This window comes from Rhinopithecus roxellana, chromosome 9 (assembly GCF_007565055.1).
Source record: "Rhinopithecus roxellana isolate Shanxi Qingling chromosome 9, ASM756505v1, whole genome shotgun sequence".
Taxonomy (NCBI): domain Eukaryota; kingdom Metazoa; phylum Chordata; class Mammalia; order Primates; family Cercopithecidae; genus Rhinopithecus; species Rhinopithecus roxellana.
The window spans coordinates 38123013-38176070 of record NC_044557.1 but is presented as its reverse complement, the minus strand read 5'-3'; the positions used below and the strand labels follow the sequence as shown (position 1 = coordinate 38176070).

Below are 53058 nucleotides of genomic sequence, written 5' to 3'. Positions count from 1 at the left end.
TCCAGACCTCATTTGGGTTTTAGTAAGGTTGTTTTTCTGTTTCAGGATCTAATCTAAGATGCCACATTGCATTTAGCCATCAAGCCTCCTTAGTCTTCTCTGATCTGTGACCGTTTTTCTGTCTTTTCTTGTTTTTCATGACCTTGATATGACCATGAGAGTTTTGAAGTCTAGTCAGGTATTTTGCAAAATGTCCCTCGATTTCTGTTTGTCTGATGTTTTTCTCATGATTAGACTGTGGTTATAGGGTTTGGGGAAAACATCACATGATGAGATGACCTTCTCATCACATTATGTCAGAGGATACATGATATCACTCTACCTTATTACTGGTGAGGCTCACACATGGTAATATTGCTAGTTACTCCACTATAAAGTTGTATTTTCCCACTTTCCATATTCCTTTCTTTGAAAACAAGTCACTAAATACTGCTCACACTCAAATGGAATGGGGATTAAGCTTCAACTTCTGGAGTGGACAATTGATAAACCTTATTTGAAATTCTGAAAGGAAGATTTGTCTTTCCTCATTTATTAATTTATATTTATATTCAATCATTTATTTATATAGACATATAGACTCTTGCATATTTATTTTATACTGTTACTCAATTGTTTCAGCTTTGGCCATTGGGAGTTCTTTTAACTAGGTTCATGTGTTCCTTTTGTTTTTTGAGTATCTCCTTTTTTCTGGAACTATAAAATGCTCTGCGCTTATCTTGTATTTTTCCTTACCCAGCCCTAAAATCAGCCATTTCTCCAAGGAGTCCTGGAATGGTATTTAGAAACCAAGATTTAGGTACTGGATGATCTCATTGCTACTGGGATATCACTTAATTTATTGTTTTATTTTGTATGGAGCTGGGGCCTTGCTGTGTTGCTTAGGCTGGCCTCAAACTCCTGGGCTCAACTGATCCTTTTGCTTGGCGTCCCAAAATGTTGGGATTACAGGTGTGAGCCACCATGCCAGGACCAGGATATTGTTGAATTTATCCTCTCTTACAAGATAGAGCTAGGAAATATATTACCACCTTGTTTTTTAATTCTTTGCTTACATCTCTATGATAGTCTCTAAGGTGACCCCCAATGATCCTTGCCTCCTGGTATTCATGCCCCTTGTATAATCCCCTCTCCTTGAGCATCATCTTGCTTCTAATGAATAGAATACAGTAAGAATGAAAGGATGTCATTTCTAGGTTAGGTTACAAAAAGATTGTGGCTTTCATCCTGTTTGCTCCTTCTAGCTCTCCTTCACTTGCTCTGAGGGAAGACAGTGTCATATGTGAGCTGCCCTAAGTAGAAGCCCATGTGGCAAGAAACTGAGGGAAGCCTCTGACCAGCACTCAGCAAGGAACTGAGGCTCTCCTTCCATCAGCTATGAGAAACTGAGTCCTACTAATGGCCATGTGAGGTGAGCTTGGAAAAATAGCCTGTCTCACTCAACCCTTGAGATGACTGAAGCCCCAGCTGATCTCTTGATAGCAGCCTTTTGAGAGATCTGAGCCAGAGGCACCCAGCTAAGCTGCACATGGATGCCTGATGCACAGAAACTATAAACTAGTAAATTATTACTGTGTTAAGTTGAAAACTTTTGTAGAAATGTATTAGGAAGTGATATACAGGACGGGCGTGGTGGCTCACATCTGTAATCCCAGAACTTCGGGAGGCCAAGGCGGGAGGATTGCTTGAGCCCAGGAGTACAAGACCGTCCTGGGCAACACAGTGAAACCTCATCTCTAGAAAAAAACATGCATAAGGGACGGGTGCGGTGGCTCATACCTGTAATCCCAGCACTTCGGGAGGCTGAGGCAGGTGGATCACTTGACGTCAAGAGTTCGAGACCAGCCTGGTTAACATAGTGAAACCCTGTCTCTGCTAAAAATACAAAAAATTAGCCAGGCGTGGTGGCAGGCGCCTATAATCCCAGCTACTTGGGAGGCTGAGGCGGGAGAATCACTTGAACCCAGGAGGCCGAGGTTGCAGTGAGCTGAGATCGCGCCATTGCACTCCAGCCCGGGTGACAGTGCAAGACACTGTCTCAAAAAAAAAAAAAAAAAAAAAAAAAAAAGAAAGAAAGAAAAGAAAAGAAAAAAGAAAAAAAAACATACATAAGGTAGCCAGGTGTGGTGGTGTGCGTCTGTAGTCACAGCTACTCAAGAGGCTGAGGTGGGAGGATCACCTGAGCCTGGGGAGGTTGAGGCTGCTGTGAGCCCTGATCTCAACACTGCACTCCATCCTGGGTGACAGAATGAGACTGTCTCAAAAATTAAATTAAGTTAAATAAATAAAATGAAATACAAAGGACACATTAGATAATTAATACAATTTATGTTTCCTCCACAAGATCAGTGACTCTTAAATTTCACATTGGAGCTGTTTAAAAGTATGTATGCCCAAGCCTCTACCTCTGCAGCTCTATTCAGCAGAATTATGATTGTTCTGCATAGCTAGCTTTGGAAACAAATGTGGAAGATTATAGGGCAATCCATTTGGGCATGTGAGAATAAAATAGAATACTTTTCTTTTTAGTGTATTTGATCCTAGAGTTCTTGACCCAAATTAAGGGCTCAGTTTTCTTGGCAGAATCTCGAACAACTGAAACTTCGTCTGCCATTTGCAGTTTTTATTGAATGGAAGAGAAAGAAACAGAGCTCTCTTACTCACTGTATGGCCTTGAAAAAGTCCCTTATCTTTTTTGGGCCTCCAAATTCTGAGTAGGAAATTAAAGGATTATAAATGCCATTATTTACGCAAATAGATTTGTTCATTGTTAGATGTATTAGGCAAAAGAGAGGTGACCAAGGCTGATCGTGAGCTTCCTTCACCATAGAGATTTAACAAAATATCAGACTCCCATTAATGTTGGTAGACAATGAAGCTGTATACTGTAGTAGAAAGAATATGGGCTTCAGAGGCAGACAGACCCTTGTTGGAAATATGCCTCTGCCAATGACCAGCAGTGTGGTCTTGAGCAAGACAGTCAGCCTTCCAGGGTCTCAATTTCTTCCCTTTCACAGTGGCAATAGTAGACAGCTCAAAGAGTAGCCTTGAGGATCGATTACATAACATTTATCAAATGCTCAGGGGAGTGCCTGGTTTATCTCAAGGGCCCAATAAATAATAACCATGTAGGATATATAGTCAGCTTGGGTGGTTGTGATCCAGTGGTTAGTAAAGTAGGAACAGACCAATGTCTATGTCAGCCTGTTTCTCATATAAGGCTTAATGACAGCCTCATTTGTTGAGACAGGTTGAATAATCTGCAAAGCTTACAAAGGATCTTTCCTGGAAGTTGAGACCCTTTTCCTCTAGTTCTGTTTTTTTCCCCCCCAGCTCTAATTGCCTCCCTGGAGAAAATGTAACACACTGAAATAAGCTTCAGCAGGTTCTGCATTCGAATATAGGAACGGATGGTAAAAGATCACGGGGTAGGACGGTGAAGTGCTTTGAGACACAGTGAGGCTAGATGCGTCTGGGACAGGTTGGGCTACAGGAAAACTGGTCAAGACCAGTTAGTGGGCCAACTTCATCTCACCTGAGGAAAGAGTCAGTGATGCATGCAGTGCCCATTGGCTTCAAAGCTCCTTTAATTAGTAATAAAAGCACATATTGGGCCGGGCGCAGTGGCTCACGCCTGTAATCCCAGCACTTTGGGAGGCCGAGGTGGCCAGATCACCTGAGGTCAGGAGTTTGAGACCAGCTTGGCCAATATGGTGAAATGCCATCGCTACTAAAAATATAAAAAAGTAGCCAGGTGTGATGGTGCATGCCTGTAATCCCAGCTGCTTGGGAGGCTGAGGCAGGAGAATCACTTGAATCCAGAATGCAGAGGTTGCAGTGAGCCGTGATCACGCCCCTGCACTCCAGTGCACTCCAGCCTGGGCAACAGGGCAGACTCCATCTCAAAGAAGAAAAAAAAAAAGCACATATTGTTGGGAAAAGATAACATTTTAATCTGCATTTATTATCTAAATCTCAATTGAATGAATGTTTTTACCATGGTGCTCAATGACAACTTGTTGAGCTATTTTGATTCAGTCATAGACTCTGGGGTATATTTCGTTGTTCTGAGCCTTGAAACAGTTTAATTCTTGATCAGTGCATAGTGACCAGAAAAAAAACCTCTATATCCAAATAGGTTAAAGGATCACTTCCAGAGATTGTGACATTCTTTTCTATAAACCAGCTCTTGGGATTGACCCTGACCTATAGAGCTGTTTTTCTTTTTTTTTGAGACAGAGTCTTGCTCTGTCGCCCAGGCTAGAGTGCGGTGGTGTGATCTCTGCTCACTGCAGCCTCTGCTTCCCGGGTTAAAGTGATTCTCCTGCCTCAGCCTCCCGGGTAGCTGGGACTACAGGCGTACACCACCACGCCTGGCTAATTTTTATATTTTTAGCAGAGACTGGGTTTGGCCATTGTTGGCCAGGCTTGTCTGGAACTCCTGACCTCAAGTGATCCACTCACCTTGGCCTCCCAAAGTGCTGAGATCACAGGCGTGAGCCACTGTGCCTGGCCAGCTGCTTTTTAAAACAAGTCAAATGTATCCATTTTTTTCTTGTTTAACTTTTGGGTTTCCAGTTTTGTTCAAGGTTTCCCTTTGCTTCTAGGTCATATATGTAGTCTTCAAGGTTTGAGTTTTTAATACACCTGGAATTTTTTTTTTGGTAAATGATGTAATTATGGATCCAATTTTATTTTCATCTGGATGTATAGTGAGAGCTTCAATTTATAATTATTTCTCTTTCTTCAAAAATTTCTACTTTGACATTTTCAAAACTACATATTAGTTTGATAGTACACATATAGAATTTAGGAATAAATACATATAAATATGTCAGAGCTGTGTACTCGAATACATATATATAAAGCTGAAAGTGTTGCTTGATCAAAAAGTTTTGAAATTCAGTGCTTCTTGAGCTCTTTAGACCATGAACTCCTTGAGGGCAGAGCTTGTGATTTTCCTTACCTTTGAATCCATAGTTAAGATTGTCTATGGCACATTGTAGCATTCAAAATAATTAAATGAATGAAACTGCCGGTATCTGAATCATGTCTTAAGCAACACAGCTATTGAGAAATGACATTCCAGTGTCCTGTGGGAAGATACCTGAGGCTAGGAACAAGCAATGACTCACAATGGAAGGTAGTATAACCTCACTGGTGTCAAGTTTAGACATTTTAATACAAGAATACAAATTCTTAAAATTTTTAAATACCTCCCTATGGCTTATAATCCATAGGTGCTTAGGAAACTGGTAATTATTCTTTTGTGAATACAACCCCTGCTTCTTAATAGCAGTCATCTATTCTGTAATGGCAGTGTGTAGGAAGAATTAGCTTTCTCAATGCTTTAATGGCAGAAGCATGATTATATTTAATATTTATTTGTTTATTTATTTTGAGACGGAGTCTCGCTCTGTCTCCCAGATTGGAGTACAGCGGCGCGACCTCGGCTTACACCCTCCGCCTCTCGGGTTCAAGCAATTCTCCTACCTCAGTCTCCGGAGTAGCTGGGATTACAGGCGCCTGCCACAACGCCCGGCTAATTTTTTGTATTTTTAGTAGAGACAGCTGGCCAGGCGCGGTGGCTTACGCCTGTAATCCCAGGACTTTGGGAGGCTGAGGCGGGCGGATCACCTGAGGTCCGGAGTTCAAGGCCAGCCTGACCAAAATGAAGAAACCCCGTCTCTACTAAAAATACAAAAATTAGCCGGGTGTGGTGGCGCATGCCTGTAATCCGGGAGGCGGAGGTTGCGGTGAGCCGAGATCATGCCATTGTACTTCAGCCCGGGCAAGATGATGGAAACTCTCTCTAAAAAAAAAAAAAAAAAAAAAAAAAAATAGAGATGGGGTTTCACCATGTTGGCCAGGCTAGTCTCGAAATCCTGAACTCAAGTTATCCACGCACTTCGGCCTCCCAAAGTGCTGAGATTACAGACGTGAGCCACCACACCTGCCGTCCTAATATGTTAACATTAACAAAAATAGCAAGTTTAATTTCCTTTTTTTAAAGTTGTTTTTAATAACTATACTGAAGAAACTTACTCAACCAAATGGGTTATGTTTAACCTGGCTGTACCCTTTGGACTTTTTTTTTGTTTTTTGTTTTTTTTTTTTGGCGACAGTCTCGCTCTGTTGCCCAGGCTGGAGCGCAGTGGCGCAATCTCGGCTCACTGCAACCTCAGCCTCTCAGGTTCAATTGATTCTCCTGCCTCAGCCTCCCAAGTAGCTGGGATTACAGGCGTCCGCAACGACGCCCGGTTAATTTTTTTTTTTTTTTTTTTTTTTTTGTAGAGACAGAGTTTCACCATGTTGGCCAGGCTGGTGTCGAAATCCTGACCTCAAGTGATCCACCCGCCTCGGCCTCCCAAAGTGCTAGGATTACACGCGTGAGCCACCGCGCCAGGCCTATTTGTTTTCTACTTAGCTTATTTGGCGCCTATTTTGAGTTCATTGGAAGCAAGAAGATAACCGAGAACAAGGGAACGGAAAGAAATCCAAGAAGCTGCTTGGTTTTTAAATTCACTTACGAAGTATAGGAGATACTAGCATTGAATACAATCTGGGATATTTATTGTTATTTACACTCTTTTCCTATTAGAGGCGTCTCATATTCCTTCTGACTTTAACACATGAGCTACGTGGCCGAATCAAACTGTTATAGAGCGAATCCAGAATCCGTTCATTGGGGTTATTGATTGCAAATGGATACATTATTCTCAAAGATCTGCCTGCGGGTTAAAAGTAGGTTTATATTTAGATAAATTAAAAAAAAAAAATCTATGCCCAAAGAAAACAAAAACTTCAAGTGATTGCCATCCATAAAACAAGTATATAAATCCTTACTTTGATAAACTACATAGAAGATATTTTAAAATACGAATTTGAGAAGATTCTGATCATAAATTCCTTACCAAAAAAAAAAAAAAAAAAGAAAACTTCTTCTCCAAAATAAATTACTACTTAAACGAAAACTGTACTTTGCGTCTTTCAAGCTGCTAGGGAGACAGTGGACACCAAGAAGAAATAAACGAAAATCCAAGGAATGCCTAATGTAGTGCTAACGTCCACAGTAAAACACAAAACAAAAAAAAATTATGAATTAAGACTCACAGAACCGAATAAAATATTAGGTATTGCCTTTATTAGAATTGCAAGAGTTGCTAAAGAAGAAATACTCAATTTGAATTACCGAATGCAGTACCGGTTAAGTCCTACCGGCCCCAGAAGGCTGGGAATTGAAGTTGTCAAAGTGCGACAGTTTCCCAGCCGGAATCAAATTTCTTCGGTTAGGGCTTGGTGGACGGCGAGTAGTTAGGGCCAATATAGTGTTCCTGGGTCCTCATTGGATCCGTTCCTCGAACACTTAGTGTATTTCCCTAAACCACCTATGAGCGCTTCACTCTAAAAAGACCTTCACTGATTGGATACTTTATCCTCACGTTGGACTCATTAGCAGCCAATAGAAGGGCAAAAGCGACAGAGGCGTCAGGTCACCTGGGAAGAGTCTGCAGAGCCTTTGCCCGCCGGCGCCTTGGCTCTTTGGGTTCCTGAGTTAGTCCGGTTTGTTTGCGATCGCGGCGGCCGGGGCTGCGAACCCAAGGGCTCGCTCCGCGCCGCCTGGGTCTCTACCTCATCCGTAGGTGTGGCCCTGATGGTGCGGCAGGCTCTGGACTCCTAAAGCTCTGGAGCGGTATGTGGGGTCCACGGGCGGCAGACAAAGCAGTGGAGCCGGGAAGGCCGCGGGAAGCGGCCCCTGCACCGAGGCAGCGAATCTGCCTGGGAGGGGCGCCCCGTCTGCCTCTTGTCAGATCCAGTAGTGCGTCCCAGTGAGGCGCTTTAGCACGCTCTACCTCCACGTGTCCCGTGAATCTGTTAGCTTTGCTCACTTCTCTGTCCCCCTCACATCCGACTTTTACTAACCCCAGCATTATTGATGGGTGTCATCTCATTTTTTCATCTCCCCAGGTTATTCTTTGGTAACTCTGTTAGTTTTGTGCACCTGCATGTCTCCTAAGAGCGGAAAGACATAGTTGTGTTAGGCTTAATTCAAGAGAGACCAGTATTCCCATTTTTATATTTAAGACTGTATTTTGGGAGGGCGGGGGTAGGTACTCGTGAAGTTAGCAACTCCTTTGGTGATACTTAGTGCACTGAAGTGTTAGGGCGATGAAGAAGGTACCTCCAACACCTGGCGGGACAGATGTCCCCACATGAGCAAGTAATATTCTGGTTTGGTAGTTGCTGGTGTTTGATTTTACCATTTCGCGTTCTTACTTTAATCTGATAACCGCTGAGGATTGTTACGTGAGATAACTGAGGCTCTGAGAACTTAACGTCTCAAAGTTACAGTTAACTCTTCGAGTAAGGGGAAAGTCAGATTTAATCTCAACGCTTATGTTATTTTTATCAAAGCCCACCTAACTGAATAAGGATTTAGGTTAAACGTATTCCCTCTGCAGCTCTTAGCATGTGAGAATTAAATCTTTGAATTGAATGGTGAATCTTGACTGTACTGTACGAGACGGAAAAATCTTTCAGGCATCTGCCTAACTACAGGTGTCTCACATGTATCATCTAACTGCTTGCTTCTCAAAGTGTGACAAGTAGTATAGGCCTCACCTGGAAGCTTGTTGGAAATGCAGAATCTCAGACTCTCCCACCTACTGAATCAGTATTTGCTTTTTAACAGGAACCTTTAAGTTACCAGAGTGCTCATTAAAGGATGAGGAGTATTCTTTGTCATAGAATGATTTGTTTGTCCAAGTTGAACTAAACAAAAGAGAAAGTAAAGGTATAAAAAGTTTTTTCACATTTTCATCATTTGTTAGTGAGGCTATGGCCTTTATTTTTATTTTTATTTTTTTGAGACGGAGTATCGCTCTGTGGCTCAGGCTGGATCAGTGGCGCGATCTCGGCTCACTGCAACGTCTGCCTCCCGGGTTCAAGCGATTCTCCTGCCTCAACGTCTGGAGTAGCAGAGGCCTTGGCCTCCCGAAGTGCTGAGATTACAGGCGTGAGCCACGTGCCCGGCCTCTTGTAGAGTTTATTATTATTATTATTATTATTATTTTGAGACGGAATCTCGCTCTGTTGCCCAGGCTGGAGTGCAGTGCCGCAATCTCGGCTCACTGCAAGTTCCGCCTCCCGGTTTCACGCCGTTCTCCTGACCCAACCTCTCGAATAGCTGGGACTGCAGGCACCCGCCATCACGCCCGGCTAATTTTTTGTATTTTTAGTAGAGATGGGGTTTTACCGTGTGAGCCAGGATGGTCGCAATCTCCTGACCTCGTGATCCGCCCGTCTGGGCCTCCCAAATTTTAATATTTTGAGGTGAGCTGTGACTCTGGAGCTCCCAGGCTCAGGTGATCCTGCCACCTCAGCTTTTGTATTTTTAGTAGAGATGGGGTTTTGCCATGTTTCCCAGGCTGGTCTTGAACTCCTAGGCTCAAGAGATCCACCCCCTGGGCCTCCCGAAGTGCTTGGATTACCGGCCTGGGCCATGGCACCGGGCCATCTCACAGAGTTTTAGAGCTTAGCGTTTCATTCATATGTTCATAGCCATGTTTAAAAGAGATGCATTTATACACCAACATAAAGTTTTAGTGGCTCTTTGTTTTGGCAGCAGAAATTACGTGGTATGTTTATTAAAATGAGTATTGGGCTCTCTCTCCAAATACTCCTATTTAGGATGGGGATAGAGCCTAGGTCTTTGCATTTTAACAGTAATCCCAGTTTATTCTGTTCAGGTCCCCACTTCTTGGTGTTAGCATTTTAGATAAAACACAACTAGAGAAAAACTTATTTTCTTTTGAACTTAATGCAGTACTCATTGTAGAAGAAGATAGGAAGGTTTTTTTTTTTTTTTTTAAACTTACCTTATGGTTTATTGGTTACTATAAAATTGCTCAGGTCAGTATATTTCAGATTATTTAATAATTCTTCTCATGCCTGTAATCCCAGCACTTTGGGAGGCTAAGGTGGGTGGATCACCTGAAGTCAGGAATTTGAGACCAGCCTGACCAACGTGGCAAAACCCCCTCTCTACTAAAAAATATAAAAATTAGCTGGACGTGGTGGTGCATGCCTGTAGTCCCAGATACTTGGGAGGGTGAGGCATGAGAATAGCTTGAACCTGGGCAGCAGAGGTTACAGTGAGCTAGGATCATACCACTGTACTGCCTGGGTGACAGAGTGAGACTCTGTCTCGATTAAAAAAAAAAAGCAAAAAACCAATTCTTTTGGCCAGTGCAGTGGCTTATGCCTGTAATCCTAGCACTTTGGGAACCTGAGGTGCACAGATTGCTTGAGCCCAGGAGTTTGAGACCTGCCCAGGCAACACAGCGAAACCCTGTCTCTACAAAAAAATACAGAAATTAACTGGTTATGGTGGCATATGCCTATAGTCTCAGCTACTCGGGTGGCATATGCCTATAGTCTCAGCTACTCAGGAGACTGAGGTGGGAGGATAGCTTGAGCCTGGGAGGTGGAGGCTGCAGCTCACTCTGTCGAATCCCCAGGCTCAGGTGATCCTCCCACCTCAGTTTTTGTATTTTTAGTAGAGATGGGGTTTTGCCATGTTACCCAGACTGGTCTTGAACTTCTGGGCTCAAACGATCCACCCCACTGGCCCTCTCCCAAAGTGCTTGGATTACCAGCCTGAGCCATGGCACCTGGCCATCTTACAGAGTTTTAGAGCTTAGCGTTCTATTCATATGTTCATAGCCATGTTTGAAAGACATGCCTTTATACACCAGCATAAAGTTTTAGTGGCTCTGCCACTGCCATCCAGCCTGGGCAACAGAACGAGACCCTATCTCAAAAATAAAATAATAATTATTTTGCACTTTGCCAAATTGGGCATATAGTGGGTAGGATAGACTGAATCCTGAAATATTCATTTAAAATCATTTTTTCCAACCTATGAAGATAGACTTTTTTTTTTTTTTTAAGAGACAGGGTCTTGCTATGTTGGCCATGCTGTGGTAAAGTGGCTGTTCACAGGCAAGATCATAGCACACTGCAGCCTTGAACTCTGGCCTCAAGTAGTCGTCCTGCTTCAGCCTCCCGAGTGACTGCACCCAGCAAAGGCAGACGTTTTTATCAAACAGCTTGAGTGTTTGTGTGAAGTTGATAAAATTAACACAGAAACATAATATGTATCTAATACATGAATTGGGGTTAGAGTTGTAACTTTTGTTTATCTGTTTTCAATTTCCTAACTGTTCTATTGCTATCTCATAAAATCTGCTTTGTGAACTCTGCAATCCACAGAAATATTGATCATTTAACAGAATTTAAGCAATGGCCAGGCACGGTGGCTCACGCCTGTAATCCCAACACTTTGGGAGGCCAAGGAGGGCAGATCACCTGAGGTCAGGAGTTCAAGACCAGCCTGGCCAATATGGCAAAACCCTGTCTCTACTAAAAATCAAAAATTAGCCAGGCATGGTGACAGGCACTTGTAGTCCCAGCTACTTGGGAGGCTGAGGCAGGAGAATCACTTGTACCTGAGAGGCGGAGGTTGCGATAAGCCAAAATTGTGCCACGCCCGTCCAGCCTGGGTGACAGTGAGACCCTGTCAAAAAAAAAAAAAAAAAAAAAAATTCGAGCAATGTGGTAGTTAGAAATGGATGTCAGAGTGACTTGCTATCATCAAGAATATTAAAGTAAGAAAAATTAGTCTTAACTGTGAGGAGTTCTCTCCTGAAGTTTTACATAAAACCCTTGTAATTTGAGGGACAAATCACAGCTTCTGTCAGGTTTTCTTGCCTTCCTTTAAATGCCATGGGAAATGCAGTGACCACAGCTTCTGCCTCTGTTATACAGTAAACCCATGACATTGTCAGATTCAACCAAGCATGAATCAAAAATATTGTACAGTATTCTCAGGATTTGAAATCTGTGGATATAGAGCACCAGCTGCATTAGCTAAGGTCTTTGATGGATCCTGTGCAGATGCTGATTTGAGCCACTCCTTATCAGTGCTATTTGAAGATTGGAAGGTTTTTTTTGTTGTTGTTTATTTTATTTTATTTTATTTTATTTTATTTTATTTTATTTTATTTTATTTTATTTTTTTGATGGAGTCTCACGCTGTTGCCCAGGTTGGAGTGCAATGGCGCTATCTCAGCTCACTGCAACCTCTGCCTCCCGGGTTCAAGCGATTCTCCTGCCTCAGCTTCCCAAATAGCTGAGATTACAGGCGCCTGTCACCATGCCCAGCTAATTTTTGTATTTTTAGTAGAGACAGAGTTTCACCATGCTGGCCAGGCTGGTTGCAAACTCCTGACCTCAGGTGATCGGCCCACCTTGGCCTCCCAAAGTGTTGGGATTACAGGCATGAGCCACTGCACCCTGCCAAAGATTGGAAGTTTTAGTTGTTTTGATTTTTGTTCATCCCAAAAGAAGAGTAAAACTATTTAACTTTTTTTCAGTATAGTTCCTACTGAATAGTTATCTAATGGCTCCTTGAATGAGAATGGAACTCTCCAGTTTCAAGGCCAGCATTGTATGCAAAAGGCCAACATTCAGAGTGTTTGGTTCTTTTTTCCCTGATTGATTGTAAAAAATTTTATTGTAAATTGGTAATTTATAGTTGTATATATTTATGGGGTACAAAATGATGTTATGATTCATGAATATAAAGTGGAGCAATTAAATCAAGCTAGTTAACATCTGTCACCTCATACTTATTTTTTATGGTGAGACCACTTGAAATTTACAACAATTCTTCTCTGTTTTGGTTTTGAGACGGAGTCTACCTTTATTGCCCAGGCTGGAGTGCAGTGGCACGATCTCGGCTCACTGCAACCTCCACCTCCCAAGTTCAAGCAGTTCTTTGGCCTCAGCCTCCTGAGTAGCTGGGATTCCAGGTTTACGCCACCACGCCCGATTAATTTTTGTATTTTTAGTAGAGATGACATTTCACCATATTGGTCAGGCTGGTCTCAAACTCCTGACTTCAGGTGATCCACCCACCTTGTCCTCCCAAAGTGCTGGCATTACAGGCATAAGTCATCATAGCCTTTTTAAAACCTGGAATACACTATTTTGTTTTGATTTTTTTTTTTTTTTTTTTTGAGACGGAGTCTCACTCTGTTGCCCAGGCTGGAGTACAGTGGTACGATCTTGGCTCACTGTAACTTCTGTCTCCCAGATTTAAGCGATTCTCCTGCTTCAGCCTCCCGAGTAGCAGGGATTACGGGCGCCCGCCACCACATCCAGCTAATTTTTGTACTTTTAGTAGAGACGGAGTTTCACCATGTTGGTCAGGCTGGTCTTGACCTCCTGACCTTATGATCCGCCTGCCTCAGTCTCCCAAAGTGCTGGGATTACAGGCATGAGCCACTGCGCCCATCCAGAATACACTATTATTAACTATATTCACCATGTTGTGCAATAGATGTCAAAAAACCCTCACTTATTCCTACTACAACTTTGTATCCTTTGATCGTCATCTCCTCATTTTGCCTATCCCCCAGCCTCTTACCACCATTCTATTCTCTGCTGCTGAGTTGTGTTGTTTTAGTTTCAACAGTTAAGCAACAACATGCAGCATTTCTCTTTCTGTGCCTACTTTAGTTCATTTAGTACTTCATTTAATGTTCTCCAGTTCTGTCCATGTTGTCATAAGTGACAGAATTTCCTTCTTTTTGAAGGCTAAATAGTATTCCATTGTGTCATTGTGTATGTACATCACATTTTCTTTCTTTTTTTTTTTTTTTGAGTTAGAGTCTCGTCCTGTCACCCAGGCTGTAGTGCAATGGCGCGATCTCAGCTCACTGCAACCTCCGCTTCCCTGGTTCAATCAGTTCTCCCTGCCTCAGCCTCCTGAGTAGCTGGGATTACAGGCGCCCACCACTATGTTCAGCTATTTTTGTATTTTTAGTAGAGACGGGGTTTCACCATGTTGACCAGGGTGGTCTCAAACTCCTGACCTTATGATCTGCTTGCCTTGGCCTCCCAAAGTGCTGGGATTACAGGCGTGAGCCACTGCGCCCAGCCAGTGTACCACATTTTCTTTACCCATTCATCTGTTGATGGATACTCATGTTGATTCCATAACTTGGCTGCTGTGAATGTTGCTGTAATAAACATGGGAGGGCAGACATCTATTAGACAAATTGATTTCCAGTCTTGTGGGTAAATACCCAGAAGTGGGATTGCTGGATTGTGTATCTGGTTCTTTAGCTCTGACTTGCCTCTTGGGTCTTTATGCCAATGATTGGTTCTGCAGGTTCTATTTTGGAAAGAATTTGTGCTAGTAACAGCACTTAAAGCTTATGGGTGGCCGGGCACCATGGCTCACACCTGTGATCCAAGCACTTTGGGAGGCCAAGGTGGGTGAATCACCTGAGGTCAGGAGTTTGAGACCAGCCTGGCCAACGTGGTGAAACCCTGTCTGTACTAAAAATATAAAAATTACCCAGGCATAGTGGCGTGCACCTGTAATCCCAGCTACTCAGGAGGCTGAGGCAGGAGAATCGCTTGAACCTGGGAGGCCGAGGTTGCAGTGAACCGAGATTGTGCCACTGCACTCCTTCCAGCCTGGGTAATGGAGTAAGACTGTCTCAAAAGAAAAAAAAGAAGAAAAAAAAAAAAGCTTATGGGTAAGCTGGTTGGTAAATGGGGATATTCAGGATGCTGATAATATGATAATAGAGACACCTAAGAGGCAAAATGCTGTCAAATCCCTTAGTTGTATTGCTGTGTGTTCAGTGTGTGGCTTTTTCTTGTGTCTTGATTTTTAAAAAATTGCAGTAGTACCTATTTTCCTTTTGAGAAAATTACTTGCCAAATACTGTCCTACTGAAGCCGTCTTTTCTCTGAGTTTTTTATTTTTGCATCTGCTCGGCTCACTGTAACCTCCGCTTCCCTGGTTCAATCAGTTCTCCCTGCCTCAGCCTCCTGAGTTGCTGGGATTACAGGCGCCCGCCACCATGCTCAGCTGCTTTTTGTATTTTTAGTAGAGACAGGGTTTCACCATGTTGACCAGGCTGGTCTCAAACTCCTGACCTGCAAATTAAAATTATTAGTGTATTTTAACACTAAATATATTTTTTGGCCATGTGGTATGAGTTAAGGATCTTAGCAGTGGTTTTAAAATTGCTAAGAAGTTATTCCAATGCCATTTATTGAATAATCTTACTATTTTTTATTGATTTTTGACATGATATAACTTTATTGAGCATTTATTGTGTGCCAGGCACTAGTATGTATGGTGTTTATGTGTATTGTCATTTCATCTGGAGAGTAACGCTATTTGGTAGCTGCTATAATTGACCCCATTTTAGAGATGAAGAAACTGAGACAAGAGTTTAAGGGATTTTCCTAAAATCACAAAGTTACCCAGTGATGGGGCCTGGGTCTGACTCAGTTGATCCTTCTTCCTTATATCAAATGCATAAATAACTTTCTGGGAGGAAGTATCTTTATCTCTCCACTTTCCCCCAGTTAGCACTATTGCTTATAGCTTTGTGTATTTCAATACATGGTAAGGCCAGTTTTGCCTTATTACCTTTTTCCTTCAGATAACTTCAGTAATCTTTGTGGACTTACAGAATAATCTTGTCCCTGTTGCCCTGACAGTTGGCATTGTTACTGATGTTAACATTAAACTCATTAATTTATGGAAAGTATTTACACTTTTACATTCTTACTAATAAGGAATATACTATGTAAGTTAATTGAAGTTACTATTTTTAATTTGCTGCATATATGAAGATCATTTCTTGACTTTTTGATTCTTCATATGTCCAGCATGTTGCATTTTCTACAATACCCTGTTTACTTTTATGGGAAAAAGATATGCTGACTTTATTTATTTTTTTGAGACAAGAGTCTCGCTCTGTTGCCCAGGCTGGAGTGCAGTGGTGCAATCTTGGCTCACTGCCTCCTGGGTTCCAGCTGTTCTCCTATCTCAGGCTCCTGAGTTGCTGGGACTACAGGCGCATGCCACCACTTCTGGCTAATTGTTGTGTTTCTACTGGAGATGAACCTACACCATCTTGGCTAATCTGGTCTATTTATTTGTTTTTTTTTAGAGACGGAGTCTTGCCATGTCGCCCAGGCTGGAGTGCAGTGGTGCGATCTCGGCTCACTGCAACCTCTGCCTCCCGGATTCAAGTGATTCCCCTGCCTCAGCCTCCTGAGTGGCTGGGATTACAGGCGCATGTCACCACGCCTGGCTAATTTTTGTATTTTTAGTAGAGACAGGGTTTCACCGTGTTGACCAGGCTGGTCTGAAACTCCTGACCTCAGGTGATCCACCCACCTCGGCCTCCCAAAGTGCTGGGATTACAGGCGTGAGCCACTGTGCCCAGCCGATATGCTGAATTTTTTTTTTTTTTGAGACAGAGTTTTGCTCCTGCAATGGCGTGATCTCGGCTCATTGCAACCTCTCCCTCCTGTGTTCAATCAATTCTCCTGCCTCAGCCTCCCGAGTAGCTAGGATTACAGGCGCGTGCCACCACGCCCAGCTAATTTTGTATTTTTAATAGAGATGGGGTTTCACCATGTCAGCCAGGCTGATCTCGAACTCCTGACCTCAGGAGATCTGCCTGCCTCAGCCTTCCAAAGTGCTGGGATTACAGGCATGAGCTACTGTGCCCGGCCGAAATGCTCATTTTAAAACGAAAGTATGAGGCATGAGGCCAGACACTGTGGCTCATGCCTGTAATCCCAGCATTTTGGGAGGCTGAGGTGGGCAGATCATTTGAGGTCAGGAGTTTGAGACCAGCCTAACCAACATGGTGAAACCTAGTCTCTACTAAAAATACAAAAAAAAAAAAAGCCAGGCATGGTGGTCTGTGTACGTAATCCTAGCTACTTAGGAGGCTGAGGCAGGAGAATTGCTTGAACCGGGAGGCAGAGATGGTAGTGAGCTGAGGTTGCGCCACTGCACTCCAGCCCGTGTGATAGAATGAGACTCTGTCTCAGAAAAAAACAAACAACGAAAACGAAGTATGCAAAGTGGCAAGACTGCTGACGAGTTTAGGAAATAATAAGTAATATTTTAGGCCAGTTCTATGCTAACTAGATTTTGTTATGTGGGGCAAATTATTGAACTTCTCTATGACTGTCTCCTCATCTGGCAAGTGAATTACGTCAAATTCTGTTTCATTCTTCCCTATTCTTTTCTGTTAGGCAGTAGAATATGGCATAATCAGATGAACAGATGTGTTTAGATTCAGTCTAGATTCACTGTGATCTTTCACACTACTGGCCTGAGCCACAGGCTAAATACCTTTCCTGTCTTCTTGATTTACAGACTTCTGCCTCTGTTTTCCAAGGGCATTTTATTCTTTGTAGACAGAGTATGCTAGGTTTTTGTTCACTGATGAATAAGCAAGCTATAAGCTAGCCACTCTTCCCTCAGGCACTAGTTTTAGGGGTAGAAATAGTCTAGAGGAAAAAAAGCACTGGCAATGTTAACAGTTTTAGAAGGATAGCAAAGGTTACAAGCTTGAACTATAGAGATCTTTATTGTGACTTTATTGTTAAAATATGTATGCTAAAAAGTAATTTGTGGGAATATAGAGGTTAACATATGTTCTTTAAATATTGTGCACCCAAGTTTTTTCAGTCATCTTATGTTCATTTTACTTTTCTCAAACTGTAGAGTTGCTGATTTCTAAGTTTTTGTGTGATTTATTTGTAGTTACCTGATTCTTTCTAAACGTGTTGTAATCCTGGTTATTTCACAAGTGCCATAATATACCTCAGCAACCTGGAACTAATTCTGCAAACCTTTTCTACAGAATTTAAGATTTTATTCGTGTGCATGGCATAGAAGATGAATTCTTCCACCTCCACCATGAGTGAAGAGCCTGATGCTCTATCGGTAGTTAACCAGTTACGGGATCTAGCAGCAGATCCATTAAATAGAAGAGCCATCGTCCAGGATCAGGGATGTCTGCCTGGCCTTATTTTATTTATGGACCATCCCAACCCTCCAGTCGTCCACTCTGCTTTGCTTGTAAGTTACCTTTAGTAATTTCAATCTCTGTTTTATTTTTGCAATTAAGGAGAGAATTTGGAAAAAGTGCTAGATGACATGGTAAAAAAACTGAAAGCAATTAATAGTTTGTATTTATGTATGTACAAACATATGTATGTGTGGTCTGTTTACACCAGTAGTAACATGCTACATTGTTTTTATTCTTTTGTTTGTTTGTTTTTTTGAGACAGAGTCTCCCTGTGTCATCCAGGCCTGGAGTACAATGTGGCAGGATCTTAGTTCACTGCAGTCTCCCCCTCCTGGATTTAAACCATCCTCCCCCACCTCAGCCTCCTGAGTAGCTGGGATGATAGGCACATACCACCATGCCAGGCAAATTTTTGATATTTTTGTAGAGATAGGATTTCGCTATGTTGGCCAGGCTGGTCTCAAACTCCTGGGCTCAAGTGATCCTTTCACTTTTACCTTCCAAAATGTTGGGATTACAGCTGTGAGTCACCATGCATGGCCCTATTTTTGTTCTTTAATACAAACTGTCGCATACTCCATGCATGGAATGTTCTACCACTTCCTTTCCATTTAACAGTCTTGAGGATTGGATCATATCATACACATAGACACCCAAAGAGGCACTTATTTTGTTTTTATTTTATAACAGCTTTTTAAGATGTAAGCACACAGCATCATACAATTCACTCATTTAAAGTATACAATTAAGTAGTGCTAGTATATTCAGAGTTGTGTCACCATCACCACAACTTTTTATTTTTATTTATTTTTTGTAACTACTTTTTTTTTTTTTTTTAAGTAGTGATAGGATGTAGCTGTGTTAACTAGGCTGGTCTCAAACTCCTGGCCTCAAGTGATTCTTCTACCTTGACCTCTCAAACTGCTTAGATTACAGATGTGAGCCACTGTGCCTGGCCCACCACAACTTTTTACCTATTGCTTCCCAGACCCCCCAACTCCCTATCCCTAAGCAAACTATTAATCTACTTTTTGTATGTTTATATTTGTCTATTCTGGCAAAAATGCCTATGTATTTTGCATATAAGTAGGGCCAAGTATGGTGGCTCACGCCTGTAATCCCAGCACTTTGGGAGGCCGAGGTGGGTGGATCACCTGAGGTCAGGAGTTCGACACTAGCTTGGCCAACGTGGTGAAACCCCGTCTCTAAAAATACAAAAAAATTAGCCGGGCGTGGTGGTGGGTGCCTGAAATCCCAGCTACTCAGGAGGCTGAGGCAGGAGAATCCCTTGAATCCAGGAGGCAGAGGTTGCAGTGAGCCAAGATTGTGCCGTTGCACTCCAGCCTGGGCAACAAGAGCGAAACTCCATTAAAAAAAAAAAAGTTGTTAAAATTAATGTTATGGGAAATTAATATTACTTAAATTTTATCTATTGTCCTTTACTTAAGGACTCATGATAAATTCCCCATTTAGTCTAATTTCATAAGTTTGTATGGAAGGCATATAGGCTTTTCCTTTTGGAAAAATTTTTCTATTTTGCCTTTACAGAATGAAGTTTAGCAGTCAAAAAAAGACATTGGTATAAGAGAACAGTAGTAACAAATGGGAAAAATGGCACAGCCCCCAGTCTGGTTTCTATTTCAATAAGAAATGCAATAAGGATGAGAAGAAAGAGAGGGTTGGTCTATAGATAGGGACTTGGGGCTAAAGGAAGTCTTTTTTTTTTTTTTTTTTTTTAATAGACTAGAACATGTCTAAATTCAGAGGGCAAGGGCTACTAGAATGGGAGAGGTTTGAGGGGAAGGCTCTCATAATTGCAGAAAATAGGAAAGATTTGCTAACGATAAAGTTGTTCAGCAGTGTTGAGGGGCTGATTAGTTTGGTAATACTGAATCAGTATGATTCAGGCCTGCTGTAGGCTCGGAGAGCCAAGTAGTTGGATTTGCGCAGAGTTGCTACTTGGCCAGGTTAAGTTGGACAGAATGATTGTGCAAGGGAGTTTAGGGTCTTGGCAGGATTGTTTGAAATGATATACAGTAGGTACTAGGCTGAATAAGGAAGGGAAGTATAAAGTCATGGAGGGACTGAACTAAGGAGAAGGATCAGTGGGTGAACGTTCCCAAGATGCTGAAGAAAAGATTTTTTTGTTGTTGTCTTTTCTGTTTTTGAGACAGAGTTTTGCTCTTGCCGCCCAGGCTGGAAAGCAATGGTGTGATCTTGGCTCACTGCAACCTCTGCCTCCTGGGTTCAAGCGATTCTTCTCCCTCAGCCGTCTGAATAACTAGAATTACAGACCCGCACCATCACACGTGGCTAATTTTTATATTTTTAGTAGAGACGGTTTTTCACCATGTTGGCCAAGCTAGTCTCGAACTCATGACCTCAGGCAATCTGCCCGTCCTGGCCTCTCAAAGTGTTGAGATTATAGGTGTGAGCCACCACGCCTGGCCATCAGGTGTGTTGTTTTGTTTTTATGATTTCATTTTTTTGTCACTGTTAGCTTATTAGTGTACACTTTTGTTTTTATTTTATTTAGTGGTTGCTGTAGGTTTTACAATATGCATCTTTAACTTATGACAGCCTACCTGTAAATGAATCCTACCCTTAACATGTAGTGTAAGAATCACACAAGAGTATATTTCCATTTCTTCCTCCCATCTTTTGTGCTATTTTTGTCATACATTTTACTTCTACATATGTTTAAAAACCTACAGTGTATATATTTTTGCTTTAAACAGTCAATTATCTTTTAAAGAGATTAAAAATTTAAAAATGTCTTTTTTTTTTGAGATGGAGTCTTACTCTGTCGCCCAGGCTGGAGTGCATTGGCACAATCGCAGCTCACTGCAACCTCTGCTTCCCAGGTTCAAGTGATTCTTCTGCCTCAGCCTCCCTAGCAGCTGAGATTACAGGTGCACATAGCATGCCTGGCTAATTTTTGTACTTTTAGTAGAGACGGGGTTTTGCCATGTTGGCCAGGCTGGTCTTGACTCCTGAGCTCATGTGATCTGCCCACCTCAGCTTCCCAAAGTACTGGGATTACAGGTGTGAGCCACCATGCCTAGCAAAAAAAGGTCTTTTATATTTACCTTCATTTCTATGTTTCTGGTGTTCTTTATTCCCCAACATAGATTCATTTTTGTTGTTTGGGTTTTGTGTTTGTTTTTGTTTTGAAACAGGGTCTCAGCTGGGTGTGGTGACTCATGCCTGTAATCCCAGCACTTTGGGAGGTGGAGGCGGGTGGATCACCTAAGGTCAGGAGTTGGAGATCAGCCTGATCAACATGGCGAAAACCCATCTCCACTAAAAATACAAAAATTAGCCAAGCGTGGCGGCCAGCGCCTATAATCACAGCAGGAGGCTAAGGCAAGAAAATCCCTTGGACCTGGGGGGCGGAGGTTGTGGTAGGTCGAGTTTGTGCCACTTCACTCCAGCCTGGGTGAAAGAACAAAAACCCCATCACACACACACACAAAAAAAAAAAAGAAAGAAAGAAAAGATTTTGCTGTATTGTCTTCTGGCATGTATGGTTTCTAATAAGAAAACTGCCGTAATTCTTGTTCTTCTCTTATATAATGCCTTTTTCTGGCTTCTTCTGGAACTTTATTAGTGATTTTCAGCAAATAATTATGATGTCTTTGATATGGATGGTGGTTTTTTTTTGAGATGCAGTCTTGCTCTGTCACCCAGGCTGGAGTGCAGTGGTGCCATCTCGATTCACTGCAACCTCCGCCTCCTGGGTTCAAGCCATTCTTCTGCCTCAGCCTCCCGAGTCGCTGGGATGCGTGCCATCATGCCCAGCTAATTTTTGTATTTTTAGTAGAAACAGGGTTTTGTTTTTGCCAGGCTGGTCTCAAATTCCTGACCTCAAGTGATCCACCTGCCTTAGCCTCCCAAAATGCTGGGATTACAGGCGTGAGCCACCCAGTACCCATCTTTTTTTTTTTTTTTTAATTTTTTTTGAGACTTGTGAATAAGTTAGGAACCTTCATTTCAAAGAGTAGATCAGCTGTTACAGCTCAAAGGATCATTTCTTCCTTAGGGAATAATTCTGAATCATCACATTTAAAGGATTTTATTCTAAAAACAAAAACCTATTTTCTCTTTTTTTTAAATTTTCTTGCAATAAGTTGGTAGCAGTTTCAATTTTGAATAGTCTGGACAGACGAATTAACTTATTACTGTTTCTGCTGTAGGCTCTTCGATACTTGGCAGAATGCCGTGCAAACAGAGAAAAGATGAAAGGAGAACTGGGTATGATGTTGAGCTTACAAAATGTTATACAGAAGTAAGTACAACAGACAGTGTCTCATTTATTTACATATATACTTATGTTACTTACTTACAGGGCCTCACTATGTTGCCCAGGCTGGGCTCAAGCGATCTTCCCACCTTGGCTTTCCAAAGTGCTGGAATTACAGGCATGGTTACTACTATTATTGGATTACTATGTTTTAATGTCCTATAGTTAACTGTTTTTAATCATTTAGCTGGCTGAGGGAGGAGAATCGCCTGAACCTGGGAGGTGGAGGTTGCAGTGAGCTGAGATCGTGTCATTGCATTCTAGCCTGGGCGACAGAACAAGACTCCATCTCAAAAAAAAAAAAAAAGAAATTTCAATTTTAGATAGAGAAAAATTACAAATTATTCAGGAAGTAGTTTGTTACTGTAGGAAAATGGTGAAACTGCGGAACTATAAAATAAGCAAGTTAAGATGGTGCTGGTGGGGCATTTAATATTTCGGACATGCAGGACATGGTGGCTCATGCCTGAAATCCCAGCAATTTGGGAGGCCAAGGCAGGCGGATCACTTGTGGCCAGGAGTTCAAGACCAGCCTGGCCAACGTGGTGAAATCTCGTTTCTACTAAAAATACAAAAATTAGCTTGGTGTGGTGGCATGTGCCTGTAATCCCAGCTACGCGGGAGGCTGAGGCAAGAGGATCACTTGAACCTGGGAGGTGGATATTGCAGTGAGCTGAGATCTTGCCACTGCACTCTAGCCTGGGCAACAGAGCGAGACTGTGTCTCAAAAAAAAAAAAAAAAAGTCTCTCGGCCGGGCGCGGTGGCTCAAGCCTGTAATCCCAGCACTTTGGGAGGCTGAGACGGGTGGATCACGAGGTCAGGAGATCGAGACCATCCTGGCTAACACGGTGAAACCCCGTCTCTACTAAAAATACAAAAACTAGCCGGGCGAAGTGGCGGGCGCCTGTGGTCCCAGCTACTCGGGAGGCTGAGGCAGGAGAATGGCGTAAACCCGGGAGGCGGAGCTTGCAGTGAGCTGAGATCCGGTCACTGCACTCCAGCCCCGGCGACAGAGTGAGACTCTGCCTCAAAAAAAAAAAAAAAAAAAAAAAAAAAAAAAAAAAAAAAAAAAAAAAAAAAAGTCTCTCATCTGTAACTGCTTTGTTTATCTAAGTAGACAGAAGCTTGTGTGACTTTCTAGATACAGTTTTGTAGTAAATTATTAAGTTTATAATTAAAATAGTGGGAGTAGCCCCAGTAGCTATACTGGCAATTATAAGCATGCATACCCCCACTTTGCACATTGTTCATATGAATATCAATACTTGTCTATTTCTCCCCTCATCCTGTTGCTGCTAATGTGGAAGCCACTAGAACTGGTTTGTAAGAGAAGCCCTAAAGCCCTAAGGAATCCATTGGATATAATGGTTTATCTTCTGTGCAATGTACCTGGAATGGTTTCACCTCTATACTATCCTTGGAGTAATTGAAAAAGTAATAACTCAGGGTTTTTTTGTTTGGTTGGTTGGTTTTTTGAGACAGGGTCTCACTGTGTTGCCGAGGCTGGAGTACAGTGGTATGATCATGGCTCACTGCAGCCTCAACCTCCCAAGCTCCAGCTCTTCTCCTACCTCATCCTCCCAAGTAGCTGGGATTACAGACATGTGCCATTATACCTGGCTAATTTTTTAATTATTTTGTAGAGACATGGTCTCACTATGTTGCCTAGGCTGCTCTCCTGGGATCAAGCAATCCTTCTGCCTCAGCCTCCCAAAGTGCTGGAATTACAGGCATGAGCCATCACACCCTGCCCAGATAGTTGTTGTTGTTGTTGTTTTTTAATTGAACTAAATTCTTTTACAGGACCTCAATTCAGAAAGGGTGCTAGAGAAGAGGTCAGAAGGATAGAAGCAGTGATTAACCAGGAAGAGGAGGGCTGGTTTAAGGGTGATGACAGCAGAAGCATCTTCCTTTTTTTTCTGAAGCGGGTCTAGTATGGTAATCAATAGCAACATGTGGCAATTTAAATTAATTAAAATTAATGGCAGGGTGTGGTGGCTCATACCTGTAATCCCAGCACTTTGGGAGGCGGGTAGATCACCTGAGGTAAGGAGTTCAAGGCCAGCCTGGCCAACATAGTGAAACCCCATCTCTACCAAAAATATAAAAATTTAAAAATTAGCCAGGTGTGGTGGCGGGCACCTGTAATCCCAGCTACTCAGGAGGCTGAAGCAAGAGAATCGCCTGAACCCAGGAGGCAGAGGTTGCAGTGAGCTAAGATCGCGCCACTACACTCTAGCCTGGGCGAGAGAATGAGACTCCCTCTCAAAAATAATAATAATAATAATAATAATAATAATGATAATGATAGTAATAATTAAAATTAAAAACTCAGCTCCTCAGTCATATTAGCCATATTCCAAGTATTTAGTCATGTCACTAGTGACACTATTTCCATCATCTCAGAAAGTTCTGATGTAGAGTGCTGCTCTGAAATTTTCCTTTTTTTGTCTTTTTTTTTTGAGACTGGATCTCACTATGTCGCCTTGGCTGGTGCGATGTTAGCTCAGTGCAACCTCTGCCTCACAGGCTCAAGTAATCCTCCTGCCCTAGCCTACTGAGTAGCAGGGAGTTAGGCCATCATGTCCTGCTAATTTTTTTTTGTTTTGTTGTGGGTCTCATTCTGTTGCCCAGGCTGGAGTGCAATATCGCGATCTTGGCTCACTGCAACGTCTGCCTCCTGGGCTCAAGCAGTTCTCCTGTCTCAGCCTCCCAAGTACCTGGGATTACAGGCGCCTGCCACCATGCCTGGCTAATTTTTGTACTTTTAGTAGAGACAGTATTTCACCATGTTGGCCAGGCTGATTTCGAACTCCTGATCTCATGTGATCTGCCTGTCTCAGCCTCCCAAAGTATTGGGATTACAGGCATGAGCCACTGCTCCTGGCCTTTTTTTATGTTTTTTTTTTTTTTTTTTTTTTTTTTTTTTGTAGAGATGGGGTCTCGACATGTTGCCTAGACTGGTTTCAAACTCCTGGACTCAAGTGATCCTCCTATCTCAGCCTTCCAACATGCTGGGATTATAGGTGTGAGCCACCGTGCCCAGCTGCTCTAAAATTTTTTTTTTTCTTTTTGAGACAAAGTCTTACTCTGTCACTTAGGCTTGAGTGCAATGGCTGTGATCTCAGCTCATTGCAACCTCTTCCTCTCGGTTTCAAGCGATTCTCCTGCCTCAGCCTCCCAAGTACCTGGGACTACAGGTGCATGACACCACACCCGGCTAATTTTTAGTAGAGATGGGGTCTCACCATTTTGGCCAGGCTGGTCTCAAACTCCTGGCCTCAGGTGATCCACCCGCGCTCGGCCTCCCTGTAAGTGCTGGGATTACAGGCATGAATCACCACCCCCAGCCTGCTCTAAAATTTCTTTGCTTAACTGCATCTAGGGCTTTTTTTGTGTTTTGGATTATTTTTGTTTCATGGACTATTTACTGGCGAATTACTAAGTCAAAGATGTAAATATCTTTGTCTTTGTATCCCTGTTAATTGTTTTCAAATAATACCAATGATGCTTTTGCCAGCAGTTACTTTTTTTTTTTTTTGAGATGGAGTCTTGCTCTGTACCCCAGGCTGGAGTGCAGTGGCATGATCTCAGCTCACTGCAACGTCTGCCTCCTGGGTTCAAGTGATTCTCCTGCCTCAGTCTCCCAAGAAACTGGGACTATAGGCGCCCGCCACACCTGGCTAATTTTTTGTATTTTAGTAGAAACGGGATTTCACCATGTTAGCCAGGATGGTCTCGATCTCCTGACCTCATGATCCACCCACCTCGGCCTCCCACAGTGCTGGGATTACAGGTGTGAACCACTGTGCCTGGCCTGACAGTTCCCTTTTTATTAGATTTTCCGAACATTGGAATAGTTTCTTCACATCATAGTTCTCCTACCCTGTTTAATTTGAAATCAACTTTAAAAACAATTTAAACATCTCCGTTGAGACTGATAGAAAATGGATGGTTTGGGTGGGGACATAATTCCACTGAAATTGATTTGGAAAACTTTTTACTTGGATTTTTCTGGTGAGACACTTTACATTAGGTTCTTAAAGGGATTAATGGCTGGGCGCTGTGGCTCATGCCTGTAATCTCAGCACTTTGGGAGGCCAAGGTGGGCATATCATGAGGTCAGGAGTTCGAGATCAGCCTGACCAACATGGTGAAACCCCGTCTCAAACTCCTAACCTCAAGTGATCCACCCACCTCAGCCCCACAAAGTGTTGGGATTACAGACATAAGTCACTGCGCCCGGCCCGGTTTTTTTTTTTTTTTTAAACTTAAATTCATAAGTTTCTCTAATCATTGTCTCTTCATGCCCTTTATAACTTGTTCTTGGCTGATATTTAAAATATCTGAGAACTTCAGTGACTTCAATAAACTCTAAAATAACTATCAATAAAAATGCTGAGACAACTAATACAAATTAGTCTTTTTGATAGCTTCCTGTAACACACAGTTAAAGTCACCAAAAGTAACTTATCTCTGGTCAACAGTGGCCCAGAAAAGCACCTGATATAGTAATTGAGTGTCTGGAATACTGTCAGATTATCACCCCTGGAATTAAAGCTCTAAATAGCTAGAACATATACAATCTGAATATTGGAAAATGAAGTATTCTTACTCATTCAATAAATAACTTGCAAACATTTTCGTTAGGTTCTATGGAAGGTACAAAAAGGATACCTTCCTCCTCTTAAAGAGTTCATATACTTATAAAAGAAACAGAAAATTAAGATCAGTAGTATAAGTACAAGCATAGTACTCTGAATGCAAAGGGAGAATTCGGTTATTAGGTAGAGGCATTATATGGAAGGTGTTGGTTAAGCTGAGCCTTCAAACGTTGAAATAAGAGTTGGAAAGCCTGCAGTCTGGGTGAAGCTCTTCTAGCTAAGGAAAGGCCTAAACAAAACTTAAGGGTAGAAAGCACTCGAGAGCGAAGAACATATAAAAATGCATGGTCTTTGTAGGAGATGGCCAAGTGTCATAGTCAACCCAAAGAATAATAGAAGGACAAAGTGACCTGATGGAGATAGCCAAATGGGGCCAGATTTTAAGGCCTTGAGTGTACATTAAAGGGTTTGGGCTTAGTTGAGCCCATTGATAGGTGAAATGAGGATTCTTTTCTTACGGTTACATGTACTTACTCTGTTCAATTCCACTAATAAGAGCCATTAGACTGTTGTCCAGTGTGGTTAGCCACTCACTCTGTGTGGCAAATTAATTAAAGGTCTGTAAAATTTTTTTAGTTGCATTAGCCACATTTCAAGGGCTCAGTAGCCTCATGTGAGCGGAGAGTGCAGCTATAGAACATTTCTATCACTGCAGAAAGATTATTGGACAGCACGGCCCCCTAGTTGTTGATGTGGGGATCTCTAGTAGGATTTAAAAGCTTAAGAATGAAAACTTTTGTTAGAGCTGTGGTTTTATGATAAATACATAATTTGTAATATGTAAAAAAAAAAAATGTAAATTAAAAAACAATTGGTTTCAACATACAAAGAAATCTTGAAATTAGTTGATAGTATGAATGATCCTATTCCAATTTGGTTTCTCCTTTTGGATTTTTATATGTTGCATTTTCTTAAAAGTCAAGGTACTTTCAAATTGAGAGTTGAATGTTAGTGGTAATACAGGAACATATTACAACCTGATCTTGTTAGTTGATTTTGTATTTAATTATTATTATTATTTTATTTTTTATTTTTTGAGACAGAGACTCACTCTGTCGCCCGGGTTGGAGTGCGGTGGCCGGATCTCAGCTCACTGCAAGCTCCGCCTCCCGGGTTTACGGTGCCTCAGCCTCCCAAGTAGCTGGGACTACAGGTGCCCGCCTAGTTTTTTGTATTTTTTTAGTAGAGACAGGGTTTCATCGTGTTAGCCAGGATGGTCTCGATCTCCTGACCTCGTGATCCGCCTGTCTCGGCCTCCCAAAGTGCTGGGATTACAGGCTTGAGCCAGCGCGCCCGGCCATATTTAATTATTTTTATTAGGCTTTTTTTTTTTTTTTTTTTGAGATGGAGTCTCCCTCTGTCGCCCAGGCTGGATTCCAGTGGTGTGATCTGAGCTCGCTGCAACTTCTGCCTCCCGAGTTCAAGCAATTCTCCTCTCTCAGACTCCTGAGTAGCTGGGATTACATGCGTGCACCACCACACCCAGCTAATTTTTGTATTTTAGTAGAGATAGGGTTTCACTATGTTGGTCATGCTTGAACTCCTGACCTCAGTGATCCACCTACCTTGGCCTCCCAAAGTGCTGGGATTACAGGCATGAGCCACCGCGCTCAGCCAAATGTGTTTTTATACCTCTATAGTGATAGATTTTGAATCTCAATGAGCCACGTGTTTAAAATGAAATTAGAAGATTGTTATAGACAAGATGCTTTTTCTACATTATTGATTATTCTAGGATTCACTGCTATTGCTTTTAAATTGAACAAAGCATTAGAGTGAAAGAAACAAGGCTCCTTTTAGTGGAGAAATAAAATTACAGAATCAGTAGAAGTGACAAGACTAATTATATATGTGTTTCTTTTCAAGAACTACAACTCCAGGAGAAACAAAACTTCTGGCCTCTGAAATCTATGACATTCTTCAGTCCTCCAATATGGCAGATGGTGATAGTTTTAATGAAATGAATTCACGTCGAAGGAAAGCTCAGTTTTTTCTGGGAACTACAAACAAACGTGCCAAAACGGTGGTTTTGCATATAGATGGCCTTGATGATACGGTAAGGTCTGTTAGATAGGAAAGAGAAATCATGTTACTAGTTTCTTCAGTGTCCCTTGCTAACAGTCTTTGAGAATAAATCTCGCTATCAGTATTTTACTAATACAAAGGGTCATTTTGTGCTAAAGAGGTCAATCATAGGATATAAGAATTTAAAATATTTATGTCCCTAATAATAGAACATCGAAATATGTGAAGTAAATCTTACAGAAATGGGGAGAAATAGAAAAATCCACAGTTAGAAGCAGAGATTTTTAACACAGCTCTCTCAATTAATACAGGAAGCATACAGAAAATCAGTTAAGATATAGAAGACTCAAATAATGCTATCAACCAATTTAACCTAATTTTTATTTTATTTTATTTATTTATTTTTTATGTATTTTTTGAGATGGAGTCTCACTCTGTCACCCAGGCTAGAGCACAGTGGTGCAATCTTGGCTCATTGCAACCTCTGCCTTCCAGGTTCAGGTGTCTCTCCTGCCTTGGCCTCCCGAATGGCTGGAATTACAAGTGTGCGCCACCATGCCCAGCTAATTTTTGTATTTTTAGTAAAGATGGGGTTTCACCATGTTGGCCAAGCTGGTCTCAACTCCTGACCTCAGGTAGTCCGCCCGCCGCAGCCTCCCAAATGCTCGATAACAGGGATGAGCCACCGTGCCTGGCCCAAAGCATGTTCTTTGAGCACAGTGAATGCAAATTAGAAATCAATAACAGAAAGATATCTGAAAAATTTCCCCCAAATTTGTGAAACTAAGTGACACATTTCTTTTTTTTTCCTTTTCTTTTTTCAGGGACAGGGTCTCATTCTGTGGCCCAGGCTGGAGTGCAGTGGCACAATCATAGTCTACTGCAGCCTCGAACTCCTGGGTTCAAGTAATCTTTCTGCCTCAGTCTCCTCAGTAGCTGGGACTACAGACATGTGCCACCATGCCTGGCTAATTTTTAAGTTTTTGCAGAGATGGAGTCTTGCTGTGTTGCCAGGTCTTAGACTCCTGGCCTCAACCAATCCTCCTGCCTCAACCCTGCAAAGAGCTCGGATTACAGGCGTGAACCACTGCACCTAGCAAAATAGCACATTTCTTTTTTTTTTTTTTTTTTTTTTTGAGACGGAGTCTCGCTCTGTCACCCAAGCTGGAGTACACTGGCCAGATCTCAGCTCACTGCAAGCTCCGCCTCCTGGGTTCATGCCATTCTCCTGCCTCAGCTTCCCGAGTAGCTGGGACTACAGGCTCCCGCCACCTCGCCCGGCTAGTTTTTTGTATTTTTTAGTAGAGACGGGGTTTCACCATGTTAGCCAGGATGGTCTCGATCTCCTGACCTTGTGATCCGCCCGCCTCGGCCTCCCAAAGTGCTGGGATTACAGGCTTGAGCCACCGCGTCCGGCCAAGCTTCTATCTTAAAAAAATAGAAGAAGCTGAAGGGAATCACTGGATCTCAAGAGTTCAAGGTTATGGTGGTCTATGATTCTGTCACTACACACTCCTGTGTAGGCAACAAAAACCCTGTCTCAGAAAAAAAAAAGAAACTAGAAAAAGAGAGCAAATTAAAGCCACAACAAGCAGAGGAGAAGAAACAAGAAAGATCCGGGAAATGAAAAACAGTAGAGAAAAACCAATGAAATCAAAAGCTGGTGTTTGACATGATTGTTAAAATTGGTAAGCCTCTAGTCGAACAGATCAAGAGTAAAAAAGTCATAAATTATCAATATCAGAAATGAGAGAGGATACCACTGTAGATCCTACAAACATCAAAAGGATAAGTGAGGGGCCGGGCATGGTGGCTCACGCCTCTGTAATGCCAGCACTTTGGGAGGCTGAGGCAGGCGGATCACTTGAGGTCAGGAGTTTGAGACCAGCCTGGCCAACATGGTGAAACCCCATCTCTACTAAAAATACAAAAATTAGCCAGGTGTCATGGTGCAGGCCTGTAATCCCTGCTACATGGGAGGCTGAGGCAGGAGGTCGCTTGAACCCAGGAGGCAGAGGTTGCAGTGAGTGGAGATCATGCCCTCCAGCCTGGGCGACAGCAAGACTCCATGTCAAAAAAAAAAAAAAAAAAAAAAAAAAAAGTGAATATTTTAAATACCTTTATGCCAGTAAATTTCATAATGTAGATGAAACAGGTTTCATGAAAGACACAGATGACCGAAGCTCACTCAAGAAGAAACAGATGACCTGATTAATTGTATATCTACTAAAGAAATTGAATTTGTAGCTAAAAATCATGCCATAAATAAAACTTCAAGTCCAGATAGAAGCATGTTTTCTAGTGTCACTGGTTTTTAAATTTTTTTTTTTTTTTTGAGACAGGGTTTTACTCTTGTTGCCCAGGCTGAAGTGCAATGGCACAATCTCGGCTCGCTGCAACCTCCACCTCCTGGGTTCAAGCCTTTCTCCTGCCTCAGCCTCCCAAGTAGCTGGGATTACAGGTGCCCGCCACCACACCCAGCGAATTTTTTATTCAGTAGAGACGGGGTTTTGCCATGTTGGCCAGGCTGGTCTCTAACTCCTGACCTCAGGTAATCCATCTGCCTTGGTCTCCCAAAGTGCTGGGATTACAGGCATGGTCCACTGCGGCTGGCCTTAAATTTTATTTTGTCAGCCTGGCGCAGTGGCTCACACCTATAATCCCAGCACTTTGGGAGGCTGAGGCAGGTGGATCACGAGGTCAGGAGTTTAAGACCAGCCTGGCCAACATGGTGAAACCTCGTCTCTACTAAAGATACAAAAAATTAGTGGGGCGTGGTGGTGCACGCCTGTAATCTCAGCTACTCAGGAGGTTGAGGCAGGAGAATCCCTTGAACCTGGGAGGTAGAGGTTGCAGTGAGCCGAGATTGTGCCATTGTACTCCAGCCTGGGCAACAGGTGAGACCCCGTCACACACACACACAAATGTTTATTTTGTCTATATTTTTAGTTGTTGTAGAGGCTAAATCTGGTCCCTGTTAATCCATCTGGACTGCAACTGGACGTTCCCCTGAAGTTAACCTTGCACAGAGATTATATAACTTTACGTATTTAGGGGTAGCAGTTGGTAGATTACCACTTACCTCTTTAGCAATGCCAGGTAGGTTACATTAGATTATTCACAGCTTTTTTCTGTTTTTTTTTTTTTTTTTTGAGACAGAGTCTCACTCTGTCCCCCAGGCTGGAGTGCAATGGCGTGATCTCGGCTCACTGCAACCTTTGCCTCCCAGGTTCAAATGATTCTCCTGCCTCAGTCTCCCGAGTAGCTGGACTACAGGCGCCCGCCACCATGCCCATCTAATTTTTGTGTTTTTAGTAGAGACGTGGTTTCACTATATTGGCCAGGCTGGTCTTGAACTCCTGACCATGTGATCCACCTGCGTTGGCCTTCCAAAGTGTTGGGATTGCAGGCGTGAGCCATTATGCCTGGCCCACAGCTTTTTCTAGTTGTGTTTTAGGTGCTTAGGCTCAGGATTTGGGGTTTAGTAAATGAACTTGAGAAGGAACCTTCCATATGCATATTATCAGAGCCAAATCAGTCCACAGCTATCTTACTGAAAGTGGGATCACAAGACAATTTCTAGAAAGCAAGTTCTGATAAAGATAAATTGATTCACCGGAAGATCTTAAAATATATAAAATATCTCCAATACCGTATATTTAATTTTAATGAGTAAGAATAATATAGTTTCTTTTTAAAGCTAGCACAAATCAAATAATAAAACCCAGCAAAGCACACACAAAAATATAGGCTAGCCAGGTGTAGTGGCACATGCCTGTAGTCTCAGCTATGTGGGAGGCTAAGGCAGGAAGATCGCTAGAGCCTAAGAGTTCAAGACCAGCCTAGTCAACATAGTGAGACTCTATCTCAAAGAAAAGAAACAGCAGAAACCAACCAAACAAACATATAGGCCAATGTATAGTAAAAACATGATTGCCAAAGTCCAAAATGAAATATTAGCAAGTTAACTCTAGTACTATACTATCATGTTAACATTTTTTTGGTGACATAGCCTGGCACTAGTGATAAGTTTATTCCATCGATTCTCTCATTCAGTTCTGACAAGCAGCACAGAGAGATGTATATCTTCTTTCTTTCTTTTTGAGACAGAGTCTCACTCTGTCGCCCAGGCTGGAGTTCAGTGTGACACGATCTTGGCTCACTGCAACCTCCGCCTCCTGAGTTCAAGCATTTCTCCTGCCTCAACCTCCCAAGTAGCTGGGATTAAAGATGCCCACCATCATGGCCCACCAATTTTTTTGTATTTTTATAGAGATGGGGTTTCACTCTGTTGCCCAGTCTGGTTTTGAACTCCTGACCTCAAGTGATCTGCCTCCCTCGGCCTCCCAAAATGCTAGGTTATAATAGAAGGGGAAGTTGAGTTTAGAATGGTCAAATAACTTAACTGCTCCACCTATGTAACTTTAGCTTAGTCAACATTTTTTGGACTACTAGGTAGTGTGACTTCAGAATTGAACTTTTTTTTTTTTTTTTTTTCAGATAGAGTTTTGCTCTTTTGCCCAGGCTGGAGTGAAGTGGCACGATCTCAGCTCACTGCAGCCTCCAGCCCCTGGGTTCAAGTGATTCTCATGCCTCAGCCTCCCAAGTAGCTGGGGTTACAGGTACCCGCCACCACACCCAGCTAAGTTTTTTGTATTTTTAGTAGAGACAGGGTTTTGCCTTGTTGGTCAGGCTGGTCTTGAACTCCTGACCTCAGGTGATCCACCTGCCTCGGCCTCGCAAAGTGCTAGAATTACAAGCGTGAGCCACTGCTCCTGGCCCAGAATTGGACTTTTAATCACAATATTATAATTTCCTAAAAACAATCTAGTTTTATCCTGGAATTGTAAATATGATTTAACATAATGAAATACTTTAGTATAATATCAGTAAGTCAATAATTTGATAATTTGCTATTGATACTGCTGTAAATACAGAAAATCCAGGAGAATGATCTGAAATTTCTTAAAAATATTTTAAAAATCCAGTGACGTTATTAAATATATAGAAATCAGTCACTTCTTAAAAGGAGAAAAGTAGTTTTACTCTCTCAAGCAAAATAAACAGCTAGGAAGAGTGCAGGGGTATTTTTTCTTTTTGGTTTTTTAAACTTAATGATCAGTGTGATAGTAGCAAGGGTATTCTTATTAAGAACATAAGAGACTTAATAAAAAAAAATTAAATGTCCTCAGTGTTATAAGAAGACTGGAATAAGTGGAATGAAATGCCTGTTTCTGAAAGTTTGTAAGGATGTCAGTTCTTCCTAAATTTGTAGACTTAAAATGATACCAATCAGTCTGATGATTTTGGAAGTTTATTTCCCGATCTAAAAGTTCACATGGTAGAATGTACTAATTTTTACAATAAAAGGGAGCACCTAATGTTAGGCATTATTTTAGATACCAGGGATACAGTGATGACCAAAAAGCAAAACTTTTTCCTCTCTAGGAGCTAGCATAGTTGGAGGAGGCAGACAATAAGCTTGCTAAAAAAGTGTGTTAATTTATGTTGAAATAAAGATAAATTAGACTTACGAATCTCGTTTCTCATTGTGGCATGTGGTTGGCATTTAGTACCAGACTCTACCTGTGGTAAATTAGGCAAGTTGTTTTTCAACTTTTCACTTTACTCACATTTGAAATAAGAGATCAGATTAATAATATCCTAACTTATATATATTGTGCGAGCTTTACTTCACTTATAAGTTTACCTGGTGTTGAATATGTGGAAGAGATAAACATGGTGCTATTTGGCACCGATCCTGGAAGAGGGCTTCACCAAATGCAGGCCCCTGCAGAGCAGGGTCCAGACACAGTGCTCTAGATGAGCCCACTGTGGGCCCGTGCTGTGCCACAGACTGTCGTGTCCCAGGCCTCCCTGAGTAGGGTTGAAATGCAGAAGTAGGGAGATGAGCAATGATGTGAGCAGTTGTTCTGAAGGATGTGGAAATAAGTTTGAAAACTGGATATAGTCTACAGACTTGGCACATGGGTCAGTTGCAGATTGACCCCTCAGAAATATAAATGAAAACCTGTTCTCAATACAGAAATCAGAAAATGTAGAGAGTGTGATTTGGTATGTGGGCCAGAGGTGGAGGGAGCTATGAGGAGAAAATGCAGTTACTTTTTCCAGTTTCACTTTGGATCTTGTATTGAGATGACCACTTGATGGTCAAGTGGGTATGTCTGACAGACAAATGAAAATAAGAAAGTCATATTGGAGTTAGTAATGTTAGTGATGGCTAAAGTGATGAGAATAGTCTCCTGAGGGCTGAAGCAGAAAGAAAGTCAGTGTAGGCAGTAGACTTTGGAGTTAAGGTGAGACAGAGCTGGAATAATCAGTGGGGAAGTGGAAGGCCAGGATAATGTAGTATCCTGCATTGAAGCATTGAAGAGTACATGTTAAATTGTGTTTTGAAGAGTATTAGGAAAATGAGAACCACACAAGGTATGTCTAACCCTTGAGAATGCAAATGGTAACCATAAGAATGCCATAAATGAATGATATAGTGATATTTATAATACCAGGTGATTTAAGGAATAGGGACTTAAACAGTGAATGCTCACTAATTCTAACTTCAGTCTATTAGAATTTATCCCTGGAGATTTTTAGGCTAGAGTGTGGATCATAAACCTTTTCTTTTCTTTTTTTTTGAGATGGAGTCTTGCTTTGTCACCCAGGCTGGAGTGCAGTGGCACAATCTCAGCTCACTGCAACCTCCGCCTCCCGGGTTCAAGTGATTCTCCTGCCTCAGCCTCCCGAGCAGCTGGGACTACAGGCACGCGTCACCATGCCCAGCTGATTTTGGTATTTTTAGTAGAGACGGGGTTTTACCATATTGGCCAGGCTCTTCTTTAACTCCTGACCTCGTGATCTACCCGCCTCAGCCTCCCAAAGTGCTGGGTTACAGGCGTGAGCCACTGCGCCTGGCCAAACCTTTTCTTTATAGGACCAGAAAATAAATATTTTTGGCTTTGTAGACCACGATGGTCTCTGTCATAACTACTAACTCTGTCTTAGCATGAAACTAGCTTCAGATAATATGTAAACAAATGGGTGTGCTTGTGTTCCAATAAAATTTTATTTACAAAAACAGCTGGTGGACTATGGTTTTCCCCACCCGTGAGCTAGAAGAACCTCTGCTTTTCTGCTTTTTGGCATTTTTTCCCCTGTATTGTGTTCTGCTTTATTTAAGATGTAAATTAACCTTGGCTAACTTCTTTCTGATTAAAAAAATTATTAAAACTGCATATTAGTATTGAAGCTTTAAAAATTTAGGAATTACTATTCTGTTGATCTTATAAAATTTAAAAAATTTGACTAAGCACTCCCCGACTCTGTGCCCTGAAATAAGATGGTAAAACTGAAAATAGGTCATTTGCTGCCTTCCCCCCTCCAAAATATAACTTGGTTTTAGCTGATTTATTACCTTTTATTTACCTATTTTCATAACAATTTCCTTTTACTTTTTCAGTCTCGGAGAAATCTATGTGAAGAGGCTTTGTTAAAAATTAAAGGTGTTATTAGCTTTACTTTTCAAATGGCTGTTCAAAGGTGTGTGGTGCGAATCCGTTCAGATTTGAAAGCTGAGGTAAGTATTTTAAAAGGCTTAATATGTTTGAGATTACAGGTAAACAATTCAGTTTCAAAATCGTTCCTTTTTATCTTGACTTAGGCTTTGGCATCAGCAATAGCATCAACCAAGGTTATGAAAGCTCAGCAAGTTGTGAAAAGTGAAAGTGGAGAAGAGGTAAAAGTTGTATTTAATTTTCTTTATATCTAACTCACTCTCAGTTATTTTTTATGGCTAGCAGATTGCCAGTATTTCTAAATTAATAGTGCCAAGTATGTAAGGATGTGCTGTTTCTTGGTTAACAGTTAACTATTTTAGAAATATAAAGAGATCTTTTGTAGATACCAGAGTCTGCTCTTGCTGATTTTTACATGGAAATAAAGGATATATGTCTTCCTTGCATTTATTTTTAAATACTTTCTTCATAACCTTAACTAATTTTGACAATCCAAAAAATAAAGGTGTAACCACTGGGCAAGTAAATAGGGTGAAAATCCTTGTCTCTTGCTACTCTCTTCACTAGCTTTGTGATGGGGGAAACAAATATACCTTGAGCTCATTTGGGTTCCCATCTCATAGATGGGAGGTTCCATGGCTATCCAGTGGCCTGCAGTGGCTAGACACTTGCTTTAGTCATTATTACACAGAGAAAGGTTGCTCATTTACTCCTAGAATTTCAGCAGATCAGCTTCTGAGTTCTTACTTGTACTCTGCTTACTCCTTTCTGTATTGACACTGCTCAGCAATTGGGCCTACTGTCATGTAAAAGGAAAATTTACCCTGAGAATAACCATGGTAATTAGAATAAGGAGTAAAGTTGATTTTGTAGTAACTCTTAATATTTTCTGTATCAGATGTTGGTCCCATTCCAAGATACTCCTGTGGAAGTAGAACAGAACACAGAGCTACCTGACTACCTGCCTGAGGATGAGAGTCCCACAAAGGAACAGGACAAAGCGGTGTCCCGGGTTGGCTCACACCCAGAAGGTGGAGCTAGCTGGCTGAGCACAGCTGCAAACTTTTTATCCAGATCATTTTATTGGTGACTTCACTTTGGGGCTCAAGGACTGTGTGAACCAACAAGGGGCCAGTTTTCCATTGTTGTGGTGAACTGTCAAGTGCAATTTGCAATAAGTTATCATGAAAAGTTTTTAGATTACATGATTGCGTATGCTGCATTTTACATTTTATTGGACATTTTACCCCACAGAGTGGTAAAAAGGACAGAGGCTACAGATGGAGTTTCTTTGTTATGAAAGTATTTTGGTTTTGTTTTCTTTCATTTAATTGCCTCATATTTAAAAACCATGGGTCCACTGTTAAAACACACGTGTATGTGCAGCTTTAACATTTTATTTTACATGAAGCACGTGATTAGGAAAACTCGTTTTCTCCTCAAGCCTCAGGACCTACCTGAAGAGAAGTTTTCTTGTAGCTCAAGTTGTGCATGAATTACTGAATATTTTACTGTGCTTTTCTTCATGAAGGATACATGCTTTGTATTCTTCACTGAAAGCTGAAAACATTTCTTGTTACCCTCTTTTGTGCCTTTTTATTTTGCCAACCATGTTTATAGAAAGGACATTACTAATGACATTTTGCAAATTAAAAACATTCATTTGAACATAGTAGTCCCCTAGAAAAACAACTCTACAAAAATTTTGCGGCCTTATTCATTATAATTTTAATAAAATTAACACAAAATCAGTCAAGAAGAAGGAAACATGTATATTAGCAAAGTGTTTTTGGAGACTATTTGAATGTGACCAAATGTGGTTCTGGTTGACTTCTTTTCACTTTGGCTTATATCAGCTCTTGAGAGTTAAATCTGATCATGATATTGCAAACAACTGGAAATGGTCTCTAGGCCTTACTTTGTGATTATACGTTATCTCCTGCTAGAAAAAGATAATGTAGTAAAGAACTGACAAACTGAAAAAAAGAAAACAAAAATCAAATGCCTATAATACCCTAATGCCACTTTGGTATAGAGTCTAATTTTAAAACATGAATTGCTCGACAGAATTCTATTCAGTAGGTGTTTCTTTGTATTGCCTTTTGTGAATTTATTAAAAAAATGCTGCAGTTGTGTTAAATGAAAAAGACCCAAATTATAGCTTATGAAGAAATAAAGCCAGCGTTGATCACTTAATCCTGTTTCTCATGTCCAGCCAGAAAAAAAGAACTTCAGTGAAGGTAAGATAAATAAATATATACATATATAATACTTTTTTTGGTAGATAAGTGCTAATTACATATATGTAATGCTTTATTAAATTTCTGAAATATTTGGTAACAAATTTTCTTTTTTGGAAATTAATAAATCCAGATATGTATTAATGTTGATATGACTAAAAACAAGAAGAAATTGAAGTTTCTTTTCATCAACATGTAGAGCTGCTATTTTACTATTTGGAGAATATGATGTGAAAATTGGACCCCAAAGGGTTTCCTTGTGTTTTCATTGTAAAATACCATCATCAGTGAGAGTCTTGAGTTCACTAACATTATTACCTTCTGGAGAGATAGTTACTGGAGGCATTGAGGATGATATTTTTTTTTCATGTGTTTGGTTTCTCATTCAAGTGACACGCACAAACTGAAAAAACAAACAAACAAAAAAAACAAAAAAAACAACAACTTTCAGGGCACCTGTTGCTCTAAATGCATAATGTAACTTGCTGCCAGAACCAGATGTATTGAAAAAAGAAAATAAAACCACCTTCTTTCTATAGCCATTAAAGCAAAGTTTACTGTTCTAACAAATTTTTATTTTATTTTGCATTGCCACACATCTGCTTATTTAAAAACTACATCCCTTTGGTAGTAATGTTTCAGGACAAGTAGGTATTACCGCTTGATGTTTGTGTGTTCTAATTCTAAGAGTTCTTTATTCCAGATCATATACAGCAGTTAAGGCAACTGTAACAGCATTTTTTGAAATACATTGTAAAATAATAAAAGGTAACATAATTAAAATTGAGTGGATATTATATACTTGTGGTATAAGTATTATTGATTATTTTTAAATTTTATTTTAAGTTCTGGGATACATGTGCAGAATGTATCGTAGGTATACATGTGCCATGGTGGTTTGCTATACCTGTCAACCCGTCATCTAGGTTTTAAGCCCCTCGTACATTAGGTATTTTTCCTAATGCTCTCCCTCCCCTTCTCCCCACCCCCCGACAGGCCCTGGTGTGTGATGTTTCCCTATGTTGATTACTCTTAAGCCTGTGTGTACACACATTGCCTGGCACACTTTCCCAGTTCCCTGCAGTTGTGCCACCTAATTCCTACGCATCCTCCATTTGTTTCCTTCCTGACACCACACCTGCCTCTCCCCAGATTGGATTGCTGCTCCTGTGCATATACTCATTGTAGCATCTATCACATTGTATCAAAATTGCATATTTACCAGTGTCTCTTCCCTACTAAGCTCTCTGAGAAGAGAATCTTTCTTTTTTAAGTTTTGCTTTGCATTGGCACATAATATTTGTGCATATTTATGGGGTACAATAATGATGTGAGTCTTCACATTAACATTGTAACTGTGCCTGACTTATAGTAAATGCTCAGATTTTTTTAGGGGAAATGAGCAAAGTTTTTTAAAAAATCAGTAAAACATAAACATACTTGTTGGGCAAAAGGAAAAATGTCATATGTATTTTTTCTGGGCATGCTTATTTCTGACTTATCAATATTTAACACATTTTAGTCAGGCACAGTGGCTCATACCTGTAATCCCTGCATTTTGGGAGGCTGAGGTGGGGAGGATTGCTTGAGCCCAGGAGTTTGAGACCAGCCTAGGGAACATGGTGAAACCCTGACTGTACAAAAAAAAAAAAAATTAGCTAGCTGTAGTGACAAGTGCCTGTAGTCCCAGCTACTTGGGAGGCTGAGGTGGGAGGATTGATTGGGCCTGGAAGATTGAGGCTGCAGTGAGCCGCGATAATGCCAGCCTGGATGACACAGTAAGACCCTATCTCAAAAAAAAAAAAAGCAAATGTCTTCATTTATTTTGTCATTTGGTTTTTATTTTTAAAAAATGGGAGGGGCGTAATATTTGCTCCATTGAATGGAGCTAGAATTATCCTGATTCTTACAGAATTTTTACAGGAGAAAATGATATACATAAAATAGTGGTTTTTATTTTTTGTTTTATAACTGATAAGCTGTGTGATCCTAGGCAATATTTTAATCTAAACTTTTTTCATTAGTAAAATGGAGATGATTCCTCTGCCTCATGGGGCCATTATTAGGATCCAGTGAGAGATCAGTGTTTTGAAAACTAAAAATTTACCAGTGTGCAATGGATTTATTGTTACCGGAAGTTTCTCAAGTGGTAACCCTTTTTTTTTTTTTTTTTGTAAAGAAGTCTTGTTCTGTTGCCCAGGCTGGAGTGCAGTGGTGTGATTTTGGCTCACTGCAACCTCCGCCTCCAGAGTTCAAGCGATTCTCATGTCTTAGCCTCCCCGGTAGCTGGGATTATAGGCACCTGCTACCAAGCCTGGCTAATTTTTGTATAGAGACAGGGTTTCACCGTGTTGGCCAGGCTAGTCTTGAACTTCTGACCTCAAGTGCTTTGCCCTCCTTGGCCTTCCAAAGTGCTGGGATTACAGATGTGCGCTACCTCGCCTGGCCTTCAAACACTATTCTAATCATGCTTTATCTGACTCCTCATCGTCCCGTCTTCACACATCCAATCAGAGAGTTTTTGTTTTTTGAAATTTTTATTTATTTATATTTTTTTTAGGCTTAGTCATCTGCTCTTTGATTTTTATCTAAATTTTCTCCCTTGGATAATTCATTTATTGTCAGGATTTTAATTACCTTTTTGTAGGTAATTTCTAAATCTCCACTGTACTGTCAACTTTGATTGCACTTTTTTTCCTTTGCAGTACCTATCAAATGTAAAGTCTGAATTTTAATTTTTGTTAGAACTGAGCTCATGGTAGGCATGCAATAAATTTTAAGAAAAATGAATTCTGTGCCATGTACTATGCTAATGCTTTACAAATATTTATTCACTGAACCCTAAACCACTATGAGATAGGTAATCTTAAATCACAGTTTTACAGATGGGGAAAAACGAGACAGAGATTAAGTAACTCATTGGTGCCAGGTTATGGGCCTAGTAAGTGGGGAAGCCAGGACTCAAACCTTGGCATTTTGGCTCCTGAGTCTCTACTCCCCCAGAAGGCAGCCTGCATCTTGTGTTCCCCCGCTGTGCCTTTCCAGATTTACTACCACCCTTCTAGTCCAGACCCTTTGGCTTGTATCTGGTCTGGGGACTTAATTCAGGTACCTGTTAGCAGTCAGAAACTCAGTGTCTGGAGACCAGAAAAGTTAGGTATATAAAAGCAATAAGCCTAGTCAGGCGACAGCACAGGAAAACACAGCACCTGTCTAAAGGAAACCACATTATCCTCATATGGGTGGCTGGCTTTGAGAATACACAGCTTTTGGACTTTATGGCTCTTCCAGCCCCATCAGACACTACCAGAGCCATATAAGATATGCCTGTTGGCCAGAAATAGGCTACTCTTCCTCCTAGAATGGCCCATTCTGTTCTATCAGTTTCATCTTAATAGTATTTTCATCATTTTCAGCTCTAATGTCAACAAAACCCTATGGACTGAAGTTTAGACTGTTTTGTGCAGCATCAAAAATGCCCTGAGAGTTTAGTCGCCAGCCTAGCCTTTCACAGTTTTGCTAGGATTAGTTCAGACTATGGAAGGCACAGTTGTATATCTAATTGTTAGAATAACAGTCTGCTTTATTTAGCCTTGCCTATTATAGCATAAATATTCCATATTCATCCTACCCTCTAGATCTTTTTTGTAATCTTTTCGGGAATTTCCTCCTTTATACTCTTCTTTAAAATATTTTGTTATGAAAATAAGCTCAATATATTACAGAAATGCATAAGAAAGCACAAACCACCTGTCATGTCACAACATAGACAGTCTAGGTAACTGTGAACATCTTGTTTCATTTTTTTTCATTTATCTTTTTACAATTTTTTTTACATTGGCAACATTTTCAAAATAGGCATCCAGAACTGGGTGTGGTGACATGTACCTGTAGTCCTAGCTACTCAGAAGGCTGAGGCAGAAGGATTGCTTGAGTACAGGAGTTCAAGTTAAGCCTGGGCAACATGGCAAGACTCCATCTTGTAAAAATAGGCATCCAGGGTCGGGCGTGGTGGCTCACACCTGTAATTCCAGCAGTTTGGGAGACTGAAGTGGGCAGATCATCTGAGGTCAGGGGTTCGAGACCAGCCTGACCAACGTGGTAAAACTCCATCTCGGCTACAAAATTAACCAGGCGTGGTGGCACATGCCTGTAATCCCAGCTATCGGGAGGTTGAGGCAGGAGAATTGCTTGAACCCAGGGGGGCAGAGGTTACAGTGAGCCGAGATTGCACCATTGCATTCCAGCGTGGGCAACAAGAGTGAAACTCCGTCTCAAAAAAAACAAAAAAAAGGCATCCAGCGGAAAGTCCTGCTTGTCTTCTTTTGAACCTTGGTTATTGGTTCCTCTAACCAGGGGCGGCCATTTTTACTAATTTTTTATGCCCATCAGAGATATTCTACAAATTTACTAACTTTTTCATATTTTTTTCCCACGCAAATGGTAGTGTGATATCTTGCACCTACTTTTTTCCCTTAAAGTGTATCTTAGAAGTTACTGTATATTCATGTATAAAGCAGCTCCCTTCTTTTACAGCTTCAAAGTATTATACTGTATTAATGTTCCATGATTTATTTAGTGCTTTGTAATCTTTTGCTCTTAAAAAAATAGTGCTGTATAAGTATAGCTGTAGGAATGATTCCTTGATGTGGAAATGGGCCAAAGGCTAGGTTTTTAATTTTGATAGTTCTTGCCTCCTTAGAGAGTATTCCAGCAAGGTGTGAGAGTGGTTCCCCTCGACTTCTCACTGTGTTATCCCATGTTGGCCAGGCTGGTCTCAAATTCTTGACCTCAGGTGATCCACCCACCTCAGACTCCCAAAGTGCTGGGATTATAGGCGGGAGCCACTGTGCCCAGCCTTAATAACTTTTAACACTACTTGAGCACTTACTATATCCCACACTATCTATTGGACCTTTACTTGTGTTATCTCCTTTAATTATTACAGTGGTCCAGTGAGCTGGGCTTTTTCTTACCCATTTTACACAGGAAACTAAAGCTTAGAAATAAAGTAACTGGTCATATCACCCTGAATGTGCCCGATCTTGTCTGAAATAAAGTAACTGGTCTTAAGTACACTTAAAAACTAATCAGTGGCAGGGCTGGTATTTAAATCTCAGAGGTCCTTCTTAGTGACCTTTTAGTCTATTGCCCAAATAATTACTATGAATGAGAGTGAGCCCAGGTTGAGAAGCATGATTTAGTTCTTGCACATTTAAGATTTTTATTGTTTTTTTTTCTTTTTGTATTCTTTTCAACATTTTCAGCATTTTTCAACATCAGCCATTTGATTTTTTCTACTCTTCTGCTTATAAGCATTTAATGGCTTACTGTGTCAAGTCTAAATTATTATGTTTTCAGGAATCACCATAACCTGCTCTCCTTTCCTGTGAATTGACCTGACACTCTTATTTTTACTTAAATTGACATCTTTAAACTTCAGTAAAACTTGCATTGTGTGCTTGGGAGTCCACTCATTCTCTTCTTCTCAACTTAAAAAATTCTATCTGTTCTTTAAGAACTGGCTATTCCATGAAGCTGTCCATGTTTGTTTTGGTTCTTGCTGATTTATTTCCCAGTTGTTCAAAGTTTTTCAGCACTTAAACAGTCTGCTGTATATTGAGCCACTGATTTTGTGTCATTTGTATCTTCATTCCTTAATGGGTTCATTATGTAGGTTATGATAGCAGAGATCTCTTTCAAACCTTGTGCTTCCCCTTTTGCACTGCCCTCTTCCTTATCAAGCCAAATTGAAGCCTAACCCCAAGCCTCCTCTTTACTGGTGGCTTCAGGACCAGCCTGTATCCTGAGGTTCTTTCTGGCCCTTACTGACTCTGAAGTCCTTTTCTAACCAATTCTCCTCTGGTAAGAAGTTTAATAAGTTGTGTAAGTACTATTTTTCTCATGTTTAATTATTTCATGTGGAAGATAGTCCATTAGGACACATTAACACTAATAATCTGTGTGTGATCTGTAGCAAATAGAAATATTCCAATTATGCAGAAGGAACAAAATTGGGCAATGGAAAATGCACTTTCAGGGGAAAAGTATGTGATTGGTTGAAAAGGAAAAATTTTACTTTAGAAATGAATTAGAAAACTGATAGGTAAGAAAGTGGCATAGAATGAATTGAAGATGATAGTAGGGAATAAAAGAAGATGGAAAAAGAAATACATGGAAAACCAACTTTACCTACCTTAAAACAGAGTTAAAGCAAATGTGGATGACACCATGTAAAGCAGACTGAGAAAGAGCTGAGTCAGAAGCCAGACTCAGTTTTAGGAAATAAACTTCAAGGGAAAAATGAGTCATCACCTCTCAGTGCAGAAGCTCAGAGAAAAAGTACACTGCTTTAAGATAACTTGTATGTAAAAATAAAGATGTATACAGCAAAACTTTTGCTTATATAGGTGTTTACGCTTTTAGTTTTGATTTTACTTCTTTTTTTTTTTGAGGTAGACTCTCGTCCTGTGTCCATCCTGGAGTGCAATGCAATAGTGCGATCTCAGCTCACTGTAACCTCTGCCTCCTAGGTTCAAGTGATTCTCCTGTCTCAGTCTCCCGAGTATTTCGGATTACAGGCGCATGCCACCATGCCCAGCTAATTATTTGTATCGTTAGTAGAGATGGGGTTTCACCATGTTGGCCAGTTTGGTCTCTAACTCCTGACCTCGTGATCCACTCGCCTTGGCATCCCAAAGTGCTGGGATTACAGGTGTGAGCCACTGCCCGGCCTGATCTTTTACTTAACTTTTTTTTTTTTTAGATAGAGTTTTGCTCTTGTCGGTCAGGCTGGAGTGCAATGGCACGATCTCGGATCACTGCAACCTCCACCTCCCAGGTTCAGGCGATTCCCCTGCCTCAGTCCTCCCGAGTAGCTGGAATTACAGGCGCCCGCCACCACGCCCAGCTAATGTTTATATTTTTAGTAGAGACAGGGTTTTGCCATGTTGGCCAGGCTAGTCTCGAACTCCTGACCTCAGGTGATCCATCCGCCTCAGCCTCCCAAAGTGCTGGGATTACAGGCATGAGCCACTGCTCCCAGCCCTTTTATTTGACTTTTAATGAAAGTAGTATATATAGTAAAACTCGTAGAGATGGAAATCTACAGGAATTTTTCTCCTGTGATTGAATAGTAAATAACAAGTATAGGCAACTGTAAGGTAATGAGTTAAAGAAAAATTGAGATCCTGGTTGATTAGTTACAGTCTAAGATGGGAAAGAAAATCAGTATTTTTCCTTCACTATAAAGTTTCCTAATGTTATAATAAAATAGGCCAAGGGCTGGGCGCAGTGGCTTACGCCTGTAATCCCAGCACTTTGGGAGGCCGAGGCAAGTGGATCACTTAAGGTCGGGAATTCGAGACCAGCCTGGCCAACACGGTGAATCCCTGTCTCTACTAAAAATACAAAAATTAGCTGGGCGTGGTGGCAGGTGCCTATAATCCCAGCTACTTGGGAGGCTGAGACAGGAGAATCGATTGAACCCGGGAGATGGAGGTTACAATGAGCCGAGATTTTGCCACTGCAGTCCAGCCTGGGTGACAAGATTGAAACTCCATTTCAAAAAAAAAAAAAATAGGCCAAGCGATGTCTTACCACCTCCACCAAAGTTTTATTAGAAACAAAAAATGAAGGTACTTTTTTACGCTATATGGTATGGCCTTTCTGGTTGGTGAAATTCAGGGAAGACACAGAGAAAGAGAAATGCCAACAATTACCGACTCATGCTAAAGGGAGTCACAGGCTTCTACCTGAGTATAGCACTTAAAGGGCATTTTTTTTTTTCAGTTATGTCATTAAAGTCGGTTACCAAATATTTGAAAACCTACATTGTTCCATTCATGGTGCTACTTGGTGGAATTACAGAGAGGATCTTCACAGGATTCATAGTCTTATGCGAAGGAAGGTCATAGGACAGATAACCACAAATGTGTTGTATCAGGAAGTTACACAGTAGGTTTGGAAGACCTAGTGTTTGTGGGGTTGGGCAGTGGGAAAGTCAGGGTAGGCTTTCTAGATAAATTGTGGTTTAAGCCAGAACTTGAAAGATGAGCAGGAGTTAGTTGGCCAAGTGGGGGCAGCAAGAGCATTCCAGCCAAAGGGAACCCCATTGTGACAGCTTCTAGTGAGGCTGCTGGGTCAAATCTAAGATTATATTGAAATGTTGGTGGAGACCAGATTGAACAAGATTTTGCAGGCTCTTCGAGTCCGTGAATATTATAGTATTTCTTCTCCTAATGTCAGTAGTTCAACTGGTATTAAATCTTTGTATGTTAAACTAATAATAGCTACCATTTATTATGCTTTGTAGTTGCTAAATGGTTTTGTCTAGTATTTGATCTTAACAATCCTATGAGCTCTGTTTGAAAAACAAGTGGACTTCACATATGGGAAACATGGAGCATGGTTCAGTACTTGCCTAAGATGAGATTAGTCAGGTTACAGTGTGGAGAGTGGATTGGAGAGGAGAAAAGTGGATATGAGGCTACAAAGTTACAAGGCTTTTACTAACACATACAGTACAGGGGCAATGCTGGATGGTAAGTAGCAGTGAACATGGAGAGAGGTGACATGTTTGGGAGATTATACTTTAAGGCTGTATCGCAGAAGAATGTGATGATTTGTTGTGAGGGAAGACTCCCAGGATTCTTAGTAGCTGTGCTGATAGTCTTGTTGCGCACTGAGCAAGGAGACACTGTTAGGATAGGATTGTGGGCAAGGATACCAATGGGGGGGTCCAGGGATGCATGTTTTAAGATGGGGGAGAGGCAAGTATTTAAATGCTGGTGGGATGAATTCAGGAGATAGATCAGATATAGAAGAGAATGTTTGGCTGGGCGCAGTGGCTCACGCCTGTAATCTCAGCGCTTTTGGAGGCCGAGGTGGGTGGATCACATGAGGTCAGGAGTTTGAGACCAGCCTGACCAACATGGCAAAACCCCGTCTCTACTTAAAATACAAAATTAGCTGGGTGTGGTGGCACATGCCTGTAATCCCAGCTACTCTGGAGGCTGAGGCAGGAGAATCGCTTGAACCCGGGAGGCAGAGGTTGCAGTGAACCAACATCACACCATTGCACTCCAGCTTGGGGAACAGGAGCGAAACTCTGTCTCAAAAAAACCCAAACAAAAACAAAAAAAAATTAAGCACAGTGAGAATGTGCTCAGTCTTAATAATTTAGTCACTAATATTGTTTACATTAGCATGAATGAGGTAATTTCCATGATAGAGCTTCAGATTTCTAGATTGTCATCTGCTTAACCTTTTTTTTGAGACAGAGTCTCATTCTATCGCCCAGGCTGGAGTGCAGTGGTGCGATCTCAGCTCACTGCAATCTCCGCCTTCCAGGTTCAAGTGGTTCTCTTGCCTCAGCCTCGTGAGTAGCTGGGATTACAGGCGTGTGCTACCATGCCCAGCTAATTTTTATTTTTTATTTTTTAAATTTTTGAGACGGGGTCTCACTCTGCCACCCAGGCTGGAGTACAGGTGGTGCGATCTTGGCTCACTGTAACCTTCACCTCCTGGGTTCAAGCAATTCTCTCACCTTAGCCTCCTCAGTAGCTGGGATTACAGGTGTGTGCCACCACACCTAGCTAATTTTTGTATTTTTAGTAGAGATGGGTTTTCACCATGTTGGCCAGGCTGACTTCAAACTCCTGACCTCAAGTGATCCACCCACCTCAGTCTCCCAAAGTGCTGGGATTACAGGCTTGAGCCACAGTACCCGGCCTTTCTCTTATCTTTTCATTTAATCCTTTCATCTAGTTCAGTGGGTCTCAGTCCTGTTGATACATTAGAATTTCCTAAATGCTTTGTGTCTGTGTGCGTGTGTGTGGCTTTTTTTTTTTTTTTTTTTTTTTTTTTTTTTTTTTTTTTTTTTTGAGATGGGGTCTGTCTCTGTTGCTTAGGCTAGAGTGCAGTGGCACAACCATGGCTTACTACAGCCCCAACCTCCCGGGCTCAAGCAATCCTCTTGCTTTAGCCTCCTGAGTGGCTGGAACTACAGGTGCAAATGGCCATGCCTGGCTCATTTTTGTATTTTTTGTGTAGACAGGATCTCACTACATTGCCCAGGCTGGTCTTGAACTCCTGGGCTCAAGCAATCCTCCTGCCTTGGACTCCAGAAGTGTTGGGATTACAAGCATGAGCCAACACAGCTGGCCAGCATATTTTTAATAAACAGCAGTCTGTGTTCCCACTGCAGACAACTGAACCAGAGTTTCTAAGGATGGGGCAAGGGCTTAGGTATTCTGTAACCATGTTGTGGTTATGCTTATATGCAGCCCAGGTTGAAAAGCACGACGTAGTTCTTGCACATCGAATATTTTTATTTTTATTTTTTATTTTTGTATTCTTTTCAACATTGTGTTAACATACAGTGCACATCTAAGATTTAAAGATCTTCTGAGACCTGCTACCTTAAACTTTTGCTCCATTTAGTAAAGCTTCTTCTTCCAGCCAGCTGGTTTTAGAAACTACACAAATCATGAATTAGAACAAAAACTTGTATACAAAACCTTTGATTGTTAGTTGGATATCTTTGCTATTTCATTATTTACTAGGCTTTGTATGGCTTTTAGTATGCTCATTTTACCCTTGTGCTTATGTCTGATCAGCTATTTGATGACAGATATTCTTCCTAGTTTTGAAATTTCTTTCAGTTTTGCTTTTTTTTTAAGTCTAGTTAAGTGAAGCAGTGGGAGTGCAGAAGGAACAAAGAAATCCGTAACTGGTTGTGAGGTGTAAACATCACTGCACTCGGACCATAGATTTGAAGTTTCTTAACCTTGAAACTCTATTTTAGCTCCAACTAGTATTATTTTAAAATAGGTGGTTTAGCAATACATATATCCAAAAATGTTTAGATTCTCCAGATATCTAGAATCTAAACCATCATCAGAGTAAAAAGGCAAGAATATACTTCAAAGTTTTCTCAAGACAATCCTGGCCAGAATGCCTGAGTAGTCAAATACTTAACAAAATGAATATAAAAAATTTAGCACTAGCAACTAATCAAAAGGCATGAACATAAATGCTTTACTATGAAGAAGCCATTGATAGTCGTAATAACTTTGCATTGCTACTTGGTATCTTACAAATTACAACTTATGCAAAGAAAATTATGTTGGTCTATAAATATTGGTTAAATGTACATGCTTTCTGTACATTTATAAATTCTCCAAATGAAAAATACTAATCTGAAATGCTAAAAGCAAAAATGTCATCAGTAGAAAAGCAGCTATTTTATGACTTTTTAAAGCAAGTTATGTCTGTTATTTTTCACCTGTTTCAAAGGAATGCATAAGATGCTTTTATAAGTGTTTTTGTTTGCGTATAACATACTTAGCACTTACTACAGATGAATGCTGTTGACTACTTAATTTCAAATGCCTACATTTTCAAAACAATGAAGACATATTACTGACCATAAAATGGAAATAGCAACCATTCAAAATAGTTGAACATTTATTGTGTCATTTACTCTACAGAGGCAATCTCATTATTAAAGAAATTATAGCCAGTTTATGTGCATATGTAGGTGCAAGTATGCATAATGTACATTTTAATTTGTAACTATCAAATACATAAGTGTAATGAATATTGGTTTATTTTCAATACAAACTTATATAAAACAAAGATGCCTGTGTGCTCTATAAGGAATAGTTTCTATTTCACCTAAAGATTTGAAAATTGTTTATAAAATTTTACCTCTTTTTGTTTTGAGATGTTGTCTGGCTCTGTTGCCCAGGCTGGAATGCAGTGGTACCATTTTGCTTATTGCAACCTGTGCCTCCTGGGCTCAAACGAACCTCCTCCCTCAGCCTCCCAAGTAGCTGGCTAATTTTTGTATTTTTTGTAGTTAACGGGGTTTCACCATGTTGCTCAATCTGATCTCAAACTCCTGGGCTCAAGTGATCTGCCCACCTTGGCCTCCCAAAGTGCTGAGATTACAGGCATGAGCCACTGCCCCTGACCCTGACATATCTTAAAAATAAATATTTTTGCTTATAAATTTGCCTTGGCTTTTATTTGTAATCTGAGCATGTCAGTGACGGAATTTGGCACCAGGAATGGGATATAATAAACTATTTTAAGATCTTTGTTACTAGTTTATGATTATAGTGTAGTCCCATCTGAGGCATATTCAAGGTTTTGGAATCCAACTATATGTGCTGGGGCAGAGAGAAAGGTTGAGACTTTAAGTTGTGCAGTCACTTCTGCCTGCCTATCTCTCTGAAGAGTATTCCCCAGCGTAAATGTTAAAAGGGAGACATTAATCTGCTGTTCCCTCAAATGGTCATAGATTCTTTGTGGCTTGCAGCATGAGCTTCTCACTGTGCAGAGTGTGATTCTAGTGTTTAAAGATAAGTATTTTTTATACAAGATGGCCTCAAAAGCAAGCCAACTACTTCATCTGGTGCTCACCCAAAGAATGAGCCATCTGTTTGAACACTGAAAGAAAAACTGGCTGTGTTGGACATATTGAGAATCTGCCTCCAACATAGTCTGTAAATGTTGTATACTGTATTTTAAAGGTGACTTAGATTTTCAAGCATAATTTGGACTCCATGAGATTTTTTTTTCTTGTGTGTACAACTCTATGAGATGCAACCACTATAATAAATGCTGCATCCTTCCAATTTTCCTTTGTTACCAATTAACATAGACAATCACAAAAGCTCTTTATCTTCCAAGGTGTATGGAAACCTCTTTAAAAAATCTTTTCATGGGCTGGGCGCGGTGACTCATGCCTGTAATCGCAGCACTTTGGAAGGCCAAGGCAGGTGGATCATGAGGTCAGGAGTTTGAGACCAGCCTGGACAATATGGTGAAACCCCATCTCTACTAAAAATACAAAAATTAGCTGGGCGTGGTGGCAGGCACCTGTAATCCCAGCAACTCGGGAGGCTGAGGCAGGAGAATCTCTTGAACCCGGGAGGCGGAGGTTGCAGTGAGCCGAGATCGTGCCACTGCACTCCAGCCTGGGTGACAGAACGAGACTCCATCTCAAAAAAAAAAAAAAGTTCATTAGGAGAATTAAATGATCCAAATACAAAGTAGGGCTTTGTGCAAGCATTTAAGAAATTACATGTAACTATAAATGACTCATACAAAGTCATTTATAAAATTAACAAAATAAGCCCTAGTCATGGCAGCAGCCTTATAGAGCTATCATCTGTAACTGTCCATTCCAGGAGGCTATGTTGGCAGGACTGGCTGTGGACTAGAAGATGATGCTGTGGAGCAGGGATCAGCACACTTTTTCTGTAAAGAATCAAAAAGGCTTTGCAGGCCGTAAAGTTTATTGCAGCTACTCAGTTCTACCTTTGTACTGAGAAAGCAGTCACAGACAATATGTAAACAAGTAAGTGTGGCTGTGTGTGAGACAGTAGAAACATCACCATTTCACCTTTGCTCACCAAAGTGTGCGGGGATTTCTTCCACCAACAACCAGTTCTCCAGTGGACACCAACTTGGTGTCCTATAATTCAGTTCAGTTCTGACACTATACCTAGAGATAGTATTGGATCCCGCAGGTTAAGCCTGAAGCCCACAAGACTGCCCCAACATTAGATACCGTTTGTAAGTCCCAGATTTTAGCCTGTATTTCTGATCTACTGGCCATAAGTTGGGATTCCCATGACCCCCTCTTAGCAAATTTGATTAATTTACCCTGGACAGCTCACAGAACTCAGGGAAACACATTTTATCAGCTTATCATATTAATACTGGATATAACAAAGGATATAGATGAACAGCCTGATAAAGAGATGCATAGGGTGAGCTTTGGAAGGGTCCCAAGAGCAGGAGCTTCTGTCCTCATGTAGTTGTTCACCCTTCAACATGTGGATGTGTTCATCAATCCAAAGCTCTCCTGATTCCATTTTTTGGAGGGTTTTAATGGAGGCTTCATTACATAGCCATGATTGAGTACAGGCCATTGGTGATCAACTCAACCTTTGTGCCTCTCCCCTCCCCAGAGGGTCAGGGAATGGGGCCGAAAGTTCAAACCTTCTGATCACATAGTTAATTCACCTGGCAACCAACCCCTCGTTTTGAGGCTATCCAGGAATTCACCAAGAGTCACCGCATTAGAACAAAAGATGGTCCTATCATCCAGGAAATTCCAAGAGATTTAGGAGCTCTGTCAGGAACTGGGAGAAGAGACCAATATGCATATTATTTCACTGTTACAATGAAACTTTATTTATACAAGCATGTGACGGATTGGATTTGGTTGACTGGCTTTTCAGAGCTAGAAAATGATGCCCTAAGCAATTCTTCTCAAAGTGTAATTCCTGGACCAGCAGCATGGCGTCACTGGAAACTTATTAGCAATGCAAATTGTCAGACCCCACTTG

The 53058-nt window shown here is 41.1% G+C and overlaps 1 protein-coding gene across 2 annotated transcripts; it reads left to right on the top strand.

The window, feature by feature from the left end:
- The first annotated feature begins 7474 nt into the window (after nt 1-7474).
- On the top strand, nt 7475-39489 carry ARMC1 (armadillo repeat containing 1). Of its 2 annotated transcripts, XM_030937980.1 has the most exons (7): nt 7475-7693; nt 17763-17980; nt 22127-22218; nt 28765-28954; nt 36398-36514; nt 36599-36673; nt 37351-39489. In XM_030937980.1, the coding sequence occupies exons 2-7, from the start codon at nt 17798-17800 to the stop codon at nt 37540-37542; spliced, it is 849 nt and encodes a 282-aa protein (XP_030793840.1). In that variant the 5' UTR covers nt 7475-7693; nt 17763-17797; the 3' UTR covers nt 37543-39489. The 2 variants fall into 2 exon arrangements, with proteins under 2 accessions (XP_030793840.1, XP_030793841.1); XM_030937981.1 differs by lacking the exons at nt 7475-7693; nt 28765-28954 and having other exon boundaries at nt 17914-17980.
- The last annotated feature ends 13569 nt before the right edge of the window (nt 39490-53058 follow it).

What these genes read in the sequence shown, in the direction of transcription:
- ARMC1 (XM_030937980.1), top strand. Translation starts at nt 17,798, where the DNA reads ATGAATTCTTCCACCTCCACCATGAGTGAAGAGCCTGATGCTCTATCG. An exon ending in TTACAAAATGTTATACAGAA is followed by an intron (nt 22,219 to 28,764) that starts GTAAGTACAACA and finishes TTTCTTTTCAAG; the next exon opens with AACTACAACTCCAGGAGAAA. An exon ending in GTTCAGATTTGAAAGCTGAG is followed by an intron (nt 36,515 to 36,598) that starts GTAAGTATTTTA and finishes ATCTTGACTTAG; the next exon opens with GCTTTGGCATCAGCAATAGC.